Below are 72,089 nucleotides of genomic sequence, written 5' to 3'. Positions count from 1 at the left end.
TGCCGTTTTTCACCTTAATGGGAGGGAGATATAAGGATGTTGTAATAGGGAATGTAAAAGCAAGAGAATTGTAAGTAAAGAATAGTAATCATATTATATATCCATATAAAAAATTGGACAGAAATGCAAATTTTAGGTATGAAACTGATTTTATTTATTTATTTTTTAAAGAAAATGCAGGAATATTTTAAATATTTTTATCTCATTTTAAATAGTTTGTAATAATGTATTTTATAAAATATTTTTTTTGGTAACACTTTACAACAAGTTTCATTAGTTAACCACATTAGTTAACCTGAACTAAGAATGAACAAAACTACAGAATTTATTAATCTTAGTTAATTTCAGCATTTACTTATGCATTATTATAATCACAAGTTGTGTTTGTTAACATTAGTTAATGCACTGTGAACTAACCTGAACAATGAACGACTATTTTTATTAACTAACATTAACAAAGATTAGTTAATACATTAACTCATGTTAACAAATGACACCTTATTGCAAAGTTTTATTTAAAAAAATTTTTTTATTACATTAATTTATGTATTATATTTAAAAATGTCTGGGTCTGTAAGACATTTACTCTACCAGTCAAAAGTTTAAGATTTTTTCTGTTTTTTAAATAAGTCTCTTCTGCTTACCAAGCCTGCATTTATTTGATCTAAAGTACAGCAAAAACAGTAAAAAAATATTTTTACTATTTAAATATATAACTGTTTTCTATTTTAATATATATATATATATATATATATATATATATATATATATATATATATATATATATATATATGTGTGTGTGTGTGTAATTTATTCCTGATTTCAAAGCTGAATTTTTATTATCATTACTCCAGTCACATGATCCTTTAGAAATCATTCTAATAATCTCTTTTGCTGCTCAAAAAAAAATTAAAAATACTAACTTTGAATTTTTTTTGTTACAAAAGCTTTCTGTTCATCAAAGAATCCTGAAAAACATTTACTCAACTGTTTTAAATATTGATGATAATAATAATAAATGTTTGTTGAACAGCAAATCACCGTATTAGATTTTGATTTCTGAAGGATAAAAAAAATTCATTCCTGTGATCAAAGCAAAATTCCCAACAAAATTACGTCATCGTCACATCCTTCAGAGTCATTCTAATATTCTGATTTGCTGTTTAATAAACATTTTTTATTAACAGTTCAGTACATTTTTTTTAAAATAAAAACCTTTTGTAACATCATACACTAAATGTTTTTTGAGCAGCAAGTATAGTATATATATATATATATATATATATATATATATTTGAGCTCTATATGTTTCAAACTTTTACTGTTTTTGCTGTACTTTAGATCAAATAAATGCAGGCTAAGTGAGCAGAAGAGACTTCTTTAAAAAAAAAAAACATTACAAATCTCACCGAAGACTGGAGTAATGATGCTGAAAATGTAGTTTTGATCACAGGAATAAATTACATTTTAAAATATATTCAAATAAAAAAGCAGTTATTTTAAATAGTAAAAATATTTGACAATATTACTGTTTTTACTGTATTTTGGATCAAATAAATGCAGGCTTGGTGAGCAAAAGAGACTTCTTTAAAAACATTAAAAATCTTAACCTTTGTCTGGTAGAGTATAATGTTACAAAATGTTTCAGTTTTAAACAAATGCTATTAATTTGAACATTTTCTTTCTCATCAAAACATGTTCATGCAACTGTTTTCTGTATAACAGATATAAATGCCATTTTTTGGGTGAACTCTTCATTTAATAAACTGATTTTTATGAACAAAGACATCTACATAGTACATGGTACATCTAAAAACGGGGCATTACTATGATACTTTGTATTTTTAGCACTTTTTAAAAGCATTTTGATTATCTGTACATTCTGAATTACAATTTTGTCACCAACCCGTCTCTTTCATACCTGTGGGATTTACATACCTGTGATAAAAATGGAAATGCCTTGCTCTGACTTTGTTCGATATCTGAGGAAGACTCTCGAGAGATTCTCTGTCTTTGCTGGAAGGTGCCTTACGATGTCATTAACCTCACTTTAAGCAATTTGGGCCAGAGTGGCTGCGTTCCCCTGGTGTGGTCACGCGTGAGGGGTAGGGCTACTCTGATACCAGATGAAACAGGAAGGCTATTTTCAGTGTTTGTGATGGATGTGGTGTTCAAGGCATGGAAGCATTCTTTCTCTCTTTCTCACATACACACCATTCCTGATCTCTCCTCCTCATTTTCTCTTCTTAACGCACTGTGTGCTCTTGTGTCTCTTTTGCAGCAAGAAAGCCGAAGTGGGAGAGCTGAAGGTGACCTGTGGCTGGGCCGGGGGCTGCAACACAGGACATGGGAGCTGCCTCTCACTCCCGCTCGTGTCTTGTGTTGCAGCCAGTGGAACTGCTGCACTGTCCACATCAGAGACGGAACATTACACCATCTTACAATGGCTGCCTGTGAAATCATCTCTCTTCTCATCTTCTTCTGAAAGGAAAACACAGAGCTGATAATGATGTGTAAGTTTCTGAATAAAAAACATAAAAGCTTTTAGAATTATTATGATAAGTGCAAATGAATAGCAGTAAGTACGTGTTTGTAATTGGGTAAGTGATGTAACACTCATTTTTTGTGAGTGGATATATATTCATTTATTCAAAGAAACATTAAAAATGCAATGTGTAACTTGAAAAGTTGTAATAATAGCCCAACATTTACATAGTGAAAAATACTTTGGCACAAGTTTTTATTGTTGTTTCTTAAAAAAATGTTAGTTTTAATTAGTAGTAATATTTTAAATATCACATTTTACATATCATGATATTTGATATATTTTACAGTATTGATTAAAGAAAAAAATCATATTAGTATATGATTAAAAGTTTGGGGACAGTAAGATTTTTTTCTTTGGAAAAAAATTAATACTTTTATTTATCAAGAATACATTAAATTAATCAAAAGTAGTTTTAAAAAAAGATCTCTGTTTGAAATATATTGTTCTTCTATTAATCAAACAATCCTGATGAAAGTACCAAGGTTTCGATAAAAAAAATTGGATTGATTGATTTATACAACAGTTTTTTTCTGGTTCTCAAATCTTAGTGGCTGAGAGGAGAGCGAAATTCTAGTGATATCAGAACTCCAACCATTTCAATGTTGGAGAATGTATTTGTTAGACTTCAAATATGTATTTCCAAACTTGTGCCGTCATACTGTTGTATAAATGCAATATCACACTCGTAGCCATGCGATACACAGCCATATCGCACAGCTACTTGTGTGATATTGCTCATTATATTATAAAATATAAATGTTTCTTCAGCATATTAGACTGATTTCTAAAGGATCACTTCATACTGAAAACTATTTACAGCCACAAGAAAACCATGTCAAATACTAATGATTAAAAAAACCAAACAAACAACTTTTTAAACTTTTTTAATGATGTATTTAAACAAGCCCTAACTAATTCCTTTTTATCATTTTATACACTTTTATTTGTCCCAAGTGGAATTGGCAATTTTGTCCCTTGTTGTAAGTGCAAACATTTCAGAGAGACAGAGTGAGACCATGTCAATACTGATGCGACCTGTGTTTAGTTTAGAAAAGCGTAAAAATGCACACTCTGGCTGTCTGGTGTTTTATTAATGGTCTTTTATCTCCTTTTATCTAAATATTCGGATCATGTTGCCACTCTGCCAACTGAGACCCGCCAGAGCTGAAGAAAGGCAAGCGGCACTGCCCATTTAAACTTGTGAAATGAAGTAGTTTTCTGTCAGGGTTGTCACTTGATTGGAATTTAAATCCAACAGTAGCTCAAAGAGAATTGTTTGTGTCAAACGCATTGTGATGGGCTGCATTCTGAATGCAGCATGATAGGACTGACTGTGCTTTTATGTGGGAAAGGACAAAACTGCATTACAATGCAAACAAATCATGATTTAAGAGTGAAACCTGACAGAAAAATACATCTAAAAGCAATGCAGTTTAACCGTAGACTATGCACGCAGATATCCATGCCCGTGCGCGTCTGTGTATTTAACTGCAACGCGCACGTTGCGCAGCCTTTGGCGCAGAAGTACTTGGTTACACAAGTTTGTATAGTTAATTGTGTTGTAAATGCAGTTTTCAAGCAGTTTGTGATGCATTTTGGAAACAGGAGATGAGCGCCTGGTCTAATGCGCCACCTGGCTTGAGAAACCCGTTCTGAAAGACTTACTTTTAGTCATTATTTGGGTAGCACACATATTCTGAATGCCTTCAGCAGAATTCAAATTAGCCATTTTAATCTAGATTCATCTAGATTAATTCCAAGATTACAGTGAGATTAATCTAGATTAAAAAAATAATATATATATATATATATATATATATATATATATATTGTCATTTTGACTGCATTTATTTATCTGTCTGTCTGTCTGCATCAGGCATTGCTTGGAGAATGTAAGATATTTAACACCAGACAAACCATCAGCCACAGCCGAGACAAAAGCCACATGTGACAAGCAGTGATCTGCATATCAAAGACTTTTCTGCTCGGTGTGAATCGTGAATGTGCGGCTTTGCACCTGGCGGTTGACAGTACATTGGGTCAGAATGCTTTACTGTGACAGACCGTGTAAGTAATGGGTACATCGGTTGGTTTTGTCATGCGCATTCTGTTGATTACCCTTGCAGCATGGACTAGAAAACGCAGTGCTCTCATTGGTAGAGTCAGGTAGCTGGCTCGCTGCCATGCCCTTTAGATTTGTACTTAACCTGAGTCTGTAGCTGCATTTCATCAAACCGCGTCCAGGTGCTGGTGTGAATGCACAAAACGAAGTCTCCGCTCAGCGGATCTATAAATCAACCTCTTTATCAGCGATATTCCTTCGTATCTATTTACCCATTCAAGGTCAATATTGCATATTAAGTTAGGGGACTTTAGAAGCAGCTTTGCTTTGTCAATATGTCTCAGCTTTATTAGGTAACCTAAAAATGTTTTATAGGTGTTAGCATCTAAGCTGGTGAAATTTTTTCATGATGACTGAATCAGCCTGACTACACTGCTCTAATGAAAGTCATTTTTAAAGGGATTGTTCACCAAAAAAAATTAAATTCCATCATTACTTGATTTTATGCTGTTCCAAAACTATAAAACCTAAAAATGCTGGGTTAAATACAAACTAACGCTGGGTGAAATATGGACAAACCCAGCGACTAGGTTGTAGGTTGTAAATGTTTAACCCAACCTTGGATAGTTTTATTTAACTCACCTATTGTTTAAAAATGACTATATGGCTGGCTTAAAATGAACCCAAAATAGGACACATCTGACACATAATTACTAGAGACATCAAAAGGGTGAACATTTATTAATAAGCAACTTAAAAAAAAAATGAAACCCTATTGTAATTGTTAGAATGGTCATGGATCAGCGATCTCCATGTAAAACATGCAGACCAAACCGTAGTAGAGACTTGAAACTTGGAGGGATGGTAGTACTCACACCGTCAACAATGTGACCAAGGCTCGCCCCAATCGGCCTGACGGGGGTGCTACAGCAATCCAAAGTACTGAATCGCTCATAACTACTAAACCGTCGGTTGCAGTCTCAAGTGTCTTATGTTGTTGGCTCACAATGGACAAAATGCATGCCTCAGATTCGATCGTGAGCCTGGCTAAATTTTCGAGTGCTTTGGATTTTTTGCAAAACCGAACTAGTCTTAGGTTTTTCGGCTGAACGGAACCAAACCAGTGCTGAGAGATTCTCTGGAGAGCAAATTTTCGACTCTTTCATATGGGTTGAAATGTTTTAAAGTGCTTGAACCCTGGTAATCGCTGCTTGTATTTATTAAATTGTCTTTTTTAATTAATTAATTTTAACTTAATAATAAATGTTTGTTTATTAAGTATATTACTAAATGTTAAATTATTAAATTTTATGTTGGGTTCATTTTAAGCAAGAATTATAGTCATTTTTAAGTAATAGTTGAGTTAAATAAAACTAACCAGAAGGGTCAAACAACCCAGTCGCTGGGTTTGTCCACATTTCATTGTTTTTAACCCAGAATTTTTAAGAGTGTACGATTTAAACAAAAGAAGATATTTTATATTTATATATAATGTCTTTTCTAAAAATGAAGATATTAAAAAATAATTAAATAAATCTTAATAGAAGTCAATAATAAACAAAATGGTTTGTTTACCAGCATAAAATTAAATATAAAATAATAAAAAAAAAAAAAATCATACAGGTTTGGAATTACATGAGGGTGTTAAGCTAGTTTCCACCATGGAATAAAAATGGGAAAAAAAGGTAATTGTGCTTTTTTTTATCACATAATTCTAACTTTATTACTCAAGTTTATATCTCACAATTTTGAGTTAAAATCTCACAATTCTGAAATTTGAGTGTATATATTTAATTTTTTTTCTTTCTTTTTTTTTGCAAATTGTAAGTTTTTATTTTTATATATATTTTTTAAATTCTGATTTTATATCTATTTTAATCGCAACTCTTAGAAAATTCCCTTTTGCGTTGCATGGCTAATTTTTGGATGATCTATTCTTTTTAGGGTAGAAACTGCTTGTTAAAGGACAGTTCACCAAAAAAATGAAAATTCTGTCATCATTTACTCACCCTTGTGAGTAAATGATGACAGAATGAAAAATGTTGGGTTAAAAATAGTCTCGCGTAGCCAGACCTTCAGACTGACGACTGAAGGTCTGGAATCCATGGTAGCTTTCATTGGCCAAGGCCCGCCTTAAGACCGTTTGATCGACATGTCAAACAACCAATCACAGTTCGTTTCGTTCAGCGTCACGTTTCGGTGCGTGGAAATGCCCCGTGCAACAAGTCAGTCATTGAAATAACCAGCATTGAAAGTTAACGAAGAAGAGGGAGAACAAGCAGTAAGTCATTAATTTGTTTGCGAACGTCTAAATGTGTATAACAACAATGGCGTCTACATAAGCACCAGTCTGCGTTTTTTTTCCCGGCGGACCGAAAATAAACGCGACACTCGCGTCTCCCGGAATTCCGGTCAAATTCAACTAATCAGATGACGACTTCGACATTCCTGAAGTGGTTCCAGTTAAGTGTACAACATGCATCAGACGTTTAGCCAACGTTCCGTGGGCATGACGTCTGAGGCTGAGACTAGGTTAAAAACAACCCAGTGCTGGGTTGTTTTGACCCAACCTTCTGGGTAGTTTTATTTAACTCAACTACTGCTTAAAAATTACTATAATTCTTGCTTAAAATGAACCCAGGTTAGAAATTGACATTTATTAATATGTTCAATAAATTAACATTTATTAATAAGTTGAATAAATAATAATTAAATAATAAAAAATAGTATTGCTGTTTAATAAATGTTCACTTTTTGATTATTGCTGATTTCTCTAGTAATTTTTATTTTATATTTTGGGTTAATTTTAGGCCATATAGTCATTTTTAAACAATAGTTGAGTTAAATAAAACTACCCAGAAGGTTGGGTTAAACATTTATCCCATTTTTTAGAGTGCATGGTCCCAGATTTACATACAGTCGCAATGAATGTGAGTGAAAAGTGAGCAGAATATTTAGATATTTTTGGCTGAACTGTTTCTTTAAGGAAATAACTGCATGTTTATAGCAGTTTAACCGCCTGGAAAACTAATAGTTTCAAATAACAGTGAGAAAGAGCGATGTGGGTTATTAAAAAGAGATCTCTACTCCATTTGTTTCTATGATAGCTACCTCTTGTCAGAGTGGTAAGACCTTCTGGTGCAGTAAAAAGACTAAAGCATGAGAGAAAATGGGAAGAATGACTGGATGTCCTTGACAAAGCGCTGAGCATTTCAGATGTGTGGGTGAGTCTCTGTTAAAGCATTCAGCTGTGACACAGTGCACAGACTGAGAGAGTTTTATTGCTACCTCTGCACGCCGAAGCCGAGCGCTTGAGTCAGCCTTTGATAACACAAACATCGCCCTGCGGTCGCCTCTGTGGGGCTTACGCCTATGATGGGAAACATAATGGCCATTGATTTAGCCAAACAGCCCGCTATTGTACGGTATAATTTTGGCACACAAATTCTGTTAGAAAACCCAGATGCTGTGAGCTTATCAAGGACGGACAAGGACTGTCTTGCTCATATCAGCAAAGCCATTAACGTGGTCACCAATACAAATAACTATAGACAGTGTCTGTGTGAGAAAATATAGAAAATAAAGGAATCAAGCAATAAAGGCTGTGTTGTTTATGTGAGGTGTAATGAAGTGACTTTGTTGTACTAAACGTTGCAAACAGGCTTTCATATCGACTGATCGTCCCAGTTGTCATCGTAAAATATTTAACACGTTCGGAGTGGAAAGACGACGGCGAGAGGTGAAATGGAGGACAGGGAAACCAGACAAGGTGACTATCTGTGCCAGTCTCTTTCAGACTGCTGACTAGATAACTCTCTCTCTCTCTCTTTCTCTCTTCTCCGTCATGGTTTATTCATTTGTCACCCCAGGGCATGGGGAAACGTACAGCTGCTAACAGCCATGTCACAAAGTAAATATGCTTAGTGGCAAAAATTATTTATTTTAATGGAGCCAAAGAAGCGGGGTGGATGTAGTTAAACTGATAGGCCAGTGGATTGTAAAATATTCTGCTCTTCTATCTAACTTTATCATTGTGCTACAGACAGGATGAATAAATGTGAATAAAAAAAGAAAATTTAAAATAAAATGGGTTTTTGATTTATGTCAGTGACTCTTCATTCAACAAAAATGTTTCCAGATTTGATTGTGTACAAATACTACATCATAACCTTCCAGAAGTGACAACAAATTGACAAATCAGATTATATGTTCTTCTTAATTTTTTTCTGCTGCTGATCTGCTACTGGAAATGACAACTAATAGATAAAAGTCTGTGTAAAGCAAAAGCAATATTACATAAGTGTTACATAAGAGTTTGTTACACCACAGAAAAATGTGTTATACCACTCAGCTAAATTTGAAAGATTAAAAACACCAAGTAAATAAATAAGGTATCGAAATCTTACTAAAATAAGCAGAGTTCTCTGATCTCAAAGGCTGGGGGCGTGTCCGCTGTCAGCGCTGAAACCACGCCCACTCACGGGAAAGCTCAGCTGCCATCGAGACAGGGCACATTTAGGCCACGCCCACACCGGGGGAAAAACAATTCAACACTCTCGATTGACTTTATATTGTGGGAAGCGGACTCCTTGTCATTTCTGACTTATAACAAAAAAAACTGAACAATGTTTAAACGCTGCTATGAGACAATGGCCTGGTTTCACAGACAGGGCTTAGACTAAGCCAGGATTAGGCCATAGATCAATTAGGACATTTAAGTAATTTTTATAAACATGCTTAGAAAAAAAAACATTACTGGTGTGCATCTTAAAACAAAAAAGGCACTGATGTATTTTTAAGATCAGTCAGTGCAAGTTTATTTCAGTTGAAACAGCTCAGACTTACATTTTAGTCTAGGAATAGGCTTAAGTCCTGTCTGTGAAACCGGGAGAATGTGTACAGACAACAAGCTAAAAAACACATAACTACGTTTTTATAAGCTGTCGACCCAAAAAATGAGTGTTTAAGGACACAAATAGTTGTAGATGTCAGAGTATTTCACGTTGGGCCATTCAGTTGGATCATTTCTCCAACAAAAGAAGGTAAGGAAAAGAAGCACTGACATAGACCAATAAAATGTAGGTTCTCGATATATCTCCTCCTTTCAGGGTGGTGAAATAATCCTTTGACATGTTTAAATAATGAATGTTTACTGGCGCTGTTAAATTTCCCTCCAGCGGGCGTAGCTCTCAGATCAATAAGACACGTTGCGCTCTACTTTTGTGTTGTTAAACACTTGATTTTTTAGGTTGATAGCTTATAAAAATGTAGTTCTGTGTTTTTTAGCTTGTTTACTGTACACCGTGTCACATAGCAGCTTTTAGGCATTGTTCTGATTTTTGTTATAAGTCAGAAATGACAAGGAGGTCAGGGTCATACAGAGGTTTTCCAAGATGGGTTACATTCGGAACAGGCCTTGCAAGGGTTGATCAACAAGGTTGAGCACTCGTTCTGTGTGTCAGGTGCAGAACCTGGCTTCAAAAAACAGATGCATGAGTGCTGCCAGCATTGCTTTAAAGGTTGCAGAAGTAGAAGTTCAGCTTGTCAGTTGCTCAGACCACACGCCGCACACTGCAACAAGTCAGTTTGCATGGGTGTCAATCCAGAAAGAAGCCTCATCTGAAGCTGGCTCACAAGAAAGCCTGCAAACAGTTTGCTGAAGACAACCTATCCAAAAGCATGAATTACTGGAATCATGTCCTGTGGTCTGATGAGACTATAAGATAAACTTGTTTTGCTTAGATGGTGTCCAGCATGTGTGGCGATGCCCTGGTGAGGAGTACCAAGAAAACTGTGTCTTGCCTACAGTCAAGCATGGTGGTGGTAGCATTATAGTCTGGGGCTGCATGAGTGCTGCTGGTACTGGAGAACTGCAGTTCATTGAGGGAAACATGGATTCCATTATGTACTGTACATTCTGAAGCAGAACATGAAGCCTTCCCTCCAGAAACTAGGCCGAACGGCAGTTTTCCAAGATGATAATGATCCTAAACACACCACCGAGATGACAACTGCCTTGCTGAGGAAGCTGAAGGTGAAGGTAATGGGGTGGCCAAGTATGTCTCCAGATCTGAACCCTATTAAGCACCTGTGGGGCATCCTCAAGCAAAAGGTGGACGTGGATCCTGGAGTGGAAGAGGATGCAGCACAACCTGTGCAGCTCTGGTCAATTCCATGCCCAGGCAGTGCCAGGTAACAATGCTGCTAACACAATTAGGGATGGGAATTGATAAGATTTTTACGATTCCAATTCCATTTTCGATTCTGCTTAACGATTCGATTCTTTATCGATTACCTTATCGATTCTCATCTGGAAGAAAAGGGACAACAAATTGTTGATTAGCATAGTTAAACTGTCTCTGTTTGGGGCTTTGTACTTAGGGCTGAGAATCTTTGTCATCTCCCTAGAAAATATATAATGGGAATGAATGAGTCCTGCAGCTTTATTAGCCGAGGACATGCTAACGTTGTTGCTGCTGCTGCCGCTGCTGGGTTGAGAACTGTTACGGTGCGTTCACACTGGCACGTAGCGAGCGGGGCGAAGCGAGCGTTTTCAATTCATTCATGTGGAAGTTGAGCGTAAACGGTCGCGTGGTGCATTTTGGGATTGGAAGCGTTGCGGAGAAAGCGTTGAGAGCGGCTGAGAGCGTCAAAAGGTTGGGCATTCCTCAACTTTATGCAAATTTCGAGCGCAAAACGCCGGCGACAACCAATCGCTGTGAGAAGTAGGCAAGGAAAGACTATGACGCGTGTTTCCGAAACTGGTGGATTAACTGAGCTGAAATCACATATTATTGAAAAAGTCATGCAAAAGTAAATGTACTTTGCATGTTGTTAGTATACGTTACAGTTTAGTTTGCGAACCGCCGTTAAAAGAAGACAATGGAACGTAAATAGGGTGTGAACATTGTTTTTCAGAGGCGTGCTCTGCCCTAAATTTGACACACCCCAAAGCAGTGGCGTTGTAGCGTTGCCAGCGGCACTGAGCGCGGATTTGACGCTGTAGTGTGAACGCACCGTTAGTCCGGAGCGGATCGAAAACGCAACATTCTTTTATTGTTATTGCATGCTGCGTGCGCAAATGTTTTAGCATGTTAGTGGTATTTCCTCCCTTTGAGGAAATATCTACGCTGCGAGTATTGCAAGTTGCCCTATTTTCATCTTTTTTGGTGAAATACTACCAGACTTTTGAGCGTTTGTTCCGCTTAGGCGCCAGTGCTTATTGACTGAGCGTAAGCTACGCAATGCGCGTGATGACGTCATTCGTGCCCACTGGAATCGTTAAGGGAATCGTTTGCAAATTTTGCAAACGATTCGATGGAATTGAAACACTGGGAACCGGTTCTCAACAAGAACCGGTTTTCGATTCCCATCTCTAAACACAATATATTGACACTAAGTTCACTTAGGGTGTATTCACTTTTGTTGCCAGCTATTTTGACAGTAATGGCTGTATGTTGAATAATTTTCAGGGGACAATACATCTATACTGCTATACAAGCTGCACATTGACTACTTTGGGGGCAGCCATGGCCATGGCCTAATGGTTAGAGAGTCGGACTTGTAACCCAAAGGTTGCGGGTTCGAGTCTCAGGTCCGGCAGGGATTGTAGGTGGGGGGAGTGAATGTACAGCACCCTCTCCACCCTCAATACCACGACTGAGGTGAGTCCCTTGAGCAAGGCACCGAACCCCCAATGCAATGGCTGCCCACTGCTCTGGGTGTGTGTTCACTACCGTGTGTGTGCATTTGGATGGGTTAAATGCAGAGCACAAATTCCTAGTATGGGTCGCCATACTTGGCCTCACATCACCTCCTTTCCTTTCCTTCCTTAAAATATATCCAAGTTTAATTTCTATAGTATTGTCCCTTGAGAAGGTATATTAAAATGGTTGCTGAAATGTGAGGGGTATACTCACTTTTGTGACATACTGTAACTGTGACTGGAGCGTAAGCATAAAACAAAAGTGTATGAATGACATTTTATGATTTCATAGAAATGAGTTCATTCACTAACATAAAAACACCAGAATTTCTTCTTAGAAGTGAGCTTTTGGATTTAGCAACACTTTAACAACCACTCAGAACAGCTTAGCTAGCACTGCAAAGTCATGACAAACACCAAGATAAAAAAGTGTTACAATCATTTTGCTGGTGAAACAACGTTTTAAGTCCAATGTTGTTGTCTCATGTAAACTCATAACATTTTCCAGACTGATATTTGTGCGAGCGCAGAGGATGTTCGTTTGATGGCCAACAGCCATGAAAGCACCTCAGCGTGCAGCAGCACTGAAGGATGTCATTGTGCTCGCTTTTGATAAATGTGAGGGGGAGTGAAGCAAGGAACAATTCCAGCAGTGTTATCAGGAGCAAACAGGCAGAGTCATGGGGCCCCATCTGCAGGAACGAGATCACAGCCGTGTTGCTCGCCTTCCTTCGCGAGCGTGGACAGGCCGTGACTCATTTAGCTGGCAGAGGGATGGCGATTCTCCAAAGCATCTTCTAGACTGCCATCTTATTTATTGATAAAGACAAGTGACACTATGTAATCAGGCAGCATCCTCTTTTCTTATTATCACCCCATAAATCCAACAGATGTTTACGCTCATTTAAATATATTTTATTTCATAAATAGATACACTACCAGTCGAAAGTTTTTTCATGTAATATTGTGAAATATTTGTACTATTTAAAATAACTGTTTTCTATTTAAATATATTTTAAAATGTAATTTATTCCTGTGATCAAAGTTCAATTTTCAGCATCATTACTCCAGTCTTCAGTGTCACATGATCCTTCAGAAATCATTCTAATATATTGATTTGCTGTTAAAGAAACATTATTATTATTATTATTATTATTATTATCAATATTTAAAGCAGTTGAGTACATTTTTTCAGGATTCTTTGATGAACAGAAAGATCCAAAGATCTGCATTATCTGAAATAAAAAGCTTTTGTAACATTACACACTATACCATTAAAACCTTGGAGTCAGTATAATCTATAAGATGTTTTCAACATAACAACTCAATTAGAATGATTTCTGAAGGATCATGTGACTGGAGTAATGATACTAAAATCAGCTTTGAAATCATAGGAATAAATGAGATTTTAAACTATATTCAAATAAAAAACAGTTATTTTAAATAGTAAAACTATTTAAAAATGTTACAGTTTTTGCTGTACTTTGAATCAAATAAATGCAGGCTTGGTGAGCAGAAGAGACTTCTTTAAAAAAAACATTAAAAATCTTACTGTTCAAACACTTTTGACTGGTAGTGTATATATTTAAAAGATTGTTTATGAAGTTTCATTTTACACTTTACACTGCTATAACTGCTTCTAATTTTAATCACCTATTTCGTCTCACGTGGTTACCACTTTTTTCATCTCACAGCCTTTTTTGGATGAAAAAAAGGCTTGTGACTATTATTAATAAAATGAATGTGACAGCTGAGCAACTCTGGAGCCTTTTATAGACTCTCAGTAGAACAAGATGGCCTCCTTCATTCACAGAGGACACCTAGCAAGGCTTCCTCTTAGCGTCATGCTTCATCCCATCTACATTTTCACCCTTTGTCTGTAATTCAGCACAAACAAACAGTTCTGCCTGTTGCCAGGATGCCGAGTTCAAGTTTCTGAGGTATTTGATAGGGGTTTAGAAGGGTCAATGGTTGAGGCGAACACCCTGAGAAGACTGTTTTTGTAGTGGCCTCCCCATTTGTTCCCATCTACGACCCATTCTGTGGCTTCCCTAACAAGAAGAAAGTAAGAAATTAGGTAAATGCTGATCCTACGTACAATTTCTACTCTGCTGAAAAACACAATAATCAGTGCAGACCACTCTACACAAGCTGCAGAAGATTGTTGTGCATTACTGTTATCCTGGCCAGAGAATGACTGCATGGCACGCTTTCTGTAACCCTGGAGCTACTATGCCTGCTTGAGATTATGAGCACCACAGCGACCTCAACGACCCTTTCTTTAGAAGCAGAACACAGAGCACTCACTGCGATTAGCAAACGTTCCGTTTTGCCTAAAAAAATAAAAGTATTGTACAATGAGTGTTGACTATTAATATGCAAATACCTTAGTGTGTGAATATCTGCTCCCCTGGGAAATTCATATCAGAGACCTTCACCCTGACTGTGTCCTTCTCCAAATAACCGTGGCGAGTCGAGTCAAGTCGAGTCGTCGGGACTTTCTTGGGTATGAATCTTTTCAGACTCTGCAAAGTCACAACTTGTGTTGTTATTCTTGGGAAGTAGAGCCAAACTCTGTATGAGATGGTTCAAACAAACACAGTAAATCTTCAATAAGTTCATCAGCCGGAGACATTGTTTTGAAGTCTGGCTATGATTTATTAAGCTTTTAAATGCTTGAGGCCTTACATTTCTCAGCATATCTGATGTTAGGTCAGTGCCTGGCGGGAAAAGTGAAATATCCTCAATCAAACTTGATGCAATTTTGCAGATCTATCCACCTTTTTTTCTTCTTGTAAGAGTGGGCGCATCCATTTTATGGGTTTGGCTTCCAGTATCAACTGCGTCCATCTATTTTTAGTTGTACAAAACAGCTTGATTTGCTGCTTGATATTGCAAATTGGTGTGTCTTACCATATTATTGCAATGTATTATCATAATTATGAATAGTTTGTTTGTAGTGCAGTTTTTCCATTTACTGTTGTCCTTCTAGTAATTTCTGACCATACTCAAATGAATTGCATAGTTAATGCACTACTGAATACGTTGGTCTGCTAATTTATGCTGTCTAAACCATGTAAAATACATGTGGAAGATGCTAAATCATATGGAGAATGACTTAGTAAGCAAGAAAGGGTGCAAAATTTTGACAAACTAACGTTAATAGGTGGTAAAGATACGTACAAGCACTATTAATTAAGATATTAGCCTAATATTTCACCTACCTGACAGGAAATGATAAGCACAAACACAAATGTTGTGAAGATTCTTGACCTGGAAATCCTGGTTCAGTTTGGTCAACGCCAAATGCCTTTAGTTCCTCAAGACAGTTTTTTGCACTCTTCTCCTTGATTTGCTATAATTTTTGGCACTCTAGTACTCCAAATGTTTTAGCTAGGTCTGACCGATTAGTACACCCCAAAACATGACAATAATTGATCATTTTCACCAGCAATAATCAGCAAAATATGTGAGCTTTGTTCATTTCAGTGCCATTGTTTACGTTCAGTGCCGCCAATATCAGTCGATTGATGATACCTCGTGAAAACGCGGCTAATAAACCGGAAGTCCTATAAGCTTTCTTCTGCGTTGAAGAAAAATATGTATAGAGTAGCCTAAATGCACGCCTTGGGGTTTTGATTAAAGAATATTCGAATATTGAATTTTCCTTTTACTCTGTTTTGTTATAGAGACGTCAAATTCTCCCAGTCAAATATGCTAATTGCATATTTAGTCAAAGGAAAACGGCGTTGGTCTACTATATATAGGCTAAATCTGTTAAATGTCATGAGTTTCATACAATAACCACTAGGTGACAGCCTTCACTTCATCAAGATATCATGGCAGAGAGACACTTTCTGCAGACATACAGTAGGCTATGTATGGCAATACAAATTGAAAATTTAATTTGCTGTAAATTGCTGATGGTTTAATGTAATAGTTTTTTTATTATCAACACTGCAAAATGATTTCTTACTTAGTAGTTTTTGTCTTGTCTTACAGTTTAAATATCTAAACATTCTTGAGAAGCAAAATGTCAAAATTAATATGTAAAAAATGAAAAATATCCACCAATGGGGTAAGAAATCATTTTGATTTTCAAATGAATCTTGATTTAGGAATGTTTGGAAATTTGTACTGGAAAACAAGACAAAATTATTGAGTAAGAAAACCAGCTGTTTCTGTTTGAAGATACAAGGCAACATGCAGGATGTAGAACTACACAGTGGTCTAAATGAATAGAAAACAGTGGGGGGAAACATTAAGCATTTGCCATCGCACGGGAAATGCACACACAACATTTGATATAGAAGATTACAGGTTTTAGTACAATGCTGTTGCCCTTTATATTCAGAAAACAGCACACCTCAAGGTCTAGCACAACTTTGCAAAGGCTTATTAAGTTTGTGCACTGAAGAAAAGCGGTAATGTAAGACACATACTGTACAATGTGTGCGCCTATCTAGTAAAGGTTGCTGCAGATCTTATCGTGGAAATATAACTCCTTCTCTTGAAACAAGTTCCCTCGAGACCAAAAAGGAAAATCAATTGGTTTTGGCATGGAAAAGACAGCAATTGGCAAAATATCAAGCTCTACAGGTTCTTGGCAAGCATTATACCTCAAGGTGCAAACCAAAATCTAAAGTGAAAGGACTGAACATGTAGACACACATTATAGCTTTAACACCACTATAATAATTACATATGCAGATATTGGTTTTGTATTTTGAGTTGGAGTGAGTTAAACTTAAGCTTAATATGATCAGATATATGTGATAGTTGACACTTACTCAACTGTTCAGTTGCATCTGTGATTGTGTGTTACACAGGAACTCATGTGGCATTTCCTTTAGTGCTGTATGACACAGCAGCTCTGAAATGAAGGGTTGTGTCTTTAAAAGCTGTCATGCTTCACATGCACCAGATGGAGTCCGGCACTAGCAGGACATGATGGGAAGGACACGCCAATCCTTTCCAAAGAAAACAAACTGGGTGTGGAACGTGTACAGAAATGTCATGGTTCGTTAAAGGTAAGGATCTTACAATTGCCTTTGTCACTGTAAGGGCATTGCCATACATGAGAGAGACCAAAGTTCTCTTTAAATGCACCTTTTGATCTTGCACTTCAGAAAAAAAAAATAATAATAATAAAATAGTTAATTGTTTATTGTTTATATACAAAAAAATACTTATTTTTTTGTGACAATATCGCTTTACGCACAGCTCTCAATTTGTGCACTGCAAAATAAAATAAAATAAAAATTGTTCCACAAGTTTTACAGTAAAAATATAGTAAGAGAAAAAATTATTCTCTTTACACACAGCTCTCAAATCTTGCACTGCAAAACAGAATAAAAAAAGAATAAAATAAAATAAAAATTGGTTTACTAATTTTCCGGTAAAAATATGGTAATTTATAAAAAAACATATTCTCTTTAAACACAGCTCTCAATTCTTGGACTGCAAAATAAAATAGCATAATAAAATAAAAGAAAATAACAATTATTTTACAAATTTTCCAGTAAAAATATAATTATAGTAAAAACATATTCTCTTTACACACAGCTCTCAATTCTTGAACTGCAAAATAAAATAAAATAAACAATAGAATAAAATAAAATAAAAATAGTTCTACTAGTTTTCCAGTAAAAATATACTTATAGTAAAAACATATTCTCTTTACACCCAGCTCTCAGTTCTTCTTACACTGCAAAATAAAATAAAATAAAATAGAAAAATAGTATAAAATAAAATAAAATAATTTTTTTCTAGTTTTCCAGTAAAAATATACTTATAGTAAAAACATATTCTCTTTACACACAGCTCTCAATTCTTGCAATGCAAAATAAAATAATATAGAAAGTAGTATCAAAAATAATATATTGTTCTACTAGTTTTCAGTAAAAATATACTTATAGTAAAAACATATTCTCTTTACACACAGCTCTCAGTTCCTACACTGCAAAATAAAATAAAACAAAATAGAAAAATAATATAAAATAAAATAAAATAAAAATTGGTCTAGTTTTCCAGTAAAAATATACTTATAGTAAAAACATATTCTCTTTACACCCTGCTCTCAATTCTTGCACTGCAAAACAAAATAACATAATAAAAAAATAGTTTCACCAATTTTCCAGTAAAAATATGGTAATAGTACAAATATATTTTCTTTACACACAGCTCTCAAAATAAAATACAATAGAATAAAATAAAAATTGTTCTAATAGTTTTTCAGTAAAAATATGGTAATATTAAAAAATATATTCTCTTAACACATAGCTCTCAATTCTTGCACTGCAAAATAAAATAAAATAAAATAATTAATAAAATAAAATAAAAATTGTTCTACTAGTTTTTCAGTAAAAATATGGTAATATTAAAAATATATTCTCTTAACACACAGCTCTCAATTCTTGCACTGCAAAATAAAATAAAAAAAATTCTACTAGTTTTCCAGTAAAAATATACTTATAGTAAAAACATATTCTCTTTACATACAGCTCTCAATACTTGCACTGCAAAACAAAATAACATAATAAAAAAAGTTTTACTTTTTTAGTACAAATATATTTTCTTTAAACACAGCTCTAAAAAAAAATAAAATAGAATAAAATAAAATAAAATAAAATAAAAATTGTTCTTGTAGTTTTTCAGTAAAAATATGGTAATATTAAAAATATATTCTCTTAACACAGCTCTCAATTCTTGCACTGCAAAATAAAATAAAATAAAAAAATTGAATAAAATAAAATAAAACTTGTTCTACTAGTTTTCCAGTAAAAATATACTTATAGTAAAAACATATTCTCTTTACACACAGCTCTCAATACTTGTACTGCAAATCAAAATAACATAATAAAAAAAGTTTTACTAATTTTCCAGTAAAATATGGTAATAGTACAAATATATTTTCTTTAAGCACAGCTCTAAAAAAAATAAAATAGAATAAAATAAAATAAAAATTGTTCTTATAGTTTTTCAGTAAAAATATGGTAATATTAAAAATATATTCTCTTAACACACAGCTCTCAATTCTTGCACTGCAAAATAAAATAAAATAAAATAATTGAATAAAATAAAATAAAAATTCTACTAGTTTTCCAGTAAAAATATGGTAATATTAAAAATATATTCTCTTAACACACAGATCTCAAAATAAAATAAAATAAAATAAAACAAAACAAAATAAAAAGTGTTCTAATAGTTTTTCAGTAAAAATATGGTAATATTAAAAATATATTCTCTTAACACACAGATCTCAATTCATGCACTGCAAAATAAAATAAAATAAAAAATAGAATAAAATAAAATAAAAAATTCTACTAGTTTTCCAGTAAAAATATGGTAATAGTACAAATACATTTTCTTTACACACATCTCTCAAAATAAAATAAAATAAAAAGTGTTCTAATAGTTTTTCAGTAAAAATATGGTAATATTAAAAAATATATTCTCTTAACACACAGCTCTCAATTCATGCACTGCAAAATAAAATAAAATAAAAATGGTTCTGTTTTCAAGTAAAAACAGTAATAGTAAAAAATGTTCTCTTTACACACAGCTCTCAATTCATGCACAACAAAATAAAATAAAATAAAATAAAATAAAATACAGTAAAATAAAATAAAATAAAAACATTTCTACTAGTTTTTCAGTAAATATATGGTAATAATAAAAATATATTGTCTTAAAGGGGTCATCCGGTGCCACATGCACTTTTACAAGCTGTTTGAACTGACATGTGTGTTAGGAGTGTGTGCACACAACCACCCTAGAATGACAAAGAAGTAGTTTTCCTACAACAAATGATAGACAGTAGTGTTTTAGTATAAACCCGCCTCGAGTGAGAAGTAAACTGTCAGCCATTGTTTCGACGCTGGAGCAGAATGTCGCCTAAGCGAGTGTGGTGTACAGTTGATGGCTGTAACAGCAAACACAGCAGTCATTTACTACCGACATCTGAGCCGCTGAGGACACAGTGGCTGAATTTTATTTTTGAAGGGAATGTGCCGCCGATCTACCTAAATAGGTTTATGTTTACGCAAATCATTTCTCACTAGTATATGAGAAGCTGCTGCTGAAAAATATTCCTGTCTCATCTTCACCAGTGTAATTTCTTTTTCTATAAATCTTTGCTAGTCTTTTTCTAATAATGTGCTAAAGTTAGCGTGTTTCAAGATGAATGAAAGTGTAACTTACAATCTCAGAGAACATGGTTATGTCATTTTCTCTATGTAAATCCGTCTCAATATAATTCATAATAGCACGTTTATAATGAACAATGCATTAAGGTGATTGTTTATTTACAAACTGTGTACGTTGTAGTAAAACTACATTAAGCTTAGCTTTGTAACGCTATATGGTTTAAAACGGTGTCTGTTAAGGATCATGAAGTCATGTACAATTATTTTAAATCGTTTTGGATCAGTTATAACTGCATTAAGAATGGTAACTTTAACGCAATACATGTGTCAATACAGTGTTTACAGCCAGCAACCGCATATGAGTAAAGATAACACTCACATTTATGTATTTCAGTATTACGATGGCGTGGACTTTCGCTCCGCCTCCCTCACATCCCAGCACCAGTACGAAAGTCCACAACACCAAACCCCTGACGCTGATTGGTTGGAACACTGTTTGTTTATCTGTGGAAAGGTTGGTAGCACCGAATGTTTTTTTGGCATATCTCGGACCCTAGGTTGACCACAGAGACGCGTTTTTTTTTTCAGACAATTTATGGGGCAGGCAGCGAGCGGATCGTGAAGAAAGGTCAGCTGAAAGTGACACTTTATGTTTCAGGCTTGAAATCGCTGATACAACCTCTAAAGGGCCAGGTACTGATATCACTTGCTGAGAACAGAGCCATTTTTTACCAGATAAAATAAGTGTTTTTTACACTACCATTGAGAATTTTTAATCAAAGTATATTACAAACTTTTCATTAGGACCCTAATGCATTAACTTGTGGAAAATGGGCATCGGATGACCCCTTTAAAGACAAAATACTAAATAATAATTACGAAAATGAGAAACTTTTATTGCCATATAAAACCAAAACATTGTACTTGGTTGTTTAAATAAGCTACAGTGTCAACATCTTACCTGTAAACGTAGTGTCTCATTGTCCATTTGAATTATGGAGCATATAAAACTAGCCGAGACATAGTTCTTAGTTTGATAGCTGCCTTGGGACAGATGAGAATGAGCATAAATGTTTCAGACAAGAGTCATGCAGTGCATTGGCAGGGCAGCGCAGCTCAGCTTTCTGTTCAACATGCAGCTCTACACTGGCCAGCATGCAGTTCATGTTCCATTCTTGTCAATAATTACTTTTGATCTAGATATTGCAGTAACAGTAGCGATCAGGTGCAAAGAAAAACTGGTTATTTCAACATACTGTGTCAAGGAAATGAATGACTAAATAAAGTATCTGCCTACATGAGTCTGCTTTGGGCTTAAGCTGTTCAATATAATGTATTTAGTATATTTATATTTGTTGGTAGTAACAATGGTAATAGGATTGTGGCTTGTGTGCAGAGCTGGGAATGAATTACATCAGCATCCAGATATACCTGTTTCACCTGTACGACAGAAAGGTAATAGTAAAGCACACTTAACCCTATTGTGTCCAGATTCAGAGGGTCGTTTACAGTCTAACCTTGAATATAAAAGTCTTGCCACGTTGCAGAATGGGAGGTTCTCTAAAAGTTGAGGGCGTTGTTTGGTCAACATCTGAAGGATTACAACATGCTGACACATATTCTGAGCATCTTGCAATAACAAAACCGTCAATGCCAAGACTACAATATTATAGATATTCAGAATTTTTTAATAATAAAAACCTGCAATATTCCCTTTGGCGAGCACTGTTGTTATTTGTAAATTATCTTCATAAAAAGTTCTCTTAAAAAATGTCTTTTTTGTATTCTCTACAGAGGCTGAGGTTTAATAAGAGCATTTTTATCTGTGTTTTTGATGATGTCAAATAAATAAAAAACTATATGTCATATATTCTGATATTTAAAGAACAATCAATCAAAAAACATAGTAATTGTATTTTATCTGGTGTGATCTTTGCTGAATTCATTCTTGAATTCTTTAACAGAACTAAAATGAATTTTCATGCCATTTATATGTAGTTTTATAACTAATGATCTGCTGCATGACAGAAAATAATAAAGTTGCACAAGTTGCATTGGTCAAACACTTAAGGCTTGATTCCCAGAAACAAAAATTGCATGATTTGATATAAAAACAAACACATAATGATTGATTCTTAGAAATTTTAATACATACATTTTTGTTTATGTTAAAGATATAGTGAAAATGGTGGGTTCTCAAAAATATAATGAAGTTGCATAATTTGACAAACAAACAAAAACAAAGTAAATAAAGCAAGTAATGGGTGATTCTATGAAAAATAGCAAATAAATAATTTAATTGCATTATTTGGTCAAACAAACAAACAAACAAATAATAGTTTATATGTAAAAAAAAGAAGAAGCATGATTTGACAAGCAAAAACAAAAACAAAAAACAAGTAATTGCATGACTAAAAATAAACAAACAAATAAAAAAGCAAAAACAAAAAAGTAAACAATCAGTGATTCTAAAAAATAAAATTTAATTACCAAACAAGCAAACAAATAATGTTTGATTTCCCCCCAAAATTGCAGGATTAGACAAACAAAGAAATAATGGTTTATTCTAAAAAATGAAAAACAACAACAACAACAACAACAAAAACAGGCTTGGACAAGATAAAACAAACAAACAAATAAATTATTAATTAAAAAATTGCATGATTGGACAAGCAAACAAATAGTCGCATGATTGAACAAACAAACAAAAACATAGAAGTAAACAATTTAATTAAAGTTGATTTGCATAGTGCTTTTCATGGTACAAATCATTGCAAAGCAGCTTTACGGTCCGTGTACCTATGTATAATTGGTTTTCTCGTTTTTGTTTTCAAAACAAACAAACGAATAAATGATTGGTTTATGCAATATTTACATTTTCTCGGGAACACAAAAACGAATTTCATTCATATTTTCAATTTTGTTTTCATTACACGTCGTTCAAATGCAGATATTAAAAAGTCAACAAAACCAAATCGAAAAATTAGAGTTTTTTTTAACAAAGCGCATTTTAGTACACCGGAAGCTTGCTGCTGCCGCTGAAGGTTTTCACTTGAGACGGGCGTAAACATACGGAGCCCGCTGTGTCACCTGCAGGAGAAAAATAATCAATCCGTGGCGAAGGTTTTGCAATTCCTCCCGAGTTTATAAACCGTTTCTGAAAAATTATAGAGTTTGGAGAGGAGAAGGTAAAAAGCAATACAAAACTGTACCGGTTATGTTAATTATTTTGCTTTCAAACTGAATGCAATGTAATAATATATATTTAATAATAACATTAACAGCATGCATCTATCTCTGGGTGAAAAGCTTATAATAAAATCACCAAAATATGTCTTCATAGAATGAATAGTTCACAAACACATTTCTAGGTTATTTAAAAATAGAACATTCATGAATTATTGTATTAGAAACATTTTACTGTCTTAAGTGCTCTCATTTATTAGCCTATAAATTAAAATAATAATAATAATTACTATTAGTAGTAGTATTATTTATTTACGGTGATGCAAACAGCTTATATACTGTTTCAGCTATTAAAATAGTTCAGTAAAGTGGTTGCTTCATTTCGTTTTTTTATTAAGTTAATTTAGAAAAATGTTTAGAGCATTTTATTGTTCGTTCAATATATATATATTTTTTTAAGTAACGACCAAGCAGCCAGCGGCAGACAGTGAGTTGATCATAGCTTGTGTTTGATCAGTTTTGCCTTCTCAAATCATCATGACTTGCCTACAATAAAATCTATATGCCTAAAAGTGTTCAAGTATAAAACAATCTTAATTTCAACATTAAACTAATATAAAAGTGTTTATATTCACCTCCTGTGTTTTATCCCATTGGCAAGTAGGCTATTGTAAAATAAACGCTAAAACGCTTGTGTTTTCTGAGTCAGTGTCTCACAAGGATGAAGTTGCCGATCGCCATTTCCTCTTTGGACGCGCCTTTAGAGAGAAATTAATCTTTACAGACTACATAATGAAATAGTTTTTGTTTTTGATTTGTTCTCTTTCGTTAAGTAATAATTTAAAGCTTTCTATAAATATCTTGTCTGTGAGTTAATTCGCTGAGTTTTGCTGAGAAGAACTCCTGTTGAGATGACATGAGGGGATCATGTTTGTTTTCAATGTTTCAAGCACCGTTTGCAACATTTTGTTGATATTGTGAGTGCACACAAATAAAAGTAGACCATTTACAGTTCCGAATAATGTATTACTCGTACCTTTATGAGCAAAAATAACGGAATATTTTAACTGCAAAAATGCAAGTGATTGCGCTGGCTCCTCTATGTCCTGCAAAGCGGCTCTCAGCACAAACGATTGCATTTGTGCCTAATACCGCACATTTATATTATTTTAACGTTGAAATTAACATTGTTTTATATTTTAACTCTTTTAGGCCTAGATCTATATTTATTTTAGGCAAGTTGTGATTATCTGAGAAGGCAAAATTGATCAAACACAATATGATCAACTCATTCTCTGCCGCTTGGTCGTTACTTTAAAAATCAAAAACTTATATTTAACGAACAAAAAAATGCTCCAAATGTTTTTTCTAAATTAACTTAATAAAAACGAAACAAAATATAATCACTTTGCGTTACATACAAAACTGGACTATTTTAATAGCTGAAACAGTAGTATACGCTGTTTTGTGAGAAGAGGGGGAAAAGACGGGTTTGGTCGGATTGGGGCCCATATTACTGAATTCTGATAAACTCGGGCCAGCATCTAGGGCCTATAGATTTGAGGCCTGTGCAGGGTTCTTATGTCTGTGACAGCAATGCTCACCGTAAATAATACTAATAATTGTAATTATTAGCCTATTTTAAAGACAGTAAACTGTTTATTATAATGAATGCTTTATTTTTAAATAACCTTTTACAGCTTTGGAAATTATACTCATTCTTAACACGTAGACGAATGCATGCTTCACTGTTAATGTTATTATTAATTAAGGCCTCTTATTACATTGCATTCAGTTTGAGAGCAAAGGAATGACAACATAACCTGTAAATTATTTGTTTTGTATTGCTTTTTACCTTCTCTCCAAACGTTTTTTTTTTTACAAAATTCAGGCGATTTTATATTTTGAAAAATAAGGCAAAGCCGTTTGAAGCCGCTCTTCAATTATTATTTTATTTTGGTGCGTTAAAGTAGCATGATTCGCACTTACAAAATAGTCCTCTTTTTAGCGTTTATTTTACATTAATCATCATTAGGATAAAACACAGATGTGGTGTTTTAGCAGCTATTCTATTGGTTATTAATGTAAAATAAACGCTAAAAACATTGTTTTGTCAGTTGCATGGTCTCATATAGCCTACTATGAAAAATAAAGTTTAATAAAGGCAATACAATGCACCCAGCACCTATAAACAGGTAGCCTTATTGAATCTGGGGGCGGGGCCACAAATCCGTGAGTACAGTTTACAAACCCGTGGGAACTGATTGCGAAAGCGTGCGCACAGATTATGAATTTGTGGGTAGGCCTACGGATTCAAAATCCGAGGGAACGGTTTACAAAATCTGAGCTCCAGGATTGTTAATCCGTGGGCACGATTTATCAAACCGAGTGAACAGTTTAAGAATTCGTGAGTACGGTTTATAAACTGAGGGGACGAATTGCAAAACCGTCGCCATGGATTGATTATTTTTCTCCTGCAGGTGACACAGCGGGCTCCGTATGTTTACGTGTAAGTACGGGGCTCCGTAGTGCTCCGTATTTATGTTTTATGTCTCAAGTGAAAACCTTCAGCGGCAGCAGCGAGCTTCCGGTGTACTAAAACGCGCTTTGTTCAAAAAAACTTTAATTTTTCGATTTGGTTTTGTTGACTTTTTAATATCTGCATTTGAACGACGTGTAATGAAAACAAAATAGAAAATATGAATGAAATTCGTTTTTGTGTTCCGGAGAAAATGTAAATATTGCATAAACCAATCATTTATTCGTTTGTTTGTTTTGAAAACAAAAACGAGAAAACCAATTATACGTAGGTACACGGACCGTCGACAAACTAACAATCTTTGAATTGACCAGAATTGCATGATTAGACAAACAAACAAACAAATCACATGATTGGACTAGCAAAAGCAAACAAACAAATAATTGCATGATTGGACAAACAGACAAACAAACAAACAAATAAATAATAATTGATTCTTAAAAAATAATAATTTAATCTACAAAAAAAATGTTTGTTTTCCCCCCAAATTGCATGAATGGACAAACAAACACAAATAATGGTTTATTCTCTAAACAAACAAACAAACAAACAAACAAACAAACAAACAAACAAACAAACAAACAAACAAACAAACAAACAAATAAATAGCATGTTTGGACAAGCAAAAACAAACAAACAAGTAATTGCATGATTGGACAAAAACAAACAAACAAACATATAAATAAATAGCGTGATTGATCAAAATAAACAATTTTTGACTTCCCCAGATTTGCCTCATTGGACAAACGAACAAATAAAAAATAGTTCATTCTTTTTTAAAAAAAGTGATTGCACAAGCAAAAACAAACAGACAATGGCATGACTGGACAAACAAGCAAACAAATAAATCATGGTTGATTCTTTTAAAAAAAAATTAATTGACAAACAAACAAACAAACTAATAATGTTTGATTTAATCAAAATTCCATGATTAGACAAACAAACAAATAAATAATTGTTTATTCTAAAAAAAAATTGCATGATTGGACAAGCATAACCAAAACAAAAAAGTGATTCATAAATAATAAATAAATTCGTAAATAAATAATGTTTGATTTTTAAAAAAAGAGTTTATGCTAGCAAAATCTTTTAAACCTATTGGAATCACAGTGTGAATATTAAATGACACAGAGGCTCTGGAGTGTGCAGCTGTAATGCACGCACATTGAACTCCCAGACTTCCCATAATGCTCCAGTCACGTGGCTCACTTTATGAAGCCAGACTGTCAAATCTGAAACTTCCTGGGGTGCGATGCATTACATGCAAGCCCATGACATTTACTTCAGCCATGTAACTCGTCAAAGGATCGTGCGTTTGTAAAGAGTCAAGCTACTTAAAGCGATTAGCGCCGTGGGCAGTTGAGGGTTTGGTTGCGGAGCGGAGCGGGGTTTGTTGTTTGAGGAGGATGTGTGTGTGCTGACAGCGGCACAAGAGCGGCAAACAGCAGCTCCTTATATCTGTGGAGGAGCACGGCATGAAGAGATCAGGTAAGATCATCAGGTATTTAGTTACACGACTGTCGCGTGTGTGTGTGTGTGTGTGTGTGTGTGTGTGTATGTGTGTGCGCGCGCGATATAAAGTTGTTTTGCATGTTAACGAGCCGTCAGTCAAAACACTGATACATTCGATGACTGTTGTGTTTTGGCTCGTTATCTATTCACTCTCTTGCCTTGTTTCTATTCAGAAAGTCATTGTTGATCTTAGTATTAGGGATTATACGTGTTCATATGTTATGTACAGTTCATGTGTTATGAGTTAGCCTACTTATATTAATAGTTTGATGAAGTCATTTGCTTCTGCTGCATCTTTTCGAAAAGACCTCGATCTCAGATTACAGTGGGTCTGTCTTCTTATTGAAAAAAAGTGCTGTGATGGTACCATGGTATAGTGATATCGATACCATGGTGCTTTGATATAAATCATGCTTTGGATGATTACCATATGTAAACATAGTAATTCAAACTTCAAAAGAATGGCTTACACTATCCTGGTACCATCATGGTACCATCATGTTTTCAACTCTACCGTGGTACTTTTTAGTACTTTGGTATGTTCTTGCACGTGTCTGGTCTGATTATGTCAAAATGATGTTGAGAGAGTCCAAATCCAGTACTTATTTTGCACATCTGCTTATTATTTTGGAATTTTCCACTGTGAATCTTCAGCTGCTAACATTTTCTCACAAAATGCGTTTTCTAGCGTAAACCAGCTAAACCAGTTGAGGACCAGTTCAACAAGGCTGGGTGGACAGCTTAAATGGCTAAGACTGTGAACCATATATGGCTGTTTTTCAGCAGGGTAAAAAAAAAATCAAAGTGAAATATTTTTTAAATATTATTTTTCAAAATCCACACTGTATATTTACAGTTTGTGCTTTGAATGGACATACGGATGTGAAACTGAAAAAATTTGCAGAGTGACCTAAAATTGAAAAACTGTTAATAGAACTTTAAATATAAATAAATAAATGTAATAACTTTTTAACTATTTTCCAAAGTTTAATGTATTTTAATCTATATGTTACGTAGGTACGTAAGTGTGTTATGGTTTGAGGACAAGTGGTTTTACGGGGAATGAGTGGAACTGTAGAAAAAAAGAGAAAATAGATGAAAATGGGATTTTCTGTTAAGAACAAGCTAGTGATTATCACAAATTAATTAAATTGTTTTATTAATTAAGTTGTGGGGCATGGTTTAAAAAAATCATACAAATAAAAGGGAGCAAGCTGCAAATGGAGAGCACTTGTCAGACGAGTAAATCTGGATGTTTGAGACATTCTGGGCTGGCACTAACCTAATTTAAGTCATTAAAGTCCTTTGGAAATGTTCAGTATGAGCAATTATTGCATTCAGCAGTAACCGTAACACAGCTGTAGTCTAATACACAGATGTTCTGACTGCTGATCCACATGTAGCAGCAACATCGATCTTACTGTAAACAGCATTATGACAATGTTCTGACTAAATTCTTCCATAATGACTGGACGCACTGTTCTGGTTGCCTCATTTTCTCCTGCTTATTGATACAGCACAAAAATGACTGATCTGTCATCCTTTACTCATCCTTAGTTCAAAAGCTGTATGACTTCCCTCTCTCTGTGGGGAAGTTTAGCAGAATTACTCAACATCTCTCCCACACAATAAAAGTTTTTAAAATTTACTTTTACATGTTGTTTACAAATAAATGTGTCCTCCCTACAATTATAAAAATCCATTTACTTTTTTTTTAATCCCCAAAAAACCTAAACAGTCTCAATTATCAAGCCAATTTGATATTCTGAGCAGTATTATGTCATACTGCTCAGGCCCCGCCCACGACCACTGACAGACTGTCCTGTGTTAGCATATTTCCACTCATTTGTGCCATTTGTGCTCTGTCTGCCATTTTCTTCGCGCTTAAGCAGAAGTGAAAGTGAACATAAGAGTCTTCATTTTCTCCCTACATCAGAGCCACTGAGGACGCAGTAGATTAGTTCTGTTTTTGATGCTAACGCAGCACTGAAAACATACAAAAAAATAAGAAGGGAGGAGTGGGGCTCATTATCATTTAAAGAGACATTGCTGAAAACTGCTGCGTGTGACTAGGGATGCTCATATTGACCGTTTAACCGTTAACCGACAGTAAGAATTTTAACCGATTATTACTATCAGTTGAACGGTTTAAAAGGGTTTTTTTCTATTATTATTTTTTTTTACGTTTGCTGCATGGTGAAAGAAATAATGCTATTTGTAAGTTATCTGTTTACTCACGCGCACGTGTCGACACGTGCAGTGTGGCTGTACAGACATATTTCGCTTCACCTTTACTTAGTAAACAGATGTAGTATATGCAACTCAATGGCAAGTGGCGTTATTGGGTTATCAGTGAATCCGTGAGTGAATGTATTCAAATTCTGAATGAATTATAGTCTAGAAAGTGCGCAATAGGCGCTCCCGTTACAATCACTGGAAAGCTGTCACTCATCCTAGAGTAGTTCATCGCAATCTCATAAACTTATTAAAAAGTAATAAAATAACCTTTAGACTGCACAATTAATCTCTTATTTATATAATGCCTACACTTTCTTTGTTTTAATGAGAGAGTTCGCGAAAGTGTAGAAATCAGCAAAACTGAAACCGGCACTTTGAGTGGTGAGTGGATTGTAACATAGCCTCCTCTGATTGGCCACAGTGATAATCAAATCAACATACATGTCTGTGATTGGCTATTGCTGAACGCTGTAAAACACGCGCTTCTCCACACGCATATGACAGTGGATGGAAGTCCCGAACCGCAAATTGAAAGGGTTTTTGTGATGGTGTTTTTTTCGCGGATCTAAGAGTTAACAGGCAGCGGTCCTGCCTATCCGTACAGCATGTGGACATGTTAAAAACTAGGCACACTGAGGTATTGGCTGGCCTGCTCTATATTTTTATGTCCGACGAGAAGAATAAGACCGGTACAGTTCTTCAAAGCGCATAAAAGGATTCAGTGTGTTTTAGTTTTGTCATCTTAATTAGGTAGTTAATTTATACATTTAGTGTAGGCCTATTTATATTATTCTTTTTTTTTTTCATTCAGATTTTCTCTGTTCTCAGAACCGCTGCTGATGCGTGATAATTTGAGTATATGTCAATACAGTCTTTGTTGTTGCTCTGTATGCTGCTGTTTGCACGTTAAAAAAAAAAAAAACATTTGCTTGTATTTTTAATGTCATCACAGATACTCGTGCATTCTATTTTTATTTTAAACTAATTTATTATTCTAATTTTATCAGTTAACGGTTAATGTTCGGATAACGAGCAGCGGTTGTCGGTCAGGAAAATTAACCGAAATGAGCATCCCTACGTGTGACACTGAGAAAATATTAAGGAGCACCAGTGCGACTGACCTGATTAGCATATCTGTGTTTGCGCTGAGGGGAGGTTTAAATGTTTCCACGTGTTTTTGCAACGTTAAGTAATGTATCACAGTCATATCTCACAAATCCTTTTATAAACAAAGTGTAGAAAGAGAGTTTCATTGTGCAGTGTAGAGAGCTTTGTTGATTATAATGGAACAATGTGAGATTGTGATGAACTAAGATGAGTGACAGCTTTTAATAATTTTAAGGGAGTTTGTAAATGTGATATTGATTTAATACAAAAATTCTTCTAAAAGTGACTTCTGTTGTCTGACTATAACACTGTTGCCTGATTTTGCTCTATTTTGTTGTCAAAAATAGTTTGAAACTAATCACAACTGAGCCGCTGCGCATCTTCATTCAAACACAGCGGTGTTTCGTTTATGAATGAACGTGCGTTTTTAAACGAATCTAGTGAGTCAATGTTTCAATTTCCCATTTATAAGGACAGTCACTTGCTTTATTCTAGGGCTGGTCCGAATACCATGTTTTGAGCTTCGAAGCTTCGGTGGGAGGGGCTGAACATATTCTTCTCTCTAATAAAGGCAGGAATCTCTATATGTCTTTCTGTTTGCATTTTTATTATGTCAAGAACAGTTCATCCAAACAATTTTTGCTGTGGACCCAAGGGAGTGCAGTGTTGCATTTTGTTGCAATATGGACACAACACGTTCAGAATTAATAAATTGTAATAGAACATTGCCAGTTGGAAGCGGCGCGCCTCACGCAGGCAGAGCTTATATGCTTTGAGAACGGACAGTACTTTTAATAAGGTAGCCTAACATTTTTTAACAAACAAATCACTCCCAAATCAGAAATTAGCAGCACAGTAATTATGGCGCAGTGTTTATATATAAATAAATTATTTATATCTAAATTATTTATAAATAACTATATATACATTATATATAACGTTTGTGTATATAAGCCTATATATAAAATACAATATAAAATACAAAATAAATGAGGCTCAAACATTATTAACAAATTTTCGTTTATTTAGGTTATAAAGTTAATTTAGAAATATATTTGGAACACTTTTTATTTGTTAAATTTAGGTTTTTGTTTTTTAAAGTAACGACCAAGCTGCTGCAAACAGATCAATTTAGCCCTCTCAAGTCATCACGATTTCAATTAAAATCCATAGATATAAAAAAAAACTTAAAGCATATCACAATATTAGTTGAATCGTTTAACCTAGATAAAAGTGTGCTATTAGGCACATATCCAATCGTTTGTGCGGAGAGTAAAGCTGAAGCGCGCTATGCAGAACATGGAAGCGCCAGCGCTATGTGAAACTTCATTTTTGCTCATAAAGGTAAGACTAATATATCATCCGGAACTGTAAAAAAATAATTTAAATAATTCAAATCGAAAACAAAACTCTTTCATTAGCTTTCAGGATTCATCAACTTCATCTTTGTTTCAAATACTAGTTCTTCTACAGTACTTCTTCATTCATATTTAAGCGCGAATTAGAACCGTTTTGAGGGGGATGCAAAGTGTATGAAAACCCCCCCCCCGAATATTCGAATCTCAAAATTTAAACTCGAATGCCAACGCACCGAACGAATATTCGAATAATCGAATATTCTGGTCCAGCCCTACTTTATTCCTGAATGAATCGGTCGTTTGAACGAATCAAATGAAAGAATGATTCAGTAATTAAATCAGTGACGTGCCGCCACCTACTGGCAGTTTTAGTTTAATTTTTAAAGTATCTTTTCAGTTACTTAAAGGGATAGTTCACCCAAAAATGAAAATTTGATGTTTATCTGCTTAGCCCCAGGGCATCCAAGATGTAGGTGACTTTGTTTCCTCAGTAGAACACAAACAAAGATTTTTAACAAAAACCAGTGCAGTCTGCCAGCCAAATAATAGAGGTGGATGGGCACCAAACCTTTAAAAGTAAACAAAAACATGCACAGACAAATCCAAATTACACCCTGCGTCTCGTGACGATACATTGATGTCCTAAGACATGAAACGATCATTTTTTGTGAGAAACTGAACAGTATTTATATCATTTTTTTTTACCTTTGATACACAGCCTTGGATGCCCTGGGGCTAAGCGAATAAATATCAAATTATCATTTTTGGGTGAACTATCCCTTTAAGTAATTTTATATTTCTATATTTAAAAATGAATCTCAACATAAATGTATGAATTTGATTGCACTCATGCCACCTCTGAGCCTCATTAAACATACGAAAATACAACTACAAGCCACTTTTGTGTTCTTCTGTGCCACCTCTAATTTTGTTAATACTGATTTCATTTGATTGGTAACTTATTCTTATTCTACTTGTTCTTATTCTGTTGTTTTAATTAGAAATTTAAAAAGCTTATAAAATATAGTTAAAAATTGACATAAAAGATAGAAAAATGACATTACAAAGGTAAAAACTAAATTCCCTTGTAAATTACTTTAAGGAGTCAAATATCACTTTGTGATGGGAAGGCTAATTTGTGATCAGATTTTTTTTATTATTGATTGGAAGGTGCTCCTAAAATTTTGACTGTGCTCATAAATTTTAAGTTAGGACCACAAGTGCTCCTAAAAAGAAAAGTAAGCGTAGAGCCCTGAAAAGGTTATTGTTTTACATGACCATTGAGGAATTTTAACCAAAGTATGTTGCAGACATTTCATGAAGACCCTAAAGAATCATATCAGCTTGTGGAAAATAGGCATCTGATGTCCCCTTTATGTACAAAGTATTACATTCAAATCATCATTCACTGAAAATCTTGTTTTGACAGCCTTAGTTACCATTCACATTTATTGAAAGATTTAAAACGAGTTTCGAAAGACGTATACCTGTTGTTTTCGAACGCTTTTGTGCACAAAGCCACATTTGGAACCTTATAATTTACGGGTAATAATGCCACAAAGGTGATACTCAAGCCTCTCAACCCTGAAGTTCCTCAGCTTTCCCACATCCATCCAACCTATCAGGTTTAATACGGAAGTTTTTATGGGTGCCCAGTCAAAGGTTGCTTTCAAAGAGCTCTGCATTTTGTAAGCCCAGAAAGCTTTTGTCCCTTGGCTTGTGACCAGTCTTTTGGAAAGGGGCAGCTACATCTTCCAAAGATCTAAGCAGCAGGAGAAAATACCCTTTAATAAAGCTCTTTTCATAATTTTTGGTATCTTTCATAAAGGATAAAGAAATAAATCGATGCAGCAGTCTTTAATATATAAATATCAATACACTACCAGTCAGTTTTTTTTTAAAGAAGTCTCTTCTGCTCACCAAGCTTGCTTTTATTTGATCCAAAATACAGCAAAAGGAGTAAAATTTTGAAATATTTTTTTTAATTTAAAAAACTGCTTTCTATTGGAATATATTTTAAAATGTAATTTATTCCTGTGATTTTAAAGCTGAATTTTTTTAGCTTTAATGATCCTTCAGAAATCATTCTAATATATTAATTTGCTGCTCAAAAAAACATTTTTAATATTATCATGTTGAAAACAGTGGAGTAGACTTTTTTTCAGGGTTCTTTGATGAATAGAAAGTTCATAAGAACAGCATTTAATCTGAAATAGAAATCTTTTGTAACATTATAAATGTCTTTATCATCATGTTTGATCAATTTAAAGCATCCTTGCTAAATAAAAGTTCAATTCTATAATTTCTTCCCTCCCCTTCAAAAAACAAACAAACAAAAAAGTTATACTGACTCCAGGCTTTTGAATGGTAAAGTGTATAATGTTACAAAAGCTTTTTATTAAAAGCTCAGATAAATGCTGAAAATGTAGCTTTGATCACAGGTAAACATTGCATTTTAAAATATAATCAAGTAGAAAACAGTTGTTTTAAATAGTAAAAATATACTGAACTGTTTTTGCTGTACTTTGGATATAAGTAAAAAAAATCTTTGTTAAAATAAGTACACTTTTATGTGTGTTGAAACCTTTTTGGGGCCACTTTAGTGTTTTGTGAGAGTTAAACATTTTTTTTATTTATAATTTCTCTTCTAATGGTGCATAGGATTAATAAACTGAAATTAACAATTACATTTTTGTATTTCTGACAAAGTTTTGGAACATTTTTCTGAGTAGATGTTTCATACCAAGCATATGGTTTCAACATAAGGTGTACAGTTAAACCTATACATGTGTTACTATTTTTAAAGAGCAGGGAAAGCAATTTAAAAAAGGCCAATAGATATTTATAGCATCTGGTTGGATCTCAGAATGTTCTGAGTTTGTTTTCAAAGATCTCTTCCCTTCTTTTTGCTTGCTCTTGCCAACGTTCAGTTCAGTTTGGTTAAGTCCTCATCTGTCACACTGCCAAACATAATAATCACAGACGCCCAAAATATTTAAAGTGCATTGATGGTCCAATTACATTATTTACTGTACGGTTTTGTTGCATGTATATGTGTGCGTAAGCGACATTCATCATTCAATAAGGTTAAAAGGTTGAGGTGTTGTGATTGAGGAATGGGATTACTGTCTGAGACTGTTTGTCTGTCACGACCACTGTTCAGCTAAATCCCTGCCTGCTGAAATATTAATGCAGCTCAATTATGTGATTACTCCGTTACCCTCAGCTGATGATGGATCGTCTGTATTCAACCCCGCAAATGCAGCTTCAGTGATTGGAGATGGCGGTTAGCATTAGCCCTCAGTGGTTAAAAAGTAGAAAGGGTGCATCTGAATAATTGTGTCAATTTTTTGTCGATACTGTTTAACTGTTTAACACTGTAAAGCTGCTTTGGCACAATCTGTATTGTAAAAAGCGCTATATAAATAAAGCTGACTTGACTTGACTTGACTTGATATACTATATATGATTCAACTGCTTTGTAGATCTCAATCTTGGGTGTGCTAGGAAGATTAATGTTTGAGAATCTTAGAACTAAAGCCTAAAACCAAAGCGTAAATAAGATATTTGTTGAAAATATAGCTAAATTGCATTAAATAAAGCAAGACGTCTCATACAAGTTTTTTTATTTTTATTTTTTTAATTAAGTCTCTTCTGCTCAGCAAGGTTGCATTTTTTTTTTTAATACAGTAATGCAGGACTATTGTGGAATAAAATTACAATAAAAAAAACTGTTTGCTTTTTAAATATATATTACAATGTAATTCATTGCTGTGAGGGCACAGCTGAATTTTCAGCATCATTACTTTTAGTCTTCAGTGTCACATGATCCTTCAGAAATCATTCTAAAATGCTGATTTGCTGCTTAAGAAATGTTTATTATTATCAATGTTAAAAACACTTGAGCTGCTTAATGTACACTGCTGATTTATAATCAATGTTGAAAACAATTGTGCTGCTCAATATTTTTTTTGTAACCTTTGATACTTTTTTCTTTGATCAATAAAAGGTTAAAAACGACAGCATTTATTTAAAATAGAAATGTTTTCTATCAATATACACTACTGTTCAAAAGTTTAGGGTCAGTAAATTTGTATTCTTTCTTTTTTTGAAAAAATGTAATACTTTTATTCACCAAGGATGTGTTAAATTAATAAAAAGTGATAGCATAGATTTACTTTGTAAGAGAAGATTTATATTTTGAATAAATGCAGTTTTTTAAAAATCTGTTATTAATCAAAGAATCCTGAAAAAAAGAATCACAGGTTAAAAAAAAAAATTGGCTGCACAACTTTTCTCATTTCCAGCATTGATAATAAATCGGCATATTAGAATGATTTCTGAAGGATCATGTGACATTTAAGACTGGAGTAACAGCTGATGAAAATACAGCTTTGCGTCGTAGGAATAAATTATATTTTAATGTATATTAAAATAAAAACCATTATTTTATATTGTAATAACATTTCACAATATTACTGTTTTTTTCTGTATTTTTGATCAAATAAATGCAGCCTTGATGAGCATGAGAGACGTCTTTAAAAGGCATTACTCATCAGTAAGTCTGACTGATACCGAACTTTTGAGCAGCAGTGTATTTCTGGAAATAGTGATACTTTTTTTTTTTGTATTTATTGATACTGAAGGAAAAGGTTCAGCAGAAGAGCATTTATTCAAAACAGAAATATTTTATGACATTGTAAACACCTTTACTGTCACTTGATGAATTTAATATATCCTTGCTGAATAAGTAATTTCTTTCTTTCAAAATCTGTCTGAGATTAAGAAAAGATAGACCGCGTGACTAATTTGGCAAATGTTTTTATTTCAAGTAATATTTGAACAGAAACACTCTTTTTCTCAAGAAATACAATTAACGGACTATGCTTTTTTCAGTAATTTACTTGTTTTAAAGGGATAGTTCATCCTAAAAATTCTCTCATTAATTACTCACCCTCATGTTGGTCCAAATCCGTAAGACCTTCATTCATTCTCAGAACACAAATTAAGATATTTTTGATTAAATCGAGAGCTTTCTGTCCCTGTATAGACAGCAACGCAACTGACACCTTCAAGGCCCAGAAAGGTAGCAAGGACATCCTTAAAATAGTCCATGTGACGAAAGAAGAAATTGTTAGATAAAGTCATTATTTTTGTTATATTTGCACACAAAATGTATTCTCGTCGCTTCATAATATTACGGTTGAACCAGTGATGTCACATGGACTATTTAGCAATGTTCTTTCTACCTTTCCGGGCATTGAACATGTCAGTTGCATTGCTGTCAATGCAGGGTCAGAAAGCTCTAGGATTTAATCAAAAATAATTGATTTTGTGTTCCAAAGATGAACGAAAGTCTTACGGGTTTGGAATGACATGAGAGTGAGTAATAATGACAGCAATGAACTAACCCCTTAATAAAACTCAATAAATAAGCTTCAGTGACCCAGGAGGTCCTATAAGGAAGCTTCATTTTATGACAGAAACTGCAGTAATTATTGACAAGGCTGTCAGTACATTAGTTGAGCCTATGTATCAGTCTGTTACTAATCTGCACTTCTCTTTCTTCTCTCATCCCTCAGTAAGTTGGGAGTCTGTGGCTCTTTGACTGGTGCTGTTATTGGTGCTGGCTGCCAGGTCATGAAGATCCGCTGGTCGAAGAAGGTGGCTCTCCTGGCCAAGGTCTGCTTCCTCTTTTCTCTGCTGTGGCTCTTCTACCTTCTTATAGTGCGTTCGTCCCCCCCATCTCTTTCTGATAAAGATGGTGAACGCGGCATCGTGGTCCGTGACCTTCCGCCCATTGAGAAGGTGGAGGAGGACTCCGAAAGCCTCCTTCGGCCTGTTTATGAGAAGCAACCGGCAGACCCCAACTCTCCCGGAGAATATGGCCGAGCCACTCGATTGACCCTCAGCCCTGAGGAGAAGAAAGAGGAGGAGGCCAGTATTGAGCGCTATGCCATCAACATCTTCATAAGCGACAAGATATCTCTCCATCGCCATATTCAAGACAACAGGATGCATGAGTATGTCTGGCACACTTTATGTCACACTGTTGGGCTAATTACACATCATACCACATAGCAATGCCTTAGAAACCACATAGTAACATGCTAAAAACACTGTAGTAACTGTATAGGAAAGCCTTGGCAATTACCTAGCAATAATGATCCAGAACATGATCCACCTAGCAACTATTTAGGACTATCCAGAACATCCCAGCAACTGCATAGCAACATGCAACTTAGTAACTGCATAGAAAAGCCCTGGAAACCTCCTAGCAACACCTTAGCAACCATTTAGAAGACCCTTGTAACCGGACAGCAACATGCTTCTTAGTAACTGTATATTAAAGCCTTGGCAACCACCTAGCAATGCCTTAGAAACCATTCAGATCACCCTAGCAAACACAACTGCATAACAACATTCAGAACACCTTAATAACTGTATTGCAACTACATATTAATGCCATAGCAACCACTCAGAACACCCTAGCAACTGCACAGAAACATGCTTCATTGTAACTGTATATTTAAGCCCTGGAAACCACCTTGCAATGCCTTAGCAACCATTCAGCACTTAACGACTGCATAGCGACATTCTAAGAAAACTCAGAACATCTTGATTACTATAGAAAAGCACATAGTAACCACCCAGAACACCCTACCAACCATACAGCAACATGCACCTTAGTAACCGTATGAAAAAAAAAAACACCTAACAAGGCCATAGCAACCATCCTGAACACCTTAGCAACCGCACAGCAATATGCACTCTAGTGACTGTGTGGAAAAGCCCTGGCAACCACTTAATAAAGCCATAGCAACCATCCTGAACACCTTAGCAACCGCACAGCAACATGCACTCTAGTGACTGTATGGAAAATCCCTGACAACCACTAAACAGAGCCATAGCAACCATCCTGAACACCTTAGCAACCGCACAGCAATATGCACTCTAGTGACTGTATGGAAAAGCCTTGACAACCACTAAACAGAGCTATAGAAACCATCCTGAACACCTTAGCAACTGCACAGCAATATGCACTCTAGTGACTGTGTGGAAAAGCCCTGGCAACCACTTAATAAAGCCATAGCAACCATCCTGAACACCTTAGCAACCGCACAGCAACATGCACTCTAGTGACTGTATGGAAAAGCCCTGACAACCACTAAACAGAGCCATAGCAACCATCCTGAACACCTTAGCAACCGCACAGCAATATGCACTCTAGTGACTGTATGGAAAAGCCTTGACAACCACTAAACAGAGCTATAGAAACCATCCTGAACACCTTAGCAACTGCACAGCAATATGCACTCTAGTGACTGTATGGAAAAGCCCTGGCAACCACTAAACAGAGCCATAGCAAACCATCCTGAACACCTTAGCAACCGCACAGCAATATGCACTCTAGTGACTGTATGGAAAAGCCCTGGCAACCACTTAATAAAGCCATAGCAACCATCCTGAACACCTTAGCAACCGCACAGCAACATGCACTCTAGTGACTGTATGGAAAAGCCCTGGCAACCACTAAACAGAGCCATAGCAAACCATCCTGAACACCTTAGCAACCGCACAGCAATATGCACTCTAGTGACTGTATGGAAAAGCCCTGGCAACCACTTAATAAAGCCATAGCAACCATCCTGAACACCTTAGCAACCGCACAGCAACATGCACTCTAGTGACTGTATGGAAAAGCCCTGGCAACCACTAAACAGAGCCATAGCAAACCATCCTGAACACCTTAGCAACCGCACAGCAATATGCACTCTAGTGACTGTATGGAAAAGCCCTGGCAACCACTTAATAAAGCCATAGCAACCATCCTGAACACCTTAGCAACCGCACAGCAACATGCACTCTAGTGACTATGTGGAAAAGCCCTGGCAACCACTAAACAGAGCCATAGCAACCATCCTGAACACCTTAGCAACCGCACAGCAATATGCACTCTAGTGACTGTATGGAAAAGCCCTGGCAGCTACCTATTAAGCCATAGCAACTATCCTGAACACCTTAGCAACCAAGCAGCTCATGCACCTTAATAACGGTATATAAAAGACCTGACAGCCACCTAACAAAACCATAGCAACCATTCTGAACACCTTAGCAACCGCACAGCAACATGCACCTTAGTGACTGTATAGAAAAGCCATGGCAACCACCTAACAAAGCCATATAGCAACTATCCTGAACACCTTAGCAACCACGCAGCTCATGCACCTTAATAACGGTATAGAAAAGCCCTGACAGCCACCTAACAAAACCATAGCAAATATCCTGAACACCCTAGCAACCGCACAGGATCATGCATCTAAGTAACGGTATAGAAAAGCCCTGACAACCACCTAGCAATGCCTTAGCAACCATACAGAACACCCTAGTAACTAGGGATGTGCAACAACGATCTCTCTCTCTCTTTAACTATAGCGCATAACTTAAATTTCACTGGCATTTCATAAACATTGCATTTTAATTAGAACTTTATAGAATGTAAAATCTATAGTAAATTCTATTTGCTTTCCATTGCAAGTCATGAAAGTGCAACAGGGAGCGCACTCTCTCTCTCTAAAGCGCGTAACAGAAAGTTCACTGGCATTTTTTGTGCAGATAGTTGTAATGTTATGTCTATATTATGTATCGAAGTTACCTGATTAATATCATATTATGTGTCATGTAACAGGCTTCAGTTTATTGGTATAAAGTCACTCTCTTGGGATGCGTTGGGATATTAACATTTATTACATGCTGAATGCGCTGCTTATCAGTGATTAGTTTCATGCTCGAATGCAATGCAATATTTGAGACGGTCATACTGCTTTTAGACGTGTCTTTCTTTTTTTAAATACTGATGTTATAATAATGCAGCAATGTTTTTTTCGTCATATTTGTTCAACAATAGGCATAATTCAGTTTGTATGGCTTTGAAAATGCGCAGACGATTTTCACAGCCGGATCTTGCTCGCTCTCTCTCTCTCTCTAGCGCGTAACTTTAAAGTTCACTGGCATTTGCATCCTTTTGTGCAGATACAAGTTGTAATGTTACTAAGTTATCTGATTAATATCATGGGATGTGTCATAGAATTTGATTCAGTTTATTGGCATGAAGTCTTAACCTCAGGCAGCTATTCCTCTTCCTTTTCAGATGCTTTCTTTGTTAATAACATTGCTGCATCATAATCATACTCTAACAGTGTCCTAATCATGTGTTCATGTTTTCATAGACAGGTTTTCATGTCATGCCCACACAATCCCCGCCCCCGATTACTTGATTTAATCGTTTTTGAAACCTTTCGATGATCTAAATGAGAAATTTCCCAAAATGCCTATTCCTACTAGTAACCACACTAGGGTTGTGCCGATAGACGATAGTATCGTGTATCGACGATAGTCAGAGATATGGCCTGTTGCTGATGCCTTTGACGATAGTAAGATGATTATTATCATTATCCGTCAAAAAGGCACCTAACTTTAGCAATGCAGCGCAGAGAGTCGGTTCTAGGATGCCTCAGAAACTTGCCGCGGTATAAACACAAGCATAGAGTAGAGAGCGCCGCAGATGTGTACAGAGAAAATGGGTAAGAGATTTATTCCTCATACAGTGTACATAGATTAAGTGTAGACTTAAGTGTAGACAGTCATTAGGATAACAGAGGTAGTAAAATGTGGTTTAGGCTGAAATAAATATGATATATCAGAATCCATCTGTATATAGTAAACATAAACATTCACCTCAGTAACATCTGTATGCGTTAACTAGAATTATGATGCGATAAAATAGCGCTAAACATATGCACGTGAATTACACACACAACGCTTCTCCACATTCTATATGAACTTATCTACAGCATGAACTGATGACAAAGATCAGACATATAGCGGAAGCATTATCGCAATATGACGGGTATAGAAAGATACATTCATTTACATTCAGGCACGCACATTTACCGCTCCATGAAGATAGCAGAGAATGAAACCGAAAGTAAACTTGAACAGAACTACCGTCAGCGTTCTGTACACGCACAACTGTGTCACAAGTCACATGCACTACCCTTACAAAACGAATAAGGAATTTATTACATATTGACACATTTACATATTATTAAATAAATTAGCACGATAGTATCGTGTATCGGCGATCTCAGAGGCTGACGATAGGACGGTATGAAAATTGAGCATATCGCCCGACACTAAACCACACAGCAACATGTGTCTTAGTAACTGTATTGAAAAGTCCTGGCATCCACCTAACAAAGCTGTAGCAACTATCCTGAACACCCTAGCAACCACACACGAGCATGCGCCTTGGTAACGGTATATAAAAGCCCTGACAACCACCTAACAAAACCATAGCAACTATCCTGAACACCCTAGCAACCACACAGCAACATGCACCCTAGTGACTGTATAGAAAAGCCTTGGCAACCACCTAGCAATGCCATAGCAACCATTCCAAACACCTTAGCGACTGCACAGCAAAATGCACCTTAGTAACGGTGTAGAAAAGCTCTGACAACCACCTAGCAATGCCATAGCAACTATCTTGAACACCCTAGCAGGAGCATGCACCTTTGTAACAGTATAGAAAAGCCCTGACAACCACATTGCAAAGCCATAGTAACCATCCTGAATATCTTAGCAACTGCACAGCAACATGTGCCTTAGTGACTGTATATAAAAGCCCTGACAGCCACCTAACAGTGCCTTACCAACTATCTTGAACACCCTAGCAACCGCACAGGAACATGCACCTTAGTAATGCTATAGAAAAGCCCTGACAACCACCCAGCAATGCCTTAGCAACCATTCAGAACGCCCAAGTAACCACACAGCAGCATGAACGTTAGTAACTGTATAGAAAAGCCCTGGCAACCACCTAGCAAAGTTGTAGCAACTATCCTGAACACCCTAGCAACTGCACAGGAATATGCACCTTAGTAACTTTGTATTAAAGCCCTGACAACTACCTAGCAACACCTTAGCAACCATTCAGAACATACCATAGTAACCACACAGCAACATGAACCTTAGTAACGGTATATAAAAGCCCTGACAACCACCTCAAAATGCCGTAGCAACTATCTTGAACACCCTAGCAACCACACAGCAACATGCACATTAGTAACTTTATAGAAGAGCCCTGACAATCACCTAGCAATGCCTTTGCAACCACCCAGAATGCCCTAGTAACCACACAGCAACATGTGTCTTAGTAACTGTATTGAAAAGTCCTGGTGTCCACCTAACACAGCTGTATTAACTATCCTGAACACCCTAGCAACCACACAGCAATGTGCACCTTAGTAACTGTATAGAAAAGCACTGGCAACCACCTAATAAAGCTGTAGCAACTATCCTGAACACCCTAGCAACCACACACAAACCAAGAACAATAACAACTCTCATTTACTTGAGCCAATCCTCTGTTCTTACCATTGCAATTATGTTTATAGAGGCAAATACATGCAAATGATTACAAATAAGCATGAAAAATAAATAGGAAAGAATTGAAATGATGTTCTGAATAGTGATTCCTTCAGGTGATTTCTAGGATTCAGTCCACCTCACCTGTTTACAAATGTTGTCTTGTTGTCTGAAATGAACCCATTGCCTGCAGCCAGACAACATGATTAAAAAACCAACAACAATAGAAAACGGAGCTGGGAGGGTTTCTCCAAACAGCGGTGCTTTTGTATGAGAATAATTGTTTCATGGCTCTTGTCACACAATAACGAGTAGGGTTCAAGCTGCTGCTCTGAAAAGAGAAAGTGTCCCCTTGGAAGACGAGAAGTGAGACAAATTGGATGCGTTTTTTTTCCCCCGCAGTCTTTCAACTGCGCTCCGGTTGCCACATCACAGGCTCTTCTGGAGATCACACACGGCAGTAGCACATTTTTTGGCATCAGCAGGGATTTTTATCTGTTGATGTGAAGTTCTTTTGCTTGCTTTCTGAAATAACTTTCAGGCAAGTTAGTTCTTGTCAAAGACTTAAGCATTACTGCCAGAAATGTTATGCTGAGGGTTTTTTTCCTCTGTCTTTGTAGGGATAATTATTGAACATTTACTCAAATGTAATTGCTGTCAGTGAGTGTGGAGTCTCTAAATATTTGTGGTGAGTTTGAAGAGAGTTCAAGAACCTTCTCGGGAACATGATGACTCACTTTATTCAGAATCCCTGCTGAATTTATTTTTCAACACCCCATCTTTATACTTTCTTTCATGAACTAAAAGTAACAATTCAACCAACATTACTGTATTTTTCTGTAGCATCACCGTAGTTCAGCTGTTTTCAAAACAGTGTAGCTTTTCTAGAATAGCAAGTTATGTTGTTCAGGAATTATTGGTGTAGTGAGGCTAAATGCTAAATTGCTGTTTTTTTTGTCAAATTGTATTGTAAAGACAGTCTTAAAGTGAATCAATAATACAACATGCTGAGAGGTCTGATTCATTTAAGTGAATGTATTTATTTTAATATTTTATTAATGAACTGTTAAAAAATGATTTACTGAAATATGAGTCACTTTGTCTTTTTTCATCAAAATTGTTTTTTAAAATCCTTTCTGAATTGTGAGTTTATATCACACAGTTGTAACTTTTTTTTTCTCAGAATTGCGAGTTTGTATCTTTCAATTATGACTTTCTCAGAATTGTGAGTTTATCTTGCAGGTGTGACTTTCTCAGAACTGCAAGTTTATATCGCAATTATGGCTTTCTTTCTCAGAATTGCGAGTTTATATTTTGCAGATGTGACTTTTTTCTCAGAACTGTGTGTTTATATCTTGCAATTATGACTTTTTTTAGAATAGTGAGTTTATATCTCAGAATTCACTTTTTTCTCAGAATTGCGAGTTTAATTTTGAGGAAAAAAAACTCACAATTGCGAGATATAAACTTGCAATTTTGAGAAAAAAAAGTTACAACTGTGTGATTTATAAAATCACAAATCAGAAATGATTTAAAAAAACAATTGATGAAAATGTAACATATTTTGCTACCAAAAAGAAGACAAAGTGACTCATTTTTTAACAGTTCATTAATAAAATATTAAAATAAATACATTCGCTAAAATTAATCAGACCTCTCTCGCAATTGTGAGTTTTTTTTCTCAAAATTATGAATTTATATCTTGCAATAATAACTTTATCAGATGTGACTTTTTTCTCAAATTGCAAGTTTAACTTTTACCTTGCAATTGTAACTTTTTCTCAGAATTGTGAGTTTATATCTTGCAATTATGACTTTCTCAGAATTGTGAGTTTATGCTTCAGTTGTCTTTTTTTCTCAGAATTGCATTTTTTTCTCTTGCAATTGTGACTTTTTTTTCAGAATTCCAAGTTTATATCTTGCAATTGTGACTTTTTCTCAGAATTGTGAGTTTATATCACACAGTTGTAACCTTTTTTTCTAAGATTTGCAAGTTTATATCACACAGTTGTGACTTTCTCAGAGCTGTGAGTTTATATCATGCAGTTGTGACTTTTTTTCTCCGAATTTTGAGTTTATATCATGCAATTGTGACTTTTTTTTCTCAGAATTACGTTTATACGTTTACGTTTATATCACACAGTTGTGATTTTTTTTTTCCTCAGAATTGTGAGTTTATATCACGCAGTTGTGACTTTTTCTCAGAATTGCGAGTTAAGCCTGAATTGTGACATAAACTTGCAATACTGAGAACATAGCAGTCTTATTTTTCCTTCAAAATTGGGGGAAAATTCTGACTATACTTCTCAGATTTGCGACTTAATTTCTCAGAATTGTCAGTTTATTCTTAGAATTGCTAGTTACTGTATACCCTACAATTCTGACTTTATAGCACGCAATTGTGAGTTTATATCCCACAGTTCTGAGAAAAAAAATCTAAATTGCGAGGTAAAAAGTTGCAATTATCTTTTTTTTTTTAATTTTCAGTCTTCCATACGTTATGCTTTATGCATTTTATAAAAAAATATGGTAAATACAGTAATTTTGTGAAATATTGCAATTTAAAGTAGCTTTCTGTTTTAAAATATTTTATAATGTATTTGAACATAAATTTGAATAACAATTACTCCAGTAAAGAAATATTTCCAACATTTTTGTAAAAAATGCGTAACTTTTTTTTTTTTTTCAGCATTCTTTGCTTAATATGAAGATCAAAAGAACAGTGTTTCTTTGAATTAGTAATATTTTGTAGCATCATAAATGCTTTGTCACGTTTAATCAGTTTAATGCCAAATAAAAGTATTAATGTCTTTCAATTTTGAATGGCAGTGTACGTTAAATGATGAGTACCTGCAATTTCAAAGTACAGTTCACTATCCTTCTATCTTAGTCTTAAAGGGTCTAAAGCTGTTTCTCAGAATGCTGGCATGTCTGTTCATCTCCCATCTCCTATTCAACTCAAACAATGTTTGTTTACAGAGAATCTGTCTCTGAACCAGAAATTGTCTCTTACAAGTTTTGAATGTGAGGAATGAAGGCCAAAAAAAAGAGAGGACAAAGCTGTCTTGTTTTATGAATTGAATGTGACTTTTATTAATGGACTCCACATGCATCTTGCTTTGAGTCAGATTCCTTCTTCACACCATAATAATTAATAATTGTCATGTGAAACATTATAAGCAGTCATTTAGAATACTGTAGGTTGAGCATATGGTGTCAGGTTCACACAGTGTCAAGTTCCTCTATGTTTCAGATGTTCACATTTGCACATTGTCATGTGTAGTGTATAACTGTCAGGAAACTGTTTGTCTAAACCACATGTTTTGAATACATAGTATTTGCTTAACCGTCTGGTTAGTTCTTACTCTCTTTTTTTCAATGCCAGATGCAAAGCTAAGAAGTACAACATCCGTCATCTGCCAACAACATCAGTGGTAATAGCATTTTACAATGAGGCCTGGTCCACTTTACTCAGAACAATTCATAGTGTGCTGGAGACAACACCAGCCATCCTACTGAAGGACGTCATACTTGTGGATGACTTTAGTGACAGAGGTGAGAGAACACTTGCTAAGCTGTTTTCACGTTTGTAAATGTGTAATTCCACCCTAGAAGATTTGTCTTATCCTGATTGGTCAGCATTACCACAACCAAAGTTATTGAGTCTGTTAGGTGCTACGCTGATGAATCAATATTGATGAATAACAAAACCATATTACGATTAATGTACAATGTTGATTCATTCCTAAAAGAATAACAGTTTTAACGATTAACACACTTAAATTACTGATTTTGTAAGATAGACCCAGAAAAACTTACATTAAATTTTTTTTTAGTATTTAGTAATTAGTTTTATATGTATACGTGTTTCTTTTGTTTTGAATTTTCTAAAATGTTCATGTTTATTTACTTTTTGTGAAATGTGGGATGTAATAGCCTGTAAAGCTTTTATGTAAATATTTGTTTTATTTAATTATTACCAAATACAAACTTGTTTTAAAACATGCTCACACATTTGTTTGTGTTTGCATATTTCATGCTTTCTCCGCAAACCTCTGGATACTAAGTTAGCTATAGATATTATTCCATATCGGTTTTTATATTTGCTTAAATAAAAACTCATTTCAGATGTTTCTAGTAAACAGTGTTGGGAGTAACTAGTTACATGTAACACTGTTACGTAATTTAATTACAAAATGTAACAAGTCTGTTACAGTTACTGAGAAAAAAAAATGTGTGATTAAATTACAGTTAATTATGAAAATGTTAACAATTACAAAGAGGGGTTACATCTGAATATCCATCTGAATACTTCTTGTATTAATATTTACTATTTCTTGGTATGATTTGAAATCAGTATTTAACCTTAGAACGCTCTCAAAGTAAAAAGAGTTCAAAATTCAAAATTCATTTTATAATCAATTCAACTAATGAAGGATTTTGAAAGTTGACAGTAATTTGTGTTGAGTGCTGCTAACACTGCCTGGTTTAATGTTTCAAAACAATTAACCGTTTAAACATTTGTTAAAAATGTAGAAAAGTAATCAAAAATGTAATCAGTTACATTAATAAAGTAATTGAAATAGTTACACTACTTATTACATTTTAAATAGGGTAACTTGTAATCTGTAACCTGTTACATTTCCAAAGTAACCGTAAGTTACTTTTCCTGTGATCTTGACATTATCTGTTGGAAGGTTTTGATTATTTTCTGCATGAATTCCAGGCTATCTGAAGTCACAGCTGGCTCAGTATGTCAGTAACCTGGAGCGCGTTCGTCTCATTCGCACCAAAAAAAGAGAAGGTCTGGTACGGGCTCGGCTCATTGGCGCCACCTACGCTACAGGACATGTGCTCACCTTCCTTGACTGCCACTGCGAGTGTGTGCCTGGCTGGATCGAGCCACTGCTGGAAAGGTGTGCCTTTGTTTTTCTTTTAATTAAATTAAATTGTAACATAGAAACACTTCAATAATGCACAGCAACTCACATGTGTAAAGTGATGTTAATTTTAATTGTCTTTTCCCTTCAGAATTGCTGAGAATGAGAGCACCATCGTATGTCCAGTGATTGACACCATTGACTGGAACACATTTGAGTTCTACATGCAGACGGATGAGCCGATGGTGGGCGGCTTTGACTGGAGGCTGACATTCCAGTGGCATGCCGTGCCTGAAATCGATCGCAAGATACGCAAATCCAGAATTGACCCTATTAGGTTGGTTTCTGCTCAACTTGTCCAAATCCAGCTTTGCTATGTGATTTTCTTGGCCGTTTAAAAAAAAAAAAAAAAAACGTTTAGAAATGTTCAAAGGGATAGTCATGTTTCAATCCTGTTATTTATTCAGTAGAACACAAAAGGAGAAATTACAATATTACTTTATTTTACACTTATTCGTTATAATATAATATATTTTTTAAATGTATTGCTCCATGTTGCATAATATATAGTTGCAATCATAATTATTCAACCCGCTTGACCCTTTGAGTAATTCTGAAGAACGTAAGTTGATAAATAATTAAAAAAATCAAATTCATTCAAGTTCATGTTTAAAATTATTCAACCCCCAAAATCACATTTGGTGCAGAATCTTTTATTCTTTAAAACCACCAATAAATACTGCTTTGAAGTGCTTTTAGAGCACTTAGAGAAGAGTCACCTCTCTACTGCAATCTTGGCCCATTCCTCACCTGAAAATGCTTTCAGATCACTGATAATCTGTGGTTTTCATATTGCCACTGCTTTCTTCAAATTCAACCAGATATGTTCAATGAGAATTAAATCTGGAGACTAAACAGGCCACTTAAGAACATTTTATGATTGATCTCTGAACCAAGCGTAAGTAGATTTGGATGTATACTTTGGGATGATTGTCTTGTAGGAAAGTCCATTAATCATTAGCTTCAGTCTTTGCACCTAAAGCATCACAATTCTTTGCCAAAATGGCCTGATACTTCAAAGAATCCATAATGTCCTTCATAGAGTCATGGTTTTCACTTCCTGCAACAGTAACTGTAACAAGACTCGTCCACCTCCATGTTTGACTATGGAGATGGTGTTCTTCTGCTTATAAGTTTGAACCAGACATACCGCTGATCCATGGGTTAAAAAAAATTCAGTTTGGTCACATCATTCCATAAAACATTCTTCCAGAACTCCACAAGTCTATCTAAATAATTATGAGTAATTATGACTTAGCTGTATTATTTACAAATCCTAGAACTCAAAGATATTTCATTATATAGATGAGGTCAAAAGTTTACATCCCCACATATTTTACCAAAATAAGAGGGATCATACAAAATGCATGTTATTTTTTTATTTAGTACTGACCTAAGATATTTCACATAAAAGGCATTTACATATAGTTCATGAGAGAAAATAATAGTTGAATTTATAAAAATGACCCCGTTCAAATGTTTACATAAACTTGATTCTTAATACTGTGTTGTTACCTGAATGATCCACAGCTGTGTTTTAGTTTAGTGATAGTTGTTCTTGAGTTTCTGGTTTGTCCTGAACAGTGAAACTGCCTGCTGTTCTTCAGAAAAATCCTTCAGGTTCCACAAATTCTTTGGTTTTTCAGCCTTTTTGTGTATTTAACCCTTTCCAACAATGTCTGTATGAGTTTGAGATCCATCTTTTCACACTGAGGACAACTGAGGGACTCATATGCAACTATTACAGAAGGGTTAAACACTCACTGATGCTTCAGAAGGAAACACAATGCATTAAGAGCCGGGGGTGTATACATTGTATATATTGACATTGTCACATTATCCAAGTCCTGGATCTTCAGATAAGCTTGTATTTGTAAAGTACTGCAGTCTCTGGGGGGTTGAATAATTTCGATTGCAACTGTATATCGACTGGTATTGGATATTTATTTGTTAATGCTTATTTCCTCTATTTTTACAATTTGATTCACCTAAGACTTCATATTTAATATACCATTAATGTAATAACACTGTTAAATGTAATATTTAGCAAATCTTAAAAATGATATCCATTTTTCTTCCTGTATATTCTAATTTATCGCTTATCAGTCATAACTTAAAGGGATAGTGACTAATAAATAAATAAAAATTCTTTCATTAACTACTCACCCTCATGTCGTTCCGAACCCGTAAGACTCTTGTTCATCTTTGAAACACAAATGAAGATATTTTTGATGAAATCTATGAGCTTCTGACCCTATATAGACAGCAACACAACTGACACGTTCAAGGCCCAGAAAGATAGTAAGGACATCGATAAAATAGTCCATGTGAAATCAGTGGTTCAACCATAATTTTACGAAGCTACGAGAATACGTTTTGTGTGCAACGAAAACAAAATAATGACTAAGCAGGGTCAGAAAGGTTTCAGATTTCATCAAAAATGTCTTCTATAGGGTGAACTATCCCTATAATCATAAAATAATTATCATCTAAAATTTACATTTTGGAGCATTTCTAAATTAATTTCATAAGAGAGGGATAGTTAATTCACGTCATTCCAAACTAATACATTTGGGTATCTCTTTCTTCCAGTAAAAACTTTCAAAAGGTTATCTTCATAAAGAAAATGGACTGCAATAGGATTGCAGTGATATCATGTTGATTAAATTCAGATGCAGTGCAGTGAATAGACTACATGTTAATGCTCAGACCCAGGGGTACTTTCAAATACTGTCCAGTTCTGCGCTAGATTTCTCTCTAGGCTTGTCCAAGGGCAGACCCAGAGGCGCTCAGTGGAAACTAAGAAGCACTTACCTGCTAGAAAATTGGTGCTAGGGAATATCTCTGATGAATTGCCAATGCTCTGCTGCTTTTCATTTCACAGGTCTCCCACAATGGCAGGAGGCCTATTTGCCGTCAGCAAGGCCTACTTTGAGTATCTGGGCACTTACGATATGGGCATGGAGGTCTGGGGAGGAGAGAATCTGGAACTTTCTTTCAGGGTAAGACTCCTGTATTCTGTATTCACATTACCTTTTGTACTGGTAATTTGCATAGGCTTCCCATCGGAGCGTGTCGACGTGAAAGACTGAGAGCCACTGTTTATAATTAGACACATCTCTCATATTGGATTTCTTTTTTTAGCCTATACCTAGAAATGAAGATTGATAGTGTGTATACCATGGAGTAATCTTTTATGCATATGGAAACAGAATACGTTCATGTATAATTGATGTGCTGTGAATTGGTATACAAAAGCATGCAGGAATTAAAGTCAGAAAATGGATAAAAAGGAATTTTGTTGGTGTCCCAACAGATCTAAAGCACTGTTTTCATGTCATGTTTAATTTCTGACAGACAGTACATTCCAATATAATCAGACAATCCAACTTTGTACACTGAAAATGTTATGCAAGATGAATCAGATCTCATTAAATAAACTATGACGCTCTAGAAGAATGCTGTGGGGTTATTAGCTATAATTTAAAAAAAAGATTTTCAATGTTAAAATTACTTTTTTGTATCCTGTTTTAATATAAGTCAGTGATACTGTAGGTTGTTTTTTTCTCAAAAAAGCATTTGCCGTCTTGAATAGCCAGATGTAGCCTGTTTGAAAACAATATTTATTGTTGTATTATTTATAATTATTAATGAATATTTAATTAACAAATGTGCACAAGGCCTATTTTTTATTTATTAATAATTTATTTTTTAAATATGTGACACTGGACCACAAAACCAGACTTAAGTAGCACAGGTTTATTTCTAGCAATAGCCAAAAATACATTGTATGGGTCAAAATCATCGATTTTTCTTTTATGCCAAAAGTGATTAGGTTAGTAAGTAAAGATCATGTTCCATAAGGATATTTTGTACGTTTCCTATCATAAATATATCAAAACTTAATCTTTGATTAGTAATATGCATTGCTAAGAACTTAATTTGGACAACTTTAAAGGTGATTTTCTCAGTATTTAGATTTTTTTGCACCCTCAGATTCCAGATTTTGAAATAGTTGTAGCAAAAATTGTCCTGTCTTAACAAACCATACATCAATGGAAAGCTTATTTATTTGGCTTCAGATGATGTTTAAATCTCAATTTCAAAAATATTACCCTTATGACTGGTTTTGTGGTCCAGGGACGCACTAGTGGTACAGAAATGTATTTATTTAACTTTTTATTACAATTATTATTAATGCAATGTGTAATAAATGTAATATGAAATGCATAATTAATCATTTTCCATTATTGTCTTTTATTATTACTTTTTAAAAAGCATATTTGTACTACTTCATCTTAAATGGGAAAAAAACCCCATAACGTCTTATTTTTTGTTCTGTCAAACGATTAATCGCGATTAATCACGATTAATCGCATCCAAAATGAAAGTTTTTGTCTACATAATATGTGTGTACAGTGTGTATTTAATTTGTGTATATAAATACATACACATGTATGTATGTATATATTTAAGAAAAATGTTTATATATTAAAAATATTTGTCTAATATAAATTATATAAATGTAAATATTTACAAAATATGCTGTATGTGTATGTATTTATATATACATAATAAATATACACAGTACACACATGTAAACAAACTTTTATTTTGAATGTGATTAATCGCGATTAATCGTTTGACAGCACTACTTGTTTTTTTTCTTCTTTTAAATCAGAAATTTACATAATCTCTCTTAGGATTCGATCAGCTGTTTTCTTGGGTGATTCTGGCTTCATTTGAAACATTTTGTTTGTTTTTTAAACAATGTTTTGTTACTTGCAGGTGTGGCAGTGTGGAGGGTCTTTAGAAATTCACCCATGCTCCCACGTGGGCCACGTGTTCCCCAAGAAAGCGCCATACTCCCGATCCAACTTCCTTCAGAACACTGTCCGTGCTGCTGAGGTTTGGATGGACTCTTACAAGCAGCATTTCTACAACCGAAACCCTCCAGCACGCAAGGTACTCCTCCTTTCACCACGAATTGTCGTTGGACAGCACCTCTTTAATATCCTGTGCCGTTGCATAATCTGAGTTGTACAGCCGTTGTATCATTTCCTCATTTAACTGCTTCAGCGTTTATCTAGAAAAGCGCTGTTCTTAAAATTGCTTACGCACACCTGAAGGGGGAAAAACCTGTGAAAGAGATAAATGACGGTCTGGTTTTGCTTGAATGCTTTCCGTTCTATCGGTTTACAGTGTTTGTTCTTCCTTTGGCTGTCTATGAAAAGCTTATTAGCGGGTAAAGATAATAAAACTAGGCCAAACATATATTATATCAACCTGGCTGACATGAATCTGGCATGTAACTCCATATTACTTTGCGGAGAATTTACATTATTAATGACACGGAGCTGCGATCAAATAATAAATCACTCTCTAGTAGCCACGACACTAGATGCCACGAGTAACAATATTTGACCTCTTTTTTTTTGCTGTAATGAGTTGTTCGTGTACACAAGGTCTGAATGAAAATGACCTTGAAAAGCCTAAGTTAATATTGTCTTGTTTACATGGCAAAGTTTCTTTGACACTTGGTTTATTGGAAGTGTGTCGTGGCAGTTCTTGTGTCAACATTACAGGACAACTACAAGGAAGTACGTACGTGGCATTCAGTTTGATAGAAATGTAGTCCAAGAAGTTTTAACTAGAGTAAATTTATAACAAAGTCAATGTCAATAAAATTAATGTCAATACAGTACAAACAAACACACATTAGCATTGATGGCATTCATAGACAGGACAATTAGAGTGCTAATTAATGCATATAGTGTAATAATATATAATTAATGAAATAATCATATAATTATGGACATATGTGACCCTGGACCACAAAACCAGTCATAGCAAGCAAGTAGAATGTTAAGTAGTATGTTAAGTAAAGATGTTCCATGAAGATATTTTGTACATTTCCTCCTGTAAATATATAAAACTTAATTTTTGATTAGCAGTATGCATGGCTATGAACTTCATTTGGACAACTTTAAAGGCGATTTTCTCAATATTTAGATTTTTTTTGCACCCTCAGATTCCAGACATAAAATAGTTGTATCTCGGCCAAATACTATCCTATACTAACAACCATACATCAATGGAAAGCTTATTTATTCAGCTTTCAGTGAATGTATAATGTATAAATCTCAATTGACCCTTATGACTGGTTTTGTGGTCCAGGGTCACATATGTTCCAGTAAATAGTCTGTCAGCTTTGCCTTGAGGCCTGATTTTGATTTGCTCCTGTAGGAGACTTATGGGGATATATCTGAAAGGATAGTGCTGCGAGACCGTCTTCAGTGTCAGAGTTTTGAATGGTACCTACAGAACGTCTACCCCGGACTGCATGTGCCAGAGGACAGGCCTGGCTGGCATGGTGCGGTAAGTGTCTAATGTAATCTAATTCCCTCCAGAGTACATTTTAATGTCATTCTCACTATTTTTCACTGGTTTGACATATGGTCTGATCTGGTTCCTGGTGTAGGTGCGTAGTGCCGGAGTCCACTCTGAATGTCTGGACTATAATGCTCCGGACCACAACCCTACAGGAGCTCATCTGTCCCTGTTCGGCTGTCATGGACAAGGCGGAAATCAGGTAAATAACATCAGTATTAAAGAGAGAGTTAAATTTCCGGATCATTTACTCACCCCCATTTCATCCAAGATGTTCATGTCTTTCTTTCTTCAGTCGAAAAGAAATTAAGGTTTTTGAAGAAAACATTCCAGGATTTTTCTCCGTATAGTAGACTTTCATGTTTTTTTTTATTTATTTTGTAAAGGCCATTTGACTTTCTTTGCACGTTCGCTTTAAAGGATTAGTTCACTTCCAGAACAAAAATTTACAGATAATGTACTCATCCTGTTGTCATCCTAAGATGTTCGTGTCTTTCTTCAGTCGTAATGAAATTATGTTTTTTGAGGAAAACATTTCAAGATTTCCTTGCATAAAATGGATATGTATTGTGCCCCCAAGTTTGAACTTTCAAAATGCAGTTTAAACGCAGCTTCAAAGTAATCCAAACGATCCCAGCTAAGAAAGAAGGGTCTTATCCAGTGAAACGATTGGTTATTTTTAAAACAAACTGACAATTTATATACTTTTAACCTCAAATGCTTGTCTTGTCTAATCTCTGCGATGCACATTCGTAGTCTGTGTAATCCAGTTCAATACAGTTAAGGTATGTTGAAAAACTCCCATCTCGTTTTCATCTTCAACTTCAAAATCGTCATACAACGCCGTTTCACTTTGTAAACACTGGGTCGGTACTTCTGCAGCGTTGTAGGACGATTTTGAAGTTGGGGAAGAAAACGAGATGGGGGTTTTTTGACATACCCTAACTGTATTGACCCGTATCACACAGACTACGCATGCGCATCGAGGTAAGACGAGCATTTGAGGTTAAAATGTATATAAATTGTCAATTTGTTTAGAGAATAACCAGTCGTTTCACTAGATTAAGACCCTTCTTCCTCGGCTGGGATCATTTAGAGTCATTTGAAGCTCCTTTTAAACTGCATTTTGAACGTTCAAACTTGGGGGCACCATAGAAGTCCATTATATGGAGAGAAATCCTGAAATGTTTTCCTCAAAAAACATCATTTCTTAACGACTGAAGAAAGAAAGACGTGAACATCTTGGATGACAAGGGGGTGGGTACATTATCTGTAAATTTTTGATCTAAAAGTGAACTAATCCTTTAAGTCATGGATGCAGAGCTAGTGCAAGATGAGCATTTGTGGTTAAAAAGTATTTACATTTTGTTTTTTTGGAAAATAACATATAATTTGAAGCTTAAACCTACTGATCCACATCAAACGGTGACACATTGCTGCCACACACATATTAATTTGTCCACTTCATTATGTCATAGTAACGAGATATGTCATTTTAACAACATCTTTTCTCGTAATAACAAGGTATTTTTTCTTGTTAAAATGGCATTTTTTTTCTTCATAAAAACAAGATGTTTTCTTGTTAAAACAACATCTTTTGTCGTAAGAACAAGATAGTTTCTTGTAAAAATGGCATGTTTTCTTGTAAAAATGAGATGTTATGTCATTAAAAAGATAACAACATTAAGGGCTTGGAATATTTCTTTATTTGAATGACTAAAGTTTGATTTAACAACAAATCGAAATACAAACAGAAAGTACTCAAGAGAAATGACAAAGGGTTTGATTTTATTATGTTGTTGAAACAAGATAATTATGTTATTTTAACAAGATAATTATGTAGTTTTAACGGCATTCCTTGTTTTTTTTTTACGAGAAAATATGTTTTAACGACAGTTATTTCCATTTATCTTTGGTTTATTACGAGATAATGAGATAATGTTTTAACAAGAAAATTGACGTTTTTCGTTTATCTTTCATTTATTACGTTTTTTTTTAACAAGATAATTATGTTCCTTTAACAAGATGGTTAAGTTGTTTTAACAACATCTCATTTTTACGAGAAAAGATGTTTTAACAAGATAATTATTGTTTTCACAATTAACATCTTGTTTTTTCGAAAAAAAGATGTAATTTTAATGACATAACATCTCGTCGTTATTATGAGAAAAGATGTTTTTTTAACGAGAAAAGATGATGTTAAAACGTCATAACATCTCTTTATTATGACATAATTGAGTGTAGAAAAAATAGTTTGTGTGTGGTAGCAATGCATTACTGTACCATTGAAGCCCACTAAATGGAGAAAAATCCTGGAATGTTTTCCTCAAAAACCTTACTTTATTTTCAACTGAAGACAAAAAGACCATCTTGGGTGACATGGGGTGAGTAAATTATCAGGAAATTTTAATTCTGCAGTGAACTAATAATGAGAAAACATTTTAGTCATGTTTTTCGTAACATTTGAATACCATTTAATTATAGTAATTGACTTTTGAAATATTTCAAATTAAATAAATGCATATATGTACTTAACATGTGCATAATATTTTGAAATGCATCATTCAGCCATAATTTATTTTTTCATCTGAGCACAAAAGAAGAAGGATGAAGGATCAAAGGATTGTGAATGTGACTGTCAAGCTTTAAGAAGTATATAACAGCACCATCAAAGTGTTTCTCATGACTTGTGCGATATATTTCTAGTCTTCCGAAGGCATATAAATAGCTTTGCGTGACAAATAGACTGAAAAATCGAATCAAATCTGACACTGTGCTACATGCTTATGTAAGTGCAATCCATATGAGCAGAATATAGGTGAGGACAACGAGTTAATTGGTTCCCACGCGTATCATTAATAGAGCAAATCTGAATTTGAGGAAGTGAATGAGATTTGAGAATAGTCTCCCACAGGGACTTCACTTCACACTTTAGAGGCTGATGCGTTACTCAACAGCCTGACGTCTCGAAAATGGATTAAAGGGGCCTTTCTATTAATGCCAGAGCTATCGGGTAACTTTAAAAATGAGCATGAGGTGCATTTCACTTTTAGTTATATAACACCTACGACGGCAAATGCAGGAGATCCTTCAGACCCTGTTTGTTGCATTTGCAGTGAAACAAAGCAAGCTTTATTTGTGCCGAAATATAATCCATCCTGAGATGGGCAGCCCTTCTGAGGGTACTATCACAGTTGGAGAAATGAACGAGTTGCAGGGGATGTATATTTAATGGAAAGGAAAGCCTGCACATGTGTCTGGTGGCTTATGTCACCGCTGTGCATCAAGGGACTCTGAAGTAGCGCCATGTGTGAGTGAAAATCAATGTTTCCACAGCCAAGGCTGAAAAGGAAACCTTAGCCACTTCTGCTCAAAGATAGATGTGTGTATGAAATATACATGTGGCCTGTGAGACTAATGATGACTGCAGTTTGAACCTGACAGAAGTTTTCTCTTCACCGAGGTCACATCTGTCCATCTGATAAACACTGGAGATGACTTATTTAAATAGCTCTAAATAGCTACACTTTTTAGTTTCTTTCAGCCAGCTTTCGAACTTTTACCCTCGAAGGATCTACTTCTGATCTTCTGCCCGGAGAAATGATTTGCTTATGAATTATTAACCCAAGTTGGATTGTTAACAACATCCGTATCTGTTGCTCATATGGCATTTGCTACAGAGCATGAGGTTTTCTAGAGGCATGTTTTTAATGAATTCCACATGCAACAAATTAATTTCTTAAGATTTTCCCAACCCTTTGTAGTTCAATATTCAGGCAGTTACTCTGGAATGGCCTAATGTATTTATAATATAAAAAGGTAAAAAAAAATCATAGATAGTTTGAGGTCAGTGTGTGTGTGAATGTATTATATATGGGCCATTCTACATAATTGGTGCAAACGGCTGTCCCACAACCAAAAACACATTTAAAAAGCATTTAAGTATTCAAATCTTAGATGTTTACTAAATCCTTTTATTATCTATTAAAGCCCTATTAAATCTATTAAATTAAATAATATTTAAAATATCAGTAATCTTAACATATATAAAATCATAATTTAGTGGGTACTTGCAATTGGAAGGTGGCTACATTTCAATTTATGAAAATTATATTTTTAATCATTTTTGCTATTTATTCTATCATTGTTTTTAAAAATATCTTAATAAAAAAAAAAAAAAAAAAAAATATATATATATATATATATATATATATATATATATATATAGTAAATTATGAAACTTTATGCAGTAAAATTCATTTTCATGTCACTTCCAAAACAGTGTATGTTTTAGTCCATTGGCTGAGACTCATTTTGAACTAGGTTACATTTATTTTTAAGACATTTCCTATACTTACTTTGGGCCAATATCAGTTAATTGTCATTTTGTATTTCCAGAAAGTTTTGGAATATTTGTCCTCTCCCCAAATTTCTCACTACTGAAACATAATATATAATTTATTATATAAGTAACCTGCAAGATTTTGCTTGCATATTCCTTGTAAATATATTTTTTCAATTTTATTAAAGTTTTTTAGAGGTAAATCAATAACAAGTACATTTTCAACAATATTTCAAGTGTGATTTACGAGATTTGTTATATTTTGAATCCCATTTTTCTTTGTAAAAGCCAAAAAGTTGATCATACTGATTTCAAAGTTAAGGATTCATTAATTTGAATATACATTGAACCAAAAACTATCATAACATCTTAGTTGATAATTCAGTATACTTTATTTTTGACAAAACATCCTATGTTTCATTAGTGACAGTAATGTTTTGGTGGCGACCAGCCGACCACATCACATTGCAGAATATTTACCTCACATACTAAGACACTACTAAAACAAATTCTAAAATACTCAAAATTTGCGTAACTGTGCTAAAATTTTGTTTATTTCCCCAAATATGGGGATCATGTGTCCCTTTTGTCATACTGAAACAATGATGACCAAATATTTCGGTAGTGACTGTTTCAGTAGTGACAATTTTAGATACTTTTGAAGCTAGCTCAAAGATGCTAATCAGCACATGGTTAGCTAGCACAGTTTTTTTGGAAGATATTCCAAAATATTTAGTTTCTATATGTGTACAACTGTTCAGAACTGTGCTAGAACAGTTGTACACATATAGAAACTAAATATTTTGGAATATCTTCCAAAAAAAGTGTTTAATTATAGACGAATGGTGTTCGGTAGTGACATTCTTTTAAGTTACACAGATTTTTCTTACTTTTGAACACATTTACCTCAAAATGATTGGGCCTATCTACTTAGCTTGTAGCTATGAGAGAGAGGGACACATAAATATTTCCTGATCATAAATGTACAGTTGTAGTTATAATACACTGTTTCGGTAGTGATATGAAAAATACATAAAGTTTTAGAATTTACAAAGAAATTGTAATATTTTTTTTTTAACTTCACTTCTTTTTAAAAAATCAAAAATATATTTTTAAAAACAACGATGGAATAAAATGCAAAGATTATTTCAATATCATTTTCATAATTTGAAATGTAGTACCCACTAAATGAAGATTTTATATAAATTAAACTTACTGGTATTTTAAATATTATTGTGGCTTTCAATAGATAATAGAAGGATCTTAGTAAACCTCTAAGATTTGAATACTTACATGCTTTTTAAATGTGTTTTTTGGCTGTGGGACAGCAGTTTGCACCAATTCTGTAGAATGGCCCATATATCCATTATCAATATGTATGAAGCAACAGAAAACGAATGTGACAAATTTCTTTTCAAACTAAATGTTATCTCTCTCTTTCTCTCTTAGTACTTCGAGTACACCTCTCAGAAGGAGATTCGTTTTAACTCGGTGACTGAGCTGTGTGCTGAGGTTCAGGATGGAATGACATACATCGGGATGAAGCATTGTCCGCAAGACGGTGCTCCCAGACCTCCCGGCATCATATGGGAGTTCAGAGACGTGAGTCTGCTCGCCTAGAGCTCACATTATCACTGAAGTGCCATCAGCCACCAGGATGAGATAAGAAACCAACAAAGTTATTGTATATCAGATCTGCTCTGTTGTTGCATCCCCATGCCAAAAATCCCTTATCTGGCATTTGTGTCTTTTCAGGATGGCAGCATATATCACCCTCACTCAAACATGTGTATCACTACATACCGCACAGAAGACGGCCGTGCAGATATCCAGATGAGAAGCTGCTCTCCTGGAGACAAACACCAGCGATGGAGCTTCGAGTGACTTAAACCCCATGTGAACTTGGATGTAAGTGCAATTAGCAAAAAGAACGACACTTCCGGCTTGGCATGAAAAAAAGGAGCAAAGAACGGGCATAAAAATAGCACCCATCCCTCCATATAGTGCCTTTGCAAACCAAAGTGGACATACATGTAGTGCCAATTCTCAAGTCCGAAGTGCATGTTAGAGCTATTAATTACACATTGTAGCAAATACATCCATCCGGCGTGTTGGAGCAGCAATTTTGTTTACATCGATGCACTATACAGTTAAGGTCAAAAGTTTACACCCCCCTTTCAGAATCTGCAAAATAGTAATTATTTCACCAAAATAAAAGAGATTATACAAAATTCATGTTATTGTTTATTTAGTACTGACCTGAATAAGATATTAAACTATGTTTACATATAGTCCACAAGAAAAGAAAATAGTTGAATTTATAAAAATGACCCGGTTTAAAAGTTTACATACGCTTGATTCTTAATACTATGTTCTTACGTGAATGATCCACAACTGTTTTTTTTATTTGTTTAATGATAGTTGTTCATGAGTCCCTTGTTTGTCCTGAACAGTGAAACTGCCTGCTGTTTTTCAGAAAAATCCTTCAGGTTTTTTTTTTCTAGCATTTTTGTGTATTTGAACCCAAACAGGAAAAACTATGCATTAAGATCTGGGGGTGAAAACTTTTTAAATTCGAATATCAGGGTAAATTTATCTTATTTTGTCTTCTGGAAAACATGTATTTAGCCTTTGAGGAGCAGTACTAAATGAAAAAATAAGATATTTGGCCAAAATAAGAAAAATGTACACATCTCCATTTTGTTCAAAACTTTACACCCCCCGGCTCTTAATGCATATTTTCTCCTTCGAGAGCATCAGTAAGTGTTTGAACCTTCTGTAATAGTTGCATATGATTCCCTCAGTTGTCCTCAATGTGAAAAGATGGATCTCAAAATCATACAGTCATGGTTGGAAAGGGTTCAAATACACAAAAATGCTGAAAAACCAAAGAATTTGTGGGACCTGAAGGATTTTTTTTTTGAAGAACAGTGGGCAGTTTAACTGTTCAGGACAAAAAAGGGGCTCATGAACAACTAAGAACACCACAGCAGTAAGAATGAAGGGGATGTAAACTTTTGAACGGGGTCATTTTTATTAATTAACTATTTTCCCCTATTTAGGTCAGTACTAAATAAACAAAAACATGCATTTTGTATGATCCCTTTTATTTTGGTAAAATGAACATTTTGCAGATTCTGAAAGGTGGTTGCAAACGTTTGACCTTAACTGTATGCTTTTAGTGAATCATTTTTAGACTCAGCAGTAACTAATCTTTAGATTTACTGCACAGCGATTTTATTTAATTGTACCAGAAGTGACTGATTTGAGGATGTTGTGAGTGGGTTTGTCTTGATTGTTGTTCTTATGTGGTCTTGAGGCTGTTTTATGTATTACTAGGGTATTTAGGGTCTTTCACCTTGTTTTGTGTAAGCTGCATGGACTGTTTTGACACACTGGTGTTGATGGAACTGTACCAGCATTGTAAGTCTCACTCACACTAACATCAGTGTTCAAATAGTTTGTTAGGATGTACACTTCAATTTGAAGTAGATTACAGAAACTGTACTTTAGAGTTGGTATAAAATGTACAGCAGTTGCGGACCAAATTTTTCAAATCTTAAACCGGTTTTTACCCACTTTTCTTATAAAAATGAATTGACTCACCAGAAAGTGCCTGACTTTTTAAAACGGTGCATTTTCCTTCACAATTCAAAGTGTTACAGTACTTTATCATGATACTGGCCAAAGTACAATTTAGAAAAGTGCCTTTATCATGGGTTCACATATTCAAAACTAAATCATGTATCAAGTTTTGGTAAATATTTTGAAAATGCTATATTGTACATACAAGGATAACACCTTTATTTTTGCACTAAAATCATTTGAAATGGCAAGGTAATTTTTTTATCTCTCGTCCTTTGTAATTGTCAGTGAATTTAATGGTTTAAAGGGATTGTTGGGAAGTGAACATGAAATTTGAATTACTACTGATAAAGCACAGTTTGTGGTGATCATGTGTTTTGCTGATCGACTGTAATGAAGTATTTTTGGAACGTGGAAAAAAGTACAAAGTATTTGTCTTTATAAATTAAATTAAAGTTCTGTATGTTACATTCATTGTGGTGGTTTGTTTATCTTGGCAAGTCCTTGACTCTCTGCTGCTGTGCCATCTAGTGGTGGGAAAATAAGATGGGAGATTTAAAAAAAAAAAAATTTTCATGTTATTGTAGCAGCGAAATGCATTTAGTCAAGATTTGATCAGGTAAAGTTCCCTTTAAAATAAGATGTTCCATTCACAGTTTTATATTTGTGAGCCTCTTATATAAACCAGACCACATGAGGTTCTGCCAAGTCAGGCTCAAAAGTTTAATGGCCTACTTTTCAGGTGTGCCACACAACTATATAAAGGTCACTGAACATGCTGTTTATATCTACAGTATGCAAAATTAAAGCTGTATTTTCCCCTATGACTTATTATTGGATTGTGGGCAGTAGGTGCGTAATGAATCCCCTTAAACTGATGCCAATTATGTTCGTTTCTTCTTGTTCCTCTGGGAAAATCGCAGCAATGACTAAGATGGCAATTAGACATGAAGGACTCATCACATTTCCCTTGAGGTCATGGAGTTGTAGTCCAAACAATTTGATTTCTTGGTCTAAAAGCAGTTGTGTTCATTAAGATAGACGGTGGTTTGCTATTAAAGGGGCGGCCTGTTACACAACCCTCATTAGATGTCCAAAACTCATCAGCAATCTCATAAAAACACAATGGAACTTATATAGGGTGTTATGAAGTCTATAATTTACACTGGTGTCTGACTGGACATGTTAGAAAAGCTGTTTGACACAGTTGTGTGTTCATACAGTATGTGGTAAATGACTGTGCAACATTGTGTTCAGTGTACCATAGATTATTACAACACACTTTGGATCTTTTACAATAAGAGTGTTCAATCAAAAAACTGCGGCACTCAAATTACCATCTCGCCTCTCTGACTGCCTAATCAATAATTTAAGCACATTAATTTGGATAAACATACATTTTGCTTGCTACATGGATCGTCTTACATATTTATAATAAAATATTGCTTGTAAGAGGTGAATGGGTGTTGAAATTCATGGTCTGGGGAGGACAATATTACAATGTTTCTGTGGGTTTAGATATGGGTATGGCTGTTTTGAAAGGTAAAGAAACTGCTGATTAATTCCTAACAATATTTCTAGCAACTGTATTGGCTAAATGTAAGTATAGTATCATGTTTTAATTCTTACAGTCATTTTTGTTATGTCTGTCTGATGTTAAACTGCTTTAAATTACTTTTTTCCACATCAATCTACAGTCGCGGCCAAAAGTTTTGAGAATTACATAAATATTGGAAATTGGAAAAGTTGCTGCTTACGTTTTTATAATAGCAATTTGCATATACTCCAGAATGTTATGAAGAGTGATCAGATGAATTGCATAGTCCTTTTTTGCCATGAAAATTAACTTAATCACGAAAAAACTTTCCACTGCATTGTTAAGAAGGCTTCAGGGCGTCCAAGAAAGTCCAGCAAGCGCCAGGATCGTCTCCTACAAAGGATTCAGCTGCGGGATCGGAGTGCCACCAGTGCAGAGCTTGCTCAGGAATGGCAGCAGGCAGGTGTGAGCGCATCTGCACGCACAGTGAAGTGAAGACTTTTGGAAGATGGCCTGGTGTCAAGAAGGGCAGCAAAGAAGCCACTTCTCTCCAAAAAAAACATCAAGGACAGATTGATCTTCTGCAAAAAGTATGGCGAATGGACTGCTGAGGACTGGGGCAAAGTCATATTCTCCGATGAAGCCTCTTTCCGATTGTTTGGGGCATCTGGAAAAAGGCTTGTCCGGAGAAGAAAAGGTGAGCGCTACCATCAGTCCTGTGTCATGCCAACAGTAAAGCATCCTGAGACCATTCATGTGTGGGGTTGCTTCTCATCCAAGGCAGTGGGCTCACTCACAATTTTGCCCAAAAACACAGCCATGAATAAAGAATGGTACCAAAACACCCTCCAGCAGCAACTTCTTCCAACAATCCAACAACAGTTTGGTGAAGAACAATGCATTTTCCAGCACGATGGAGCACCGTGGCATAAGGCAAAAGTGATAACTAAGTGGCTCGGGGAACAAAACATTGACATTTTGGGTCCATGGCCTGGAAACTCCCCAGATCTTAAAACTTGTGGTCAATCCTCAAGAGGCGGGTGGACAAACAAAAACCCACTAGTTCTGACAAACTCCAAGAAGTGATTATGAAAGAATGGGTTGCTATCAGTCAGGATTTGGCCCAGAAGTTGATTGAGAGCATGCCCAGTCGAATTGCAGAGGTCCTGAAAAAGAAGGGCCAACACTGCAAATACTGACTCTTTGCATAAATGTCATGTAATTGTCGATAAAAGCCTTTGAAACATATGAAGTGCTTGTAATTATATTTCAGTACATCACAGAAACAACTGAAACAAAGATCTAAAAGCAGTTTAGCAGCAAACTTTGTGAAAACTAATATTTGTGTCATTCTCAAAACTTTTGGCCACGACTGTACACTCCATACACCATAATGCCAAAGCATTTTTTGCAGTTTTTAACATATTTTCAAATTTATTAAACATAAATGATACAATTGCATAAGTATTCATACCCTTATCTGGGACAGCTGACAGAGCTTGAGAGGTGAAGAGGTGAGGCGAAGAATGGCAGACAATTGCCAAATGCTGATGTGCAAAGACTTGAGGCTATAAAAGTGCTTCATCTAAGTACTGAGTTAAGGGTATGCATACTTATGCAATGTACTTATTCCAGTTTTATTTTTAATACATTCACAATGAAGTTGTGACAATCCCGTTTTTTCTTTGCCATTATAGTGATTGAAGTGTAGACTGATGTGGGAAAAAAAGTCATTTAAAACAGTTTAACATAAGGCAGCAATATAAAACGTAAAATAAATTAAGGGATATGAATACTTATGCAAGGCATTGTATGCTATGGTAAATGATAAAAATGCAGTTAGGTTTATATGGTATAAAATGAAGCTGTACAGGCACCTGTATTTTTATCAACGTGATTAGTTTCTTAAGTCATATTTTTTTAAATCTTGTAATATTTATTTATCATCTTATGACATCAAAGAGAGCAGTCCTTTAAAATGGAAACTTTGGCATAATTGGCATACGTTCACATTAGTAAGTTTGATTTTATAACTCCAAAAATGCTGAAAACTAAACTTGCAATCTTACTAGAAACCGAAACTGGTTTGTCTGGTTCAGCAGAATGTATCAAAATGTGTTGAGTAAATATGGATGATAGTTATCTTAATACAACCCTCCACTTTTAATTTAACACAGAGATCCTGTATACTTTAAGTTCTTTCAAAATATAATTTCTACTTTTAATTTTGTTTTAGTTTATTGCATTTATTTATTTATCTTTGTGGTAATTTAGTATTATTTAGTTAATAATAGATAATATCTATTATAGTTCACTATATAACGTTTAGAATTGTATCATATTATAAACTAGAGACACACAAACTATGAACATGCTTTATTTAATAATTTATTTAACAACAATACCAAAAGTGATTATATAGATTTAATGTTAATTTCAATAAAGCTTTCAATAATTTAATGTAAATGCATTCAAATCAATTCAAAAGATACAATCGTGTAACTGCAAGAAAAGTGATGTCTACAGGAATGAACAAATATACAGTATACAGTATGACATCTAAACAACTAAAGTTGTGTACACAACAAATATTGGCTTTACAGAACTACATAGATATTTATACAACTTCGTCTGTGGTATTTCTCACAGCGAGTGTCATGGTGGACATCCAAAACCACTATAATTTTATAAATAATACTGTTTTTGTGTCATGGAATGTAGTTTAAAGAGCTTTTAGGTGAGAATGTACTTGTTTAGACTATAAACATGCAGCTTGGTAATAAAGATAACGTCTATTAGAAAATTTGCTTCAGTGTTTTAGGAGATGTGAGCTCCAGGTTGTCAGCGGCCATTCAGCACTTATAAACCCACTGAGAGCAGCCTTACCTTAGCCAGATCTTCTGGAATTTGCCGTTGTCTCTAATGTCTCTGTAGTGGTTAAACATGAGATGTAATTAGCTTGAGGTAAATCTAATGGGCATTGTTTGGTCTCATTAATCTGTTATATGTTCCAGATCAAATATTTTGGCCTGAGGGCAAAATCATGTTATTATGTAAACGTAATGCTGTATATCAGACTTAAAGGTCCACTGAAGTGCCTTGAAACACGCAGCGTTATTCTATGCGTTTACGTGCTTTTAACTGAAACAAAAACATATCGCCCAGCCCCGCCCACTTATTTTGAATAGCCAATAGCGTTCCATTTATATCTGCTCGGGCCAGAGCCGTTGAGCTCGGTAAAGCCGCATTTGTAAGCTTATGACCGCCACAGACTAATAAATTACCACACAGATTCAATATGAAACTTGCTAAAACGAAATAGTGATGATTATCATGCTGAGGCTGTGTAGTTTAATACATGCCGACCGTACATATGAGTGCTTATGATCTGCTCCGCGTCTCTGTGTAGGGGGCGGGACACTACGGACTCTAGAGAGCATTTGATTGGACAGAACGTTTGATGAGAAACTGAAGTGCACGGTGATATCATCCAAATCCTTGATTCATATTGGCGGAAGTGACGAGACTGTAAGTTTTGAATGCCCATATCTTGTAAACGCGAATTTTGTCGTTGTTTTGAAGCACACTAGACTATAGATAATCTTAAGGCTAATATATTCATACTAAAAGCCAAAAAACTTTCATTTTGATTTCAGGGGGACTTTAAGATTTGAATTTGTGGAGGAAGGAAGTAGTTCATACAAAAGAGACACTTCATTGTTGTTTCTTATGTATTTACACACTTGTGCTGTCAAACTGTTGGATAAACACGATATCACGATTGTAGCTGTATATATATATATATATATTTTTTTTTTTTACTCCAAAAAATAAAAAAGCTAATAAACTATTAAAATAAACTATTAAAAAGTTAGGCTGGTTGTGAAAATAAGTCAGTATTATATAAATCATAAATGATTTCACATGTACACAGGTTTGTATATCTTGGCATAATGGTGTTTATAATGCGGACATGCACTAAATGGATTTGGATTAGCGCTCCGTCACAGTGTGTGACCCCTAAAACTCTCTGTGATTTGACCTGGATTTCTTTCTTTATGCCTCTTCCAGTTCTGCTGGCCTTATCTGACAAACAAGCCTGCTAATCTGATCACGCAAATCCCTCTCTACATCAATCTACAGCCTTGCTCAGTGCTCAGACCTGTAGGACGTGCCACTATGGCTGTGGCTCAAAACCAGTAAATGTTGGGATTAAAGTATTCATAAAATAATATTTTAAACATGTTCATTGAAACTACTACTAAAAACTACTAAAAATTCAAATATGTATGAACCTGTAATTAGGTTTCTTCCTTGCGTTACTATTGGGGCACTGACATAAGGGATAAACCATTTTGTAACATATATTAAGATTGTAACAAACAAAAAAATTGTTTTTCAAATGTTTTTTTTTTTCTTTTCAACGTGAAAGCATTGAAACCTAATTTGTGGTAAGATATTAATTTCAGTAATTTCAAATGTCGTAGAAACACATTGCTTCAATGACTTCATTTGTTAGTTCAATGAAGAAGTTTCTCCATTATGTTGTCAAAACTGAGTCAGATACAATTTCAAATTCAACTGAACGGAAACAATGCCACTGAACTGAATGGAAGTTGCAAATTTCGCTGATTATTGCAGCTGAAAGTGGTCAGTTTTAGTCATGTTTTGAGCTGTGCTAATTGTTTGGACTGGGAAAACCATTTGGAGTACTACAGACTGAAAGTTATAACAAATCAAGGAGAACAGTACATAAAACTGTCTGAGGAGCAAAAGCCGTTTGTGCTTGGTCAAACTAAATCAGGATTTCAGGGCAAGAATCTTGACAACATTCGTGTTTGTTCTTATCATTTCCAGTCAGGTAGGTGAATGTTAGGCTAATATCTTAATACTGCTTGTACGTATCTTTACCACCTATTAACTTTAATTTGTCAAAATATTGCGCACTTTCCTTCTTACTAAGTCCTTCTCCATATGATTTAGCAGCTTCCACGTTTTTTCCGTGGTTTAGACAGCATAAATTAGCAGAACAACAGATTCAGTAGTACATTAACTGTGTAATCAATGCTTTTGTTTACATCCGAGTATCGCCAACATGGCCGGCGCATCCTGGTAACTGACCAAACTGTGACTTAAGTGCAAACCCTCTATTTGATCTTAAATTTTATCAACATTTTCAGTAGATTATTCAAATACCTGATGCAATGGTCTTGTTTATGGATTGTGATATGCCTACAGTTTATTGGAGATTGATGTAAAATGCATATTTTAGATTATAAATAGGACTATGTGGATGTATACTGTATGTCTTGTAACTCCTCAAACAGCATTTTGGCCATCATAGATGCATTTTTTTTTTTTTTCGTATTTGCGCCTCTAAGGCATTGACTCAGAACTACAACTGTGCTACCCACTGTTATATGTGACCCTGGACCACAAAACCAGTGTCAAACCAGGGTCAATTTTTTTTTTTTAAATTGAGATCTGAAAGCTGAAAAAGAATGAAAAATAAGCTTTCCATTGATGTCTGTTTTGTTAGGATAGGACAATATTTGAGGAGATACAGCTGTTTGAAAATCTAGAATCTGAGGGTGCAAAAAAAAATCTACATTTTGAGAAAATCACCTTTAAAGTTGTCCAATTGAAAGTCTTAGCAATGCATATTACAAATCGAAAATTAAGTTTTGATATATTTACGGGAGGAAATTTACAAAGTATCCTCATGGAACATGATTTTTTACTTAATATCCTAATGATTTTTGGCATAAAAGAAAAATCGATCATTTTGACCCATACAACTATTGCTACACATAGGCTATACCCGTGCTGTCTAAGATTGGTTTTGTGGTCCAGAGTGACATATTTCTGTGTATTAAGATTAGCCTACAGTTAAACATTGATCACAATATAATAGAAAATGACGGATCATGAAATTAACATGGAAACCTCTTCCGCCTTTAGGCTACTTTACAATGACTTACATTTTGACAAACACGTCAGTTCTTACATTATCCGATTTGATAACAAGATAACTGCGGTAAATCCCATTTAAATGAACATTTAATACCAAAAGGTACGATAATATATAGTTTCCCTCGTTTTGCACAAACTGTTACTTCTGTCGTCTGTAAATATGAATTTTGTTTACGTTCACTTGTCTCCCTTAGTTTCATGTAGTTTCTGTAAATATACGGAAGCAGAACTTGTTCGGCTTGACTGAACTCCTCCCCTGATTGCAACCCACTATTGTAGCCGATCAGCAAAGTGAAGCGCGTTTTATGTCGAACGCACTCCAGAAGTGTCCGCGTTAACGGATGTGCTTTCAACTCCTCCCCCGAGTCCGACCTCTTGACTGCAACCGGCTCGGCTCTGCCTGCCGTTCATGTCAATTACACCTCAACAGTTGGTTTCAGCCAGAGATTAAATGGCCAACTTTCAGCTTGCTTGGATATTTCCCCTTTCACTCTAGTCGAGTTTAAAATGAAATCTAGCACTTTGAAAACGAGATCCTCGTACCTTGCCGAACTTTTTTCGAACTCCAACTTTTCATGAGATTGAACTTCGGATGACAAACAGTTTGAGGGAACAAGAGCGGACAAGAAGGACACATTATGGCAATATGTGGTAGACGGAGTCGGCCCAAGTTCATTCTCTACATTCTCGGGGCTTTTGTACTGGGATATTTAGTATTTCATAGGAACACGCGGAGTGATGTCGGACTGGCGAGTCGAAGAGAAGTTCCAGTCGAGCAGCACACAAATGTGGACGAGGAATTTCTAAAGAAACCTGTTTACGAGAAGCCCCCTCTGGACGTAAATGCTTTGGGAGAGATGGGTAGAGCTGTTAAACTGGACCTGACTGGAGAAGAGAAGCGAGAGGAGGAGGAGAGCATCAAAAAACATCAGATAAACACTTATGTGAGCGATAGGATATCACTACACCGCAGGCTTCCTGAAAGATGGAACCCACTGTAAGTGCTGTACATGAAGCTTTGAAGTTTGATATTTGTGAGTTATACAGCCTTAAACTATGAGTAAATCTTTGGTGTAAAGGTATGAAATGGGTTTATTTGAATAGCATCAGAATGTAGAACAGGATGCACGTGATAGTTTATTAGTTTTAGTCCTTCGTGATTTATTGCAACCCACAGAAGTTGTAAATGTTATTGTAAACAGTCCCTATCTTGCCTCAATGTCTTGCGATTACAGATAGGGACCGTCTACAAAGTAACAAAGCAGGAGAAAAACGTTCAATGTAGGGCTGTCACATACTGTAGAGGTGCCGTTTGACGTTGGTCCTACTTTTATTAAATTATGTACATAATAAAAATCAAAAACGTATTAAATATCCACTAGGGTTGAACAGATGAATTTGTGGTGTGTTTTATTTCTATTTTTAAGTTAATTAATTAATTCATTTGATATATTTTATCTGTTTTTTTTAAACTGTACAGTACTTTGTTG

General features: G+C 34.9%; 2 protein-coding genes across 2 annotated transcripts in view; both read left to right on the top strand.

The window, feature by feature from the left end:
• The first annotated feature begins 27,410 nt into the window (after nucleotides 1-27,410).
• poc1bl (POC1 centriolar protein homolog B (Chlamydomonas), like) lies at nucleotides 27,411-63,563 on the top strand. Its single transcript, XM_073821567.1, has 11 exons — nucleotides 27,411-27,675; nucleotides 37,985-38,425; nucleotides 47,218-47,387; nucleotides 48,559-48,748; nucleotides 48,864-49,049; nucleotides 51,657-51,774; nucleotides 53,561-53,737; nucleotides 55,019-55,150; nucleotides 55,254-55,364; nucleotides 60,954-61,106; nucleotides 61,260-63,563. The coding sequence occupies exons 2-11, from the start codon at nucleotides 38,043-38,045 to the stop codon at nucleotides 61,386-61,388; spliced, it is 1,749 nt and encodes a 582-aa protein (XP_073677668.1). The 5' UTR covers nucleotides 27,411-27,675; nucleotides 37,985-38,042; the 3' UTR covers nucleotides 61,389-63,563.
• A 7,397-nt stretch (nucleotides 63,564-70,960) lies between these two features.
• The window catches only part of galnt12 (UDP-N-acetyl-alpha-D-galactosamine:polypeptide N-acetylgalactosaminyltransferase 12), a 17,158-nt gene continuing 16,029 nt past the window's right edge, over nucleotides 70,961-72,089 (top strand). Inside the window, exon 1 of the mRNA XM_073821663.1 lies at nucleotides 70,961-71,596. Coding sequence (XP_073677764.1) covers nucleotides 71,238-71,596 — 359 coding nt within the window. The 5' untranslated portion in view covers nucleotides 70,961-71,237. The remainder of the gene's footprint in view (nucleotides 71,597-72,089) is intronic.

The sequence above is a fragment of the Garra rufa genome, chromosome 17, assembly GCF_049309525.1.
Source record: "Garra rufa chromosome 17, GarRuf1.0, whole genome shotgun sequence".
NCBI classification, from domain to species: Eukaryota; Metazoa; Chordata; class Actinopteri; order Cypriniformes; family Cyprinidae; genus Garra; species Garra rufa.
Note: the sequence above shows the minus strand (reverse complement) of the source record. Positions and strands in the feature narration are given on the sequence as shown.

Excerpts from the sequence above, each read along its gene's own strand:
- poc1bl (XM_073821567.1), top strand. The coding sequence starts at position 38,043 with ATGAAGATCCGCTGGTCGAAGAAGGTGGCTCTCCTGGCCAAGGTCTGC. Across the intron at positions 47,388-48,558 it reads GGATGACTTTAGTGACAGAG|GCTATCTGAAGTCACAGCTG; the intron begins GTGAGAGAACAC and ends CATGAATTCCAG. Across the intron at positions 55,365-60,953 it reads ATGGACAAGGCGGAAATCAG|TACTTCGAGTACACCTCTCA; the intron begins GTAAATAACATC and ends TTTCTCTCTTAG.